The sequence below is a fragment of the Mastigoproctus giganteus genome, chromosome 8, assembly GCF_048544385.1.
Source record: "Mastigoproctus giganteus isolate SK-2022 chromosome 8, ASM4854438v1, whole genome shotgun sequence".
In the NCBI taxonomy this organism is placed as follows: domain Eukaryota; kingdom Metazoa; phylum Arthropoda; class Arachnida; order Uropygi; family Thelyphonidae; genus Mastigoproctus; species Mastigoproctus giganteus.
The window spans coordinates 14,995,677-15,055,931 of record NC_143582.1 but is presented as its reverse complement, the minus strand read 5'-3'; the positions used below and the strand labels follow the sequence as shown (position 1 = coordinate 15,055,931).

At 37.7% G+C, this 60,255-nt stretch overlaps 1 protein-coding gene across 1 annotated transcript; it reads right to left on the bottom strand.

Moving 5' to 3' along the window:
• Positions 1–30,205: 30,205 nt before the first annotated feature.
• On the bottom strand, positions 30,206–56,575 carry LOC150081285 (fatty-acid amide hydrolase 2-B-like). Its single transcript, XM_090379602.1, has 7 exons — positions 56,271–56,575; positions 51,291–51,510; positions 39,504–39,713; positions 39,242–39,361; positions 38,825–38,979; positions 35,248–35,346; positions 30,206–32,115 (listed from the first exon to the last, which is right to left on the bottom strand). Exons 1-7 carry the CDS (start codon positions 56,454–56,456, stop codon positions 31,477–31,479), a joined length of 1,629 nt encoding a protein of 542 aa, XP_090235728.1. The 5' UTR covers positions 56,457–56,575; the 3' UTR covers positions 30,206–31,476.
• Positions 56,576–60,255: the final 3,680 nt, after the last annotated feature.

Below are 60,255 nucleotides of genomic sequence, written 5' to 3'. Positions count from 1 at the left end.
CAACAGTGGACCCAACACCGAACCCTGTGGGACTCCACTAATAACATTAGTCCACGAAGAGCAGCGCCCATTGATTACCACCCTCTGTCTTCTCCCACTCAACCATCCTTTTTATCCATTGTAGCAACTTACCCTTAATACTATTCTGCTCCAATTTGTACAATAGTCTTCCATGCGCAACAGTGTCAAAAGCTTTCCTGAAATCCAAGTATAGTAGACTCTCGATTTTCCGGGATAGATGGTAAAACACAAATCCCGGATAATCGATTTGCCGGTTAATCCAAAAATACAGAAGTCCCCGACATACGTAAGATATACGTTCCTGGACTTCTTAATTCGTCGAGTTTTACGTAACTCGGGAATGACTAATAACATATTGCTACTATATTATTATTGACAAATCTGAATTCCGCGCGATACTTGTTAATGTTTGGCCATTTTCATACATCCTTATTATAATGATTCCTTAGAGATTTAACAGATGCACCGTTTTGAAACTTTTGAATAATTTCAAGTTTTTGTTTAACTGACAACGCAACTCTTTTGACCCATCATTTTCGCGATTTCTAAACAAAGAAAAAAAAAAATTCCGACATCCCTGACATAAATAACGAAACAAAATTTGTCCTTTTGCGCTGCAACGGAACACAACAATCGACGCGACGCACTAAAACAAATTAAACATTTGGTCTCTCTTATTTTTTTTCTTCTTTTTTTTGTTGAGCTGCGGTTGCGAAGACAGCGAGGATTGCAAGATAATAGGTACACTAATATCCCAATGATGGCTTATAATGCCGCTTGTCGTTTATTTACGACTTGCAAAATATCTGTTTGTTCTAGTTATTACTTGAATTTTTTTGATTTCTGGCTGATTTTTTTTTTTTTTTTTTTTAAATTTGGAGTCTTGAAGTGTCCCGGTTAATCGAGAGTCTGCTCTATATGATATCAAAATTATTTTTTGCATCCAGTTCCTTTGTAACAGCATCATAATATCCAATCAAATTTGTCAGACAAGACTTTCCCTTAACAAACCCATGATGTGTCTGAATTATTGCTGCAGTCTTGTCTAGATGATCCTGCAATGCATCTTTAACCAGTGACTCAATTATTTACCCGGAACAGAAGTTAAACTGGCCTGTAATTACTCGTGTCACCCTTCGACCCCCCTTTGTGAATTGGGGATACATTTGCACATCTCCAGTCCGTGGGGACCTCCACTGAGTGCAAGGATGCTCTCATAATTATGGATAAGGGTTTTCTTAGTTCCTTTGCCGCCTCCTTTAATATAATTGGATAGTTCTCATCCACACCAGGTGCCTTTCTTATGTTTAACTTCAACAATTTCTCCTCCACTTTGCTCTCAGTTATTACAAAATTCATTAAGCACCCTGCTACAATTTGATAACCTTCTGGCATTTTCAATACTTAATAACTCCTTATGTGTGAATGTAGATGCAAAATACAGTTTGTTTGCTATCTGAGCAGGATCATCAACAGTCGAACCATCGATATCAAGTGGACCATACACTTATCTATCAAAAGAAACTAAAACTGACAAAAAATTGCACCTTACAGTCATTTTAAACAAAGTTGTAAAGCTAAACCAATTTCTACAGAGGCCATTGGACCTTTCACCAGGATCCAACTCCTGCTACTGTGTCAGAAGCACTTTGATCTATGTCCTGGATTTGAATCACTTCTTTGAAATGGCTTTCTAGGAATCCAGTTCCAGAAGTCTTTTATACACTGCTATACAAAATTAACAGAACACGTAGAAAACTTGGTGTAACTCGTGCAGCTTGCGATGAAGCGGGACAAAATTTGGTATATCATAGAATAACGATGAAATGAGACAGCGAGAAACTTTGGAGAGGTATAACGGACATTTATTGGGATCGTATAAGAATTACCAAAAGGTCGCATTACAGAGGGTAGATTCTCGGAAATATGGTCATATGACATCAGTACGGCGTATGATCCCCTCCAACGGCTAAACGGGCCTGACAGCGGTGAACCATGCTCGAAGTAAGGGTGATATAAGATTCTGTGAAAATAAATCCCATTCTACCACCAGCGCAGACCTTAGTTCACTATATGACCGAGGAGTAGGCTGTCGGCGTGTAATACGACGCAAAAGGTTGATCGTGCTGGCAGCAGTCGGATATTTTCAGTTTCAAGATATTCCTCCACCACTTGAGCTCTATGTGCAGTGATTACGTATGCAGCCGGAATTTGGTTTGGCAAGGCTACGACTGCAGTAAACAGACGAATCCTGGATTCCACTCAACGCACGGTCCTGCTCTCCATCTCTCGTGCCTGCTGCACTGTGAGTACTCACGCCCTCCAGGTCCTGGTGGGGGCCCTCCCCCTCGACCTGGAGGTGGTGAGAAATGGAATGTTGTATCATCTGTCTAAGGGCGTGTCTCAGACCTGCTTGGGATTCGAGCTGAATCTTACCAACAACCAAAAATTTGAGAAGAGGAGACTTCAAGCACACATGCAGTGGGTGTGGCAGGACCGCTGGACAAATTCAACCAAGGGGGAAATCACCAGGAGATTCATCCCAGATGTTAGCAGAATCTATCCAAAATCCCCATTATGGTTTTCTCCAGGCTTGTATGCCACGTATTTGCTTACTGGCCATGGTTCAATAAAGGCAAAACTAACAACCTTTGGCCTAGAAGAGGACTCAACATGCGCCTGTGGAGGAATTGAGGACTGGGATCACCTCATGCACGAGTGCCCCCTCTACGATGACCTCCGCTGCCAGCTTATCACAAAGTTGACTTATATACCAAAAGGCAAAGAAAACCACTTACTGGATACTAAGGAAGAGTATCAAGCTCTCACCAACTATGCACAGCAGCTTTTCTTGAGGAGAAGACAACTAATTGCAGCAACATGATAACCCTCTACTAAATGAACCCAGGGACCCTGATGGTACTGGAACCAGGCAGCTAAACTTAACCAGCATTACCATCATTGGTGTGAACTACTATACATTCTCCAAAATGTCACCCATCAAAGATAACTACCAAATAACTACCTTTGAATAGAGACAACCCACAAATTAAGACAATCTAAGAAAGACAAAAGGTTCTTATTCTTCTGGACTTGTCTCTCATGGATGTGACCAATAAGACAATCTCCTAGATAAAGACTGACAATGCCACCGGCATGCCATTGGATGTCAACTTCTTTTCTTGGCCAACTAGCATTCCGAACCATGTACCCTAACTTGGTTCACTTTAATACCCCCTCCCCTGGTAGGGAGAGGGAGGGGACGGGTTTCTGTCTCCTCCCCCTCCCTGCTACACCCTTTTTTTTTTCTCCTGGTGGGGCCAGTCTCCACTGACCTTTCTGGGGTTGCCTTCCCTATCATCCCCATATTTCTATCTGTCCCCCCCCCTCCTCAGTCTTCACCCCTACTCTAACTAAATATGCATTTTATTCTATTTTATTTTTATTTTATTATAATTTTTTTTATTTATTTATTATTATTATTATTACTTTTTTTTTATTTATTTATTTTATTTTTTTATTTATTATTATTATTTTTTTATTTATTGATTTTTTTTATTATTATTATTTTTATTTATTTTTTTATTTATTTATTTATTATTATTATTATTATTTTTTATTATTTTTTATTTTTTATTTTATTTATTTTTTTTTTTATTTATTTATTTTTTATTTTTTTTTTTTAGGCCCTTGCCACTGAAATCTTAGGAAATTAGGTGGCAGGGCCTGCCAGAGTAATTACTTCTAATGCGATCCCTCTATGCCTGACCTGCCTCCTCGGGGTTAAGTGTGGGCAACGGGGGGTCCCACTAGGGGCCCAACGGCTAAAAGGTCAGAGGAACAACACAACATGACACTACACAACATAAACATGTACCTTACACTTTTTAAAATCTCTGGCCTTCACAGTGTTCTGTGTTTCACAAACAGAGTACACAACACGGAGATGGGGGAAACCCCTTGGGCCGTTAGACAATGAATACTTTACACTTTACACTTTGTGCAGTGGTCTTGTCGTGCATGAAAAGAAAATCTGGGCGAACTACACTCCTAAAAAGTCGCACATATAGTTCGGGGATCTGCTCTCGGTACTTCTGCGTTGTTACGGTACCCCTAAACGAGAATACCATCTCCACTATAAGTGTCCTTTTCTCTGATGGTGGAGGGATGGTATTGCATTCCTCGTTGTCTCCAGAAGAAATAACGTCTAGAATCTGTTTATACGCTAAAACGGGACTCATCAGAGAACAGAATTGTACCCAATTTGTCAGGGTTTTTAAGTTTGTTGTTTGTTATTTTGGTTTTTAGGAGCATTAGCAACTAAGGCCATATTGCTCGAGGATATGCAGTGGTCATTCCCTGACCTTTCCGCATCCTCCGTATTTGGTGGTGACGGGCTCGAACCCCCGTCTAATCAAGAAGCGTGTGTTACGCACTGCTGCTCCTTCCCACCTGGCCACGGAGGCGCCTGGTTTTTAAGTCACATGTTCATTACACCAGTTTCGATGAGCTCTGCGGTGATTTGGGATACAAACTACTGGCTTCCTTGCGTAGAGTTCACTTGAATTAAACCTTCTTAACATAGGTTGGAAATGTTTTCACCTGTGTCCGCAGCAAACTCAAGAGACAGTTGATGATAGGAGGGCATCGTAGGGGTCCGTTTTGCTGTTAGAGCCAGATAGCGGTCTGTTCTGGTTGACGTAGCCGTCGGGCGACCTTGGTCTTCTTGTAATTGTTCCTGTCTCTTGAAATTGCTTCCATAGTGCCGAACACAACTGCATGACACATTAAGCCAACGTAATACCTCCGTCTGCGACTTCCCTCCTTCAAGTCGCCCAACGGCCCCGTCATCTGAAAGAATCATCTAAACGACGATGACTTGCCATCCTGAATACTGGAGATGTGGCTGTCCCAGTGAGCAAGCCACAGAGGAATGAAGTGATGTGGTCGCAACCCATGTTTTTATAGGCATGAATAATTTGAATAATGTGAGACTCTGTAAGGTGGTGGATCGATTTTTATTAGATACTCGAAATTTGTATGCTAGGAATCCTATTATATCAAATATTTGCTTTCGGCGATACTGTTCACAATACAATATTAATGAAAAACATTTTGTTCTGTTACTTTTTGTGAGTACCCTTTTGTGTTCTTGACTAATGTTTTCTGCACCCTTTTCAAGAGATCCAGATCTTCCAGACCTGTACACAGTAATCAAGATGCCGCCTGTTTCCTTACACAAAATGATAAAACTCCTCATTGTCTGCCATGTCAAAATTCCTGAATGCCATTGAGCTCCCTATGCTGCTGCTGCTGAGTATATGAATCTTTGCAGTGTAGTAAACTTTTAAATGAAAAATTTTACACATTTTAGGTTACATTTTAGTAGGATCGCAGTACTAACCTCAATCAATGTAAGTGCGAAAGATGAACCCGATTGATAAAAAAAGAAAGAAAGAAAATTAATAAATTTTAATTCAGTAGAACCTTAACAATCAGAGGTTAAAGGGGGACAACTCGGAATAATTAATTAAAAAATAGTGCATTTGTAAATTGTTAAAATTAATAAAAACATTTACCTAATTAATGAAAGAAACTATAATCAAATGATCAATGAAAGAATGAGCAATCAATGAAAGAACACCAAAACCACAAAAAAAAAAAAAATATATATATATATATATATGCAGAGTTCTATTTTTTTTTTTTTTTTTTTTAATTTCAACCGGCGTTTAAACAATTTTTAATTAAAAACTGCTTAAGGAAAATTTCTAATAAGTTTTATTTCTAATAGGTTTTAATGTTGAAGTTATTTTTCAGTTTCTAAGTGATAGAAATAGTTTCTAAGTGATTTCTAAAATAACTACAACAGATTTAATAAGTCGTATTGCAACCCTTGCCGATTCCTTTCCTACCTATTTTGTAAATAAACTCGTCCAAGGAAATGAACAGCTCCATGAACACAGTGAACAGCGCCACAACTGTATAGAACTTAACAGAAATATTTTTTTTTTTTTTTTTTGTTATCATTACCATATAAATACATAACTGTACAAGAATTTGACGTTTATCGTTATATAATAACAAAAGTGAAATCACATAGCTTCGAAATAACAATAGGAATTCCAATGAATAAAAAAATAAATAAATAAATAAAACTCGCATGAAATAATTAACAGTGCTCGCTGAGCCATATACGCAATGTCATTTTTTTTTCCCCTACTTGTACTTTCGCCAGTACGGATGACCTAAATTGCTGACATTCTTAATAAACCCCGGGAGCTCTTGTTAGCGCCCACACACACACACACACACACACACACCCACCCACCGTGTATGAGTTTATATTAGATAAAACTGTTTTTTTTTTTTTTCCAACTGCAACGCACTCGTGCGTAGCACAGTTGGTAGAATCACCGTCTTCTTCACATTGCGTGGAAAGACATGAGTTCGAGTACACTCAATGACGTGAGGAATTTTTAATGACCTTTTTTACAACGTGGCTGAGTTAGATGGTCTCAGGCGAGGGTAGCGTGGCTTTTCCTCCCGGAAACTCGGGTTTTTCATCCAGAAAACAACCTGATGCTCCTAAAACTCTATTACAACAACCAACTATACGGGATGTAACGAAATACTTTACTTTTATTTCACACGATATACTGATTTCTCATGATCTTAGTTACCTCATCGGATACTGTTAACGACCCTATCCAAAATTGTAACGCACAGTTAAAACGAATTAAAATTTTGTAAACAAGAATGGACATTTCACTGAAAGGTCGGCATTCAATGTATACAAAAAACAACAAACCATGATTTTACAAGGTCGAACAATCTTAAACTCTATCATCGAAGTGAATCACTCCGATAGCATTTATCAATTAATCCATGGTCAAGTTTTCTAAATAGATATTATCTTGTTAGAAGTTTCTTGATAGAAGTCGTATTGAATTCTAGTTGTCATCTTTAATGATTTGGGAGATTTACGACATGTCAAAGACACGTACGTACCAGAAAATATGTGTTTTGGTAAAGTGAAGGATTTATCAACCCTTTCTAAGTGATTTTAAGATTTTATCGACATTGGTCCTTCACTAATCTTGAATATATCAGCACCAAGCCAAGCATCAACTTAAAACATCCATATGTCAATGTCACCAGTGACCCATGTACACAATAAAGTAAATAAAATATTATTAAAACCAATATTTTACGTTAATACATTGAAATCAAATGCCCCATCTGCACATTTTTAATCGAAACTGTTTGTCTGAACAATTGCAGAAAATAGCGAAACTATATTTGTATGTTTACATCAAATAGATTCTTCTTTCCTTTAAGAAATTTGGTCACCCTAGAAATATAAAAGTATTTTTTTATATTCTTAATGAATAATTCTTACGTATGTTACATATTCAATGTCACTTATGCCATAAACGTCATGGGTTCCTGTTATGGTTAATTTAATTTCAGATATTTTAGTCGAAGGTGATCATCATCGTGTGAAATTATAAATCTGTCTATAGAGAAAACTCGTATTTAGGACAAGGAAACCTTGACCGAGAGGCCAGACTAAACTGGTATAGGCTTCAGATTTGTACTTGAAGTAATCCAAACAGATTTGGGTTACGTGTCGTAAAAACAGGGGAAAGTACGGGGAATACCATTGTTCTATTTCTTGATTGATTTATTTTATACTGTAGTATTTATTTTTCCTCTTTAACAGTGGTAAAAAAAGTTAAAGTATGATCAAATGTTTGCACTTATTCTTTGCCTCGTGGTAGCACAGCTGGTAGAATCGCCGTCCTCCCCACAACGGGTGGAAAAGACCTGGGTTCGAGTCACGTCGATGCTGTGAGGAACTTTTATGGACCTTTTTCACAACGTGGCAGAGTGTCGGGCTCAAGCGAGGATAGCATGGTTTTACTTCCCGGAAACTCGGGTTTTTCGTCCAGAAAACAGAAAATCAACCACAGAACACACAATTTACAGACAATATACAGAGCAATGTGGCTTAGTCGCTGATGCTCCTAAAACCCTACAACAACTTATTCTTTGTAATTCGAACTAACATTTTCCACTTGTTCTGACAAGTATGAGTGATTTTAAATAGAATTCTCTGACCATGCGACATTCGATTTTCATCCAGTTCAATAATTTTGTAAAAATTATAGATTTTGTTTTTCTTATATTAACATTATTGTAGTAATTGGTGAACAACTTTTATGGTGATTCATTTCGTTTCAGATTTTTCTTGATGGAAGTTTCACCCTTTGTCCTGAAAGAATAAAGCCCTTTACTGGAAAATCATCAGTTCGTTTTTCCGGCTTACATCAAAGCTCGTAATGATTATAAACGGATTATAAAATTTATTGAATTATTCCTTAGTAACAAGATTGTTTTTAAAAGTTGATTGTATCGAAAGATATTTTACAATGTGTATCGATAAGTATTAAAAGTATTAACTATGATTAAAAGTTTAGTATTCTTTTAATACAAAACATTTCTAAAATCACTTCATATGCATCAAATCACCAACTCCTTTCCAGCAGCCACCTCGAACACGAAGTCGATGTCTAGCATGTAGACAGTGGATATAATCACCGTCCTCCCCACATTGGATAGAAAAGTCCAGGATTCGAATTCCGTTAATAACGCAAGGACCATTTATGGCTATATTTCAATTCGTGGCTCAGTTAGTCAGTCTCAGGCGAGGATTATCAATGTTCCTCCCTCCAGAAACTGGATTTTTCCTCCAACAAAACAGCCAAACCGATCATAGAACACACGCAATTTACAGACATTATACACACCGGTAGAATGAGATAATTCTTGGGTGGCCCTAATACGACAGGCTTTTATGACCTATTTAAACACTGATCAGTCCACAAAACTACAATCCATCTTCACCAAAATACTTTCAGTTTCGTATACAGGTCACATCGCCCATCCCTTACCATTAGTTGAGGAGCATGGTGGATCCGGGGTCAAATATAAGCGTATAAACCAAGTTGACCATGCACAATAAATGGAAAATGTCGGGAGCCACAGAAGATAGAATTGCGAGAGCCTATTTCAACCGTAATAAATTAGCTGCAATCAAGCGACCCCTTGACAAGCCACTGAAGAGATGGCCATTCTACAAGAATCACAACAATAAGCCGATTAACAACTTAGATCTTGAGGAATCGCTGGCTCATATATCTCGGTTCTCAAATCAAGCGATATCCCAGCACGTACCAATATTCAAATTTGATTATGATCATCCCACAAACCCATTAAACACGACAGTGACCAGTAAACAGTAACTAATAAAGGCCATTATTTCCTTCCCTTTCTAGTACAAAAAAAAAACAAACCACAAGTAATATTACGGCCAACAGGAAATCATCTATCCGTATGTATCATGCCTATAAAATTACATGGGTTCTCTGGTCTGTTTGCCTGTTTTACTTGACAAAAAAATCCGAGTTTCCCTGAGAGACGGGAAACTTGTTATCCTCGCCTGAGACCGACTAACTCAAGCACAGCGTGAAAACAGCTCGTAAAAGTTCCTTGTACTTTAAAAATTCCTTCAGCCAGCGGCCTTTGATGCTGTCAATGTCCTTGGATGGTTTTTTTTTTTTTTTTTTTTTTTGCTGATGCATTTTCCATATCCATATCATGAATAATGTTATTTGGTTCCTTGATGACCTCCTCCTATGAGAGAACGCTAGTTCTCAAAACTGATGCACAGAAGTGGCACAAGGTGGTGTGTTGTCAGGAGTTCTATTCATTGCAGTAACTTCCCAAGTTCAAAAGAGAAGATGTCATGACCTTGGAAGTGCTCACGATGGTAACACCAGGTACTAATCTCGATCATACTGCTACTTTCTTCATGCAGAAGCTTATAGAATTAAAAAGGTACCTTTCAAGCTTTAAATTATAAATTAACCCCAAAAATAACGTGAAAGACTGGATAACATGTTGTATTGGTATCATAATATAGAGCAGACTTTCGATTATTCCGATTGGATGGGAAAAAAGTTCCTTCAATAACCCATAAAATGAAAGAAAAATTCGTAAATATGACAACATAAATTTAAGATATAAGATTTCGTTTACACCACGAGGGGGGGGGGGGTGCGCCACAACTAAGCGTGAATCGTGGTGGACCTCAGGTACTACAATCACTGTTTACCCTAAAGGGCGAAATCCTTTTTGCCTTTTTGGTAATGCTATACCAGTATCCATTTCATCAGGTGATGTGAAGAATTTGAATCTTTTTTTTAGTCAGTCTAGTTTAGCTAGATTCGGGTAAAGACGTAGTCTTCCCCTAGCATTTTTAAACTTTGAAACAGAAAAATCAGCCTTAGAACACACAACGGGAACCCGTTGTGTGTTCTCTTTATTCTCTTTATTCAAGTAAAATAAGTTTGTAATATGAATGCAGAATTTTTGTTCATAATAATGTGCAGTATTAATTTTTGTGAAAGTTAATTGTGGAGACAGTAAGGCTCCTGGCACCGGTCCTGAATGAAAATGCGCTATATTAACAAGCCATTCTGTTCAGAGTACTCAAGAATTACGTACATGCATGGAAGAATTTTTAAACTGTCTGCCCACCTTTATTAAGACCATGGAGGTTTAGGCTATACAGAACAATCTAGACAAAAATATGCACAGTATATTAGAGAGGTCACGTGGTGTGTAACGTGTGCAAGAAAACAAAGAATGAATCTGTATTTATTTACTAAGTAATGTATACAAAAACGTATTTTGTGATATTTTATATCATTTCAACGTCTTATTGCTGTCTCTCTGAGCTCAGCGGCAACGTGACCCTGATGAAGTGGCAGATGTTCGCAATACGAAACGTATGTTACATATTTCTTATCTTTTTTCTTGCAGAAAGGAGTGCTCATTCCTTTTCTAAAATTTAAGATTATACCCGAGCACAAGGATTATATGTTAATATTGCGTAATTTATTTCATGTAATATTAAAAAATTAATTATAATTTTAGATTAATTTCAGAGTGCCTTTATTACTTTTTTTTTTTTTTTTTCCTTTCCTATTCAGGCTCTACATGCGGAAGACAAGTTATAAACAAACAGCGTCTTGGAAGCAAAGGTTTCTTTATTTCCACTTACGTAAACTGGGACAGATGGCTTTAGCAGAGTAAATGACTACCTCTACATTACAATTTCCGTTTTAATGAGTTTGTTGAAGGTCGAGAAATGTTTACTAACGTAAAAGTCTTTCCTATCTCCTACTTACAGATTAGCACAGTCCTCTGGACCTATTTACACGACTTGGAGAAATTCACGTGCAAGTTATCTAATCAGTAACCAGCGTATTGAGTCAACAGCAAAAGCAGACCTAAGCATTTTCTAGTAATGGAGATATGTCGTTGACCACAAGTTCGGAAAAGCACTGATATAATTGAGCTAAAAAATTGCTATTTAAATACAATCCAGTAACTGATTGGTTCATCTTGTGATCAACTGTGACGCAGTGAAACAATTCCGACTATAATGTTACACCAAGTGTATTATTTCTATACATGCATACGTTCTAAATGGGGATCTGTTTGTTTTGCCCGGTGAAGAGGTGGCCAACAAATCCCTGTTGGTCTGTAAGCTTCCCTTCCTCTCAATAACTGTGGAGAAGAGACACACCCTTTTTACAATTTTAATAGTTTTGTAGCTTTATAGTTTAGCCAGAGAAAAAGGAAAAGTATCAGAATATGAAATTTGGAAATGTTCTGGTTGCAGAGCAACATGTACTACAACAACAGCCCTCGTGGGTAGCAAAGCTGGCAGAATCGCCGTCCTTCCCCGGCCGGGTGGAAGAGACCTGAGTTCGAGTCCCGTTGTGAGGAATTTTTATGGGCCTTTTTCACACGTTGCTGAGTTAGTCGGTCTCAGGCGAGGGTTCCGTGGTTTTTCCTTCCGCAAACAACCGACCACAGAATACATGCAATTTACAGACAGTATATAAGGAGAAAGTGGTCTTAGTTGCTGATGCTCCTAAAAAAATCCTACTACTACTACAACAGCAATCTTTAAGGACTTGTTTCTCAATATAACTGTACATTTATTATACACTATCCAGTCAAAATATCAGAAACGCTTATGCATTTTCTATTGACATGGTGCAAAGGAAATACACTATTTGCCTCTTAATTAGAGCCGTGAGCTAATAGCGTGTCAGCCCATGCGCTAGTGGTCCGACAAGAGATGGCACTGAGTCAACAAGGTATATTAAAGTGACACGAAGAATACTGGGCCATTCGTGTAACAAAACTCCCCAATTCTTGGAGTGACGAGCGCTGGCAAACATGTGCTTTCACTTCATCCCACAGATGCTGACTGGAATTGAGATCCTAGGATTGGGCGGCCAGGGTAGTTGCTTGAAGTCTTCTTCGTGTTACAGAAAGCACTCTTTTACACAACTGGCGCGGTGAATGGTTGCAGTGTCATATTGCAAGTGTCCCTGTCCTGAGTAAGCATAATTACTATAAACATAACCATGATTTATATTTACCACCCTCCCCACACCAGATTGGAAAGGTCCACGTTAGAATCCTGAAAATTATGAAATTTTATGGGCTTTTCACTCCGTGGTTGAGTTTGTTAGTCACAGGCAATGATAAAAGGTCCCGTCCCCCTCGGAGAAACTTAGGTTTTCGTCCAGAAAAACATGCAAAGCAACCAGAGAACAACGGGTAGTTGAAGTAATTCTCCCGTAGCCCTAACGTGACTTTATTTATTTATTTATTTTGTATTTTCGGTACACAACAGGATGCATCCAGTGCCTTGTGCGGTTCCCTCCACGGGTAAATTCTGTTATCGATGCCGCAAAGTGTAAATTAAGACTCACAGGACCACATGACTGCGTCCATCCTTTAAGTTTCTGGCAGCGCTAAAAATAAACAAACTACTCACATCATTTGTCTTAATTCTGTTTTATTAGGATCATCTCGGAGAATCTGCAATAAATTTATTGATGACTGTGCATTAGCAATTGATTTAAAGGTGTTTAACCGGATATTTTGAAAGTGGGGACAATCCACTAAAAAATGGCGAATGGTCAGTTGTACATGACATGATGTACATTGGGGAGCGTTGTCATTCGTCAATAGATACAGGTGAGTGAGGTGCATATGCCCAATTCTTAGCCTTCCTAAAATGGTTTCTTCTCGTCTATTGCTCCAGAAGCTGGAGAGCCACAGCTTTGGTTCGGGTTTTATTTTGTATAGTTGTTTACTGGATAACCTCTCCAGATTAGTGACCAGCTATTGTAGCATACTCTACGGATAATATGTTTACAATCGGTATATGGAGTTTGAAAAGTCTGCAAAAGAGTAGAATCTGGTTGTTTGGCTGCAAGATCTGCTCTTTCATTTCCAGATATTCCACAATGTCCTGGAATCCAGCAGAATGTCACAGTTTGGTTCGATTCCTTACAGGCAAGTAACTTAGAATGTATTTGTTTTATTACAAGGTGAGATGTGTTAGTATTACTACTTATAGCAGAGACGGCACTGAGTGAGTCACTGTATATAAAGACTGATGAAATTAGAAGTTCAGTAATATGATCCAGAGCCAAGTTTATAGCATAAAGCTCAGCAGTGAAGATACTGCATTCCACTGGTAATGAGACAGAAGTGGTGAATGACGGGAAGACTGCCGCAGCACCTACTTGGATATCAGCTTTTGATCCATCTGTATAGGCTTCATGTAACTGTGCGATATTGAAAGGAGATAAAGTGTTCTTTCCCCATTGTTGAAAATAGTCATAAATTGAAGAAATGTTTTTCCAAGGTGGATGTGATGGTGTCATGTCCTGAAATATATTACCAATTTCTATATTCCATGATTTAGCTAGTTCTTTAAGTCTAAGGGGAGCAGATCGGTTTTCATTTGGTTTGCTATTGTAAAATGACTCCCATTCGGTATTGTATAGGCATCTCCAATTAGGGTAAGAAGGAGGACTGCGGATTTTTGCAGAATACAGGAGAAGTAATGTTTTCCTGCGGAGATGTAACGGAGGTCCGTGGGCTTCGATGTAAAGACTCTGAACTGAGGAGGTTCTGAAAGCCCCTAGAAAAATTCTCAGAGCACTATGCTGGATGGTGTTTAACCTCTCTAAAGTACTTTTCCTCGCAGAGTCATACACTGGAGAGCCATAGTCCAGGCGGGACCTGAAGAGAGCACTATAAAGATGGATCAAGGTATGTCGATCAGCGCCCCTTCATAGTGCTTTCATGCATACAATTCACACACTATGCGATCTATTTATATATTTTTGTATAGATTGTTGCATACAGCCCAATTCTCCACGGTCTTAATAAAGCGGCCAAGCAGTGTATTCATAATAAGCCAATCTGTGGAACGTTTCGTAAGTGGCAGTTGGATGCGCAATCCACTTCCTTCGGCACTGAATGAAATAAAGGAATTATTGTTGCTAGTCATGGCTTCAAATTACATTAGATACCTTTTGGTCATCATCTGAATCCAAGACACATCGCATTCAAACTGCAATATTTTGCCCGAGAAATGCTCTTCTCTGCTAAAAATCCTATCGATTTACTTGAAGGAGTTACTAACTGTACAGAGTGGAAGATATCTTGCAAAGTTAGTAACAGCCTTGAGTTCTCCAATGATTAGCCATGATTCAACATGGAATTCAAAAACGTTGCCAATAATTAACTCCTATTTTTTTGGAGTCTAACTTAATGTAATAGTTTGTACACAATAAAATTCACTTGACAATAACAATTTTATTCACTTTTTTTTTTTTTTAATTACGAGTATATCTCAATATTTGCTTTACTTTATTATGACTTTAGATCTCCTCCACAAATAATGGTGTAAAATGGTGTAGTTACAACCGGCATGTACAGTACTTCATACTCTTCCTTTTTCCCACCATCACGTCGACATTGCTTCGACTACAGACAAGTGATTATGATATCCTGGCCCTGAGGCATGTTGTGTCCTATTTCCTCCAGGTTTAACAAGTCCATAAGGTATTTGGTGCTTGGTTGCCCTAAAGTCAAGCTAAGAAGCACGAGTTCTGACTGTTAGTGGCTAATGTTTATTAGTTAGTTCACTATAAGTTTAGTTTCTAAATATTTATGCTAGGTTACTAGGGCGTCCAATTTAAAACAAGTTCTCATAATTTCTCCTTTCGTTCCTTAAATTATGTTAATGGAATGAAACTATGCTGTATATACAAAAAATTAGACATTCATTAATTGTTAATCAACGTATTTTTTTAAGTAAGAAATGGCCTGGGTTCGAATACCGGTCTTGATGATGGAACTTCGTCAGTTTTTCATCCTATAAATCGAGTGTTTCATTCCTGAAATAGCAACCGACGCCTCTTGACTTTAGTTACCTTTGAGCTTACTTAAAACCCAATTCAAATAAGAAAGCTGCGCAATCTTAAAACAAAAGTGGTTTAAATGTTTTGGTATTACTTTTCTTTTGAAGATGGTTTGACCGTTTTCAATTCAATTACCCTAACAAGCAGTACTTCTGAACAAGAAAATCCACCATTGTTGACATTCTGATTATATGGTTAACGAACAACAAAAGATGGAGAGACCATTATCTAGACAGAAGAATGGAGAAAGTTTATGCAATCTGCTGCCGTAAAATCTCCAAGGTCGTGACAGTGAATGCGTTTCATACGTCGGTATCGTGTTCCTTCACGAATCAAGAGGACAACTCTCGCCTACCTTATCATATAAATAAAGTCAAGGTAATGTTTGACAAACGCTCAAGGGATACTTATCTAAAGCATTTTCCCCATACCCAAATCTAAAACGTCGAAACTAGAGACCTTTGTTGCTCAAGATAAACAATGAGTAACTCCAACCCACTAGAACAACAAAAAAATTGCAATGTATTCATTCCGTTTTAAAGTAGGTTTTTAAATAGGTAAGCAAGGTTTTCAACTTACTAAAGGCATAGTTTCTTCAGATATAATCGGATTACAATATATCTGACTAAAAAGGAAATGAAATTATGAGGCAAGCCAACGTTGGAAAAAATACTGGATTATTTGCAACCAAGACGGAAAGTACAAAGAACATGATCAACCATTCAGGTAAGCTACCTGAAGGATTATATTCTTTGAATAAGCACCAGGAAAAATGAAACCGGATCGACACTTACACGAAGAATAACAACATTTCTATTGGTCCAATTTTAATCTTATTAAAATCGGCCAACTTACTAACAGTACAGGGTAGACGATTCTACCCTGCATAGCAACAGCCTTAAATTCTTCCCCAATTAGCCATAATGACAGGAATTCAGCATGGAATTCAAAAACGTCTCCAATAATTGCCTTAACTTAGTCTTAACTTTGATGTAACAGTTTGCACACAATAAAATTCACTTGATAATGACAAAGTTATTCACATTTACCAATAGAAATCTGGCAATTATTATTTCTTATATCACTTAAGTTATCCATATTATAACATACTGTACTATAGCTGAAGCACTGGTATTAAGAGGCAATATTTGTTGCTGTCAGCTGATTAAAGGAATCAATTAGAATTACGGCGGATGCGCAGAAACGAAATGTTCTCGGTTTTTTGTTATCAGTTTACTAAATATATTTTAATGAATTAATCACAGTAGAAATATTAAATATGTGTTATATTTCAATGGTTATTAAAATTCAGGAGGAAATAAGTAAATTGCATTACGAAAACTTTGACAATATACTATGATTATTTAATTTATTAAATAACAGCGCCTTAAATACGCAGTTGAATACAAAGTATTACAAAACGCGGTGTAAATACTACGTTGGGAGGTATGCGCAGTGAAGTGAAAGCAATTATCTTTATACATATTATAATTAATCAATTAGCGATTAACTGGTAACACGATATTTAATTATTTACTTTTTGCTTATATTAATTACAGAAAGAAATTTGATTAATTTAAGAAACAGAAATTTACTGAAATAGATGAAAAATCCGATTTTCCTGAAAAAAAAAAAAAAAAAAAATACATACTTTGCCCAAGACTGACTAACTCAGTCACGGTCTGAAAAAAAAAGGATAAAAGATGCCCCCGTTTAGAAATACGAAAATTTGATGTATACTAAGAATAGGCGTTGTGGCATGCACAGGGATCTATTTTTTGGAAAAGAAAATACCACAGAGGTCTCCCCAAGGAGCACACAGAAATTATAGGGTTTATCAAAACATTTAACAGAAGGTATTGACATAGATGTAGCAGCTGTCAACAGAATTCCTAAAGCCAGCAGCAAAATACTCAACATAAAAGAAGGAACTACTCCACGTTTATAAATATTACATGTTCCAAGCTAATACCCAGCTATTACCATGCTTTTTTTCCATTCAGCTTCTCCTCCATCAATTATAACTCGGCGGTATTTATTTTTCCAAGGCCACGTGCAGTTTTAATGTCGTACATCTCGTGACGCTGAGATATAGTCATGAGGACTCACCAGGAACTTGATGTTTCTTTTATAAAATGTTTACAGAACACCTATAAAAAGGAATTATGGGTTGCTTGGCTCATGTGGAGTTATAGTTGATGTGGCTTTTAATGCTGCAGTTGTGACATATCATTGAAAGGTGGGCAAGAAATTGCAAGTTCTATGTTTATATAACATAGATTCCCCTCTACAGATCGACATTGGCATAAAGCCAGACTAACCTGTCACCAGATGGCGTACTTCGCAATGAATCTAATAATGAAATTATAAGTAATATGGTTATAACTATGAAAGAAGACTTTTATGATTGTTGTCAGTGAATGTTTTATTTTACAGATAGGCTACTTAAAGTGCTTTTGACCCGTTTTTCTTAGAGGTCCCAATCCGTTTTATCAATTTTTAGGTTAAGTAAACATGAAACCAGACAGTAATTTACTTTCTGATTTTTGTAATTTGTTTCTATTTAAAAACAAAAAACTACAATATTTTATGTATTTATTTTATTATTTAAAATTATTGTTCTCATATTATTAAAAGGAAAATCTTAATTTTATTTATAATGATTTCGTATCTTAATTTTTTTATTTTATTTACTACTAATAACTTCTTTCAATAAATAATGTTTTATAGTGAGGGCTAAAAGTCTTTGAACTTTCTTAAATGATTTCACAAGTAGGATACAGTAATCGTAAAATAAAAATAAAAAAATTGCACAATTAAAGGGAGTTTATTATCAGTGGAGATCGTGGGCATTGTACTTTGCTCTGAGTAGGAAAAAAAAAAAAAACTGTTTATTTCTAGATGATTCATCGACCCAGAGCAATTACTGGGCTTTTCTTACATATACTGTACTCGTATATAAGTGACCGTTTCAGCACAACATGTGCCAGGCATGATTTATTTACAAATTTTAGATTTATTTTATCAAGAACGAATAATGAAGAATACAATTCTGGAAGGAACCGTCATTAAAAAAAAAAAAAAAGAGGCAAAAAAAGGGTCTGGTACGATTTATCTTAATATCTAATGATATTAGCAAGATATTTATTTACTTTTCGCTTATATCAATTACAGAAAAAAAATTGATTTAATTTACGAAATAGAAATCTAAAACATCTAATTTGCTTTAGATGCTTTAAATTAAATTAATTAGATTTAATTTTAAATTAAATTAGATTGCTTTAAATTACTTACAAATTTGTATATAGTTTATAATTTAACGGCCAGGTGGCAGCACTAAATGTTCATTCAATATTATTAATTGCAAAATTTTACATAACAATGTCTGGTGGGTGCCTGTGTTAATCTTTTGAATTTGAGGAGGTAATAGCATAGGAAAGCTGTTCTTTTTATAGGCAAGGCAAAAGCAAAACGGTCAAAGAACATACCTTTTAAATAATCTGCCAATTAATCTTGCCTTGGATCCGCCCTTGAAGAAACCATATTAAGATATCTTGGAAAAACTACAATGTTAGCTCGAAGTAACTGGAGCACTTATTCGAGACAGATCTGAAAAACGTGCAGGCCATAACAGCTGTCCATATTTAAAATTTTTGAGTATGGATATTTGGTTAGTTGCTTTTCTAATTCCTGCCAAGGTAATTATGACCATGAGGCGTCCAGTACATTGTGCATTTTTTTTTTTTTTTTGCTTTTACTACATTTTTTTTAAAATTGGAGAATAATTACTAATATATTCATTAGATGACAGCACTAACTAATGATTATTGAAATCTAAATAGCAAGTAACTTTGTGAAAAGTGCCGGTTTTTTTTCTGAAATTTTCAGTCATATCGAAAATCAGTTGATACATACCAAGTATATTTTACAGGTATTGTATAATTTTGAGACTTTAATTTTAATTTTTGAGAACTTTTTTTATTTATTTAAAATGCTATGTCTATTATATAAATACCTAGCATTTATTTTTTTCGGAGCAGTACGAAATAACACATTGTACGAAATTCGCAATGTCTTTTACCTAACCTAGATGGCAGCACTAAGCAACTTCCGTTTTCGCATTCGAAAATCTATTTTTTTTTTGTCTTAAAATGAATGTTTTTTTTTTTTTTTTTTCCATACACTTGCTAATAAATTATGGCTCAACTTTTGCTATTAGCTGAACACTGTATTATTTCAATTTAAACACCACACAAACTTTTTCTTTTATAGATATTCCTTACTATACTCACGCATGGGGAGAAATTCAATATGTAGTGGTGCCATCTATTGAGAAAATGAAGACATTAACATTATTTTCAAAACACTAATGTACCAAAGATCTTTGCAGCGGAATTCAGCAATATAAATCTATAATTAGCTGTCATCCTTGTCCCCTTTTGTTGTTTACATTTCTGTAAACAACAATAAAATTCCATTTGAAATTCACATTTTTAAACTATTTAAAAAATTATGTGCATATTGTTTTCGTTTCTTTTTTTTTTTTTTATCTTTCTTAAATTACGATTTTTGGGTTTCAATAAGAGATGGGCCCTCAAGGGTAACATAGTGGACACAAGTTGGCTGTGCTCAGGTGAGAATGGAAACTCGAGTTTTTTTGTCCAGCAGGATAGGCAAACAGACCTGAGAATACATGTAATATATGGCCATAATACACATTGGTGGATGAGGCTGTTTTCGAGTAATTGCATAATATGGAAATTTTTTTGACCATTTCGTGGAGATAATTTTGGAGGAATTCCAAGAATGCTTTCAACGATTAATAGAAGGATATATTATTAAAATTAAGGAGGAAATCACTAAATTATTGCATTACGAAAACTTTGACAATATACACTATGATTATTTAATTTATTAAATAACAGCGCCTTAAATAAGTGTTGCATTCCACGCGCAGTTGAATACAAAGTATTACAAAACATGGTGTAAATACTACGTTGGGAGTATGCGCAGTGAAGTGAAGTGAAAGCAATTATCTTTTATATATATTATTAGTTAATCAATTAGCGATTAACTGGTAACACGATATTTAATTATTTACTTTTTGCTTATATTAATTACTGTTTCTGTTTCTTAAATTTGATTAATTTAAGAAACAGAAATTTAAAGCATCTAAATTTAATGCACAGCCTACATTTAACTTTTTTTGCTAAAATAGATGAAAATCCGATTTTCCAAAAAAAAAAAAACATACATACTTTGCCCAAGACTGACTAACTCTAGTAGAAGGAAAGCGTATAGAGTTCCATAATCAATTATTTTTCGAAACATCTGCTTCTTTTTAGAAATTTTGTACACTGGTGTGCAAAACTTCAGGACCAACACTATTTCTAAAGGTTACAACTACAAAATCTTTACTTAAGGTACTCTTTACTGATGAGAGTATTTTCAGTTTCAGCAGCGATTCTGGACGTCAGCTAATCTGGCGAGAGGTTGGCACACGGTATCACCCCGCAAACATCACCGAAAGGGATCGATATGGCAGTCGAGGTGTTCTCGTCTGGGGAGGCGTTATCTTGGATGGACGTACACAACTCCAGGTACTGGAAAGCGGTACTGGAACCGGTGCACGCTTCTGTACTGAAGTAATCCTTTGCCATGTGCGTCTGTTCCGAAGTGCCATTAACCCCGAATTCGTGTTTATGGATGATAACGCCACACTCCATCGCACTGCAGCTGTGATATGCTTTTGGAAAGTGAGGACATTGTTCGTATGGATTGGCCTGCCCGTTCCCGCGATCTAAGTCCCATCGAACACATATGGGACGCTCTGGGGAGATGCTTAGCAGCACGTCCGCACGCACCAGAAAATGTTCACCGGCTGAAGATGGCGCTGACAGAGGAATGGACGATGTTACCGCAAGAACTTATCAACAACATTGTTCTAAGTATGGACAGGTGGTGCAAAACCTGCACCGACATTAGGGGTGGCCATATCTCCTACTGAGGACCACCTCTTCTCTTTGTTCAATTTTGGCAGTGATGCATCTGTATCATGGCAGCCAGTGCTATGTTGCCATTTTTGAATAAAGTCCCTCTGTACCGTTTTGTTTCCGTTGTTGTGTCGGTGTTGTTTCCTTCATCATTTCTGTACCTCACGAGGTTCCTTTGGTATGCTTTCCCCATATCCTGGCCACTCCTATGAGAAGCTACAAGTGAAAACCTGACTGGTCCTTAAATTTTGCACACCAGTGTATAATTATTTTTCAGTTGCACTGTGTACATCCCCACACCATGATACCAACTGCATGCTTCAATCGTCAGTCGTCGAACACTTTGCCCAATATACATGTTGACCCAGTGGCAGTCACAGATCGGGTTTAACTAATGGGCCTGTATCCCCATGAAAAAATATGGATTTTTTTTTTATTGTTATACGATTATTATAGCTCAATGACTCCATGGAAAACTGTTTTGTCCATCTCTTCAGAAAATCCTGGAACCGCCACTGCCTTGATTGCTCTGTTTTCCATTGAGGAGAGGCTTTTTTGTTTTTCTCGCCCCTAAACCATATTTGCATAATTTTTCTATTTCTTCAGTCAGTAACGTTCACTCCAGAAGTTTCTAAGTTTCCTTTTATGTTTTTAGTGAATTTAATGAAATTTGAGAAATTTCGTTAAATTTTAGAATGATTTCCACAAATTATTCTAAAACAGTGAAATATAAAATTTAATGAAAATCCATCCACTGAGATAAATGCGGACGGATGGAGAAATCAAAAAAAAAAAAAAAAAAAAAAAAGATATAACTGCTGGATTTCCATTAGTCCAATTTTAGTGAAATTTGGAATAGCTCGACAAATCTTTTTAAAAAGCCCAAAAATAAAATCCGCCTTGGGAATCGTGTTCTTTCATGCCGACGGACGGACGGACGGACGGACGGACAGACATGGGTAAAACAATTGATGCATTACGCATATATGCACCTCAACACCACATAACCCAATCGTTTGTTACAAAACTCCTTGTTGAATTGTTTATTCGCTATCCAAACAGTATTTTCTTTCCCTTCATGAAATAGATTTTTTTTACGCAATTTCCATAAAATAGCTAGATAGTAGCTGTAAAACGATTTGAATATTAAATTTAATTTTTAAAATAAGAAACAATATTATAAAAAGCGAAATGGGCATTCACTCGAACCCACATACGTTATAAAAGTACCTGGAATTTGATAAATTGAAATTATTATGGTACTATTTAGCTGCTTAATCACAATCGCAAAGAAAATTACGTTAATCCTATGCATGATTTCTCATGGTAAAGCAATTATGAAACGCCTCAAAGATCTTTATCATGTTTAAGTTAAATAAATAAAAAAAACAAGGGCAAATGCGTAAACCTTCAAGGTTTTCGGTACAAGGTCTACCACTATATTCATTACTATTCCCAAGATGATGAAAGCACAGTTTTTTCCTCTCTTTTTGGTTATAATCAAAATTAAAAAAAAAAAAAAAAAAAAAAAAAGATTATATTGCAGCCGACAATATATCAAATGAAGTCGCAGATTGGACCATAACTTTTTGGTCACGCTCTCTGTATATCTGCATTGCGTCAAGCTGGAAAGAAAATACTTCATTTCTACATCTTAAAAACGTGTTCATTCACGTTAAAAATCAGAATTTAAAGATCTTATTATCATATTATTTCCTGTTTCTGTGATTTTAAAATGAATTCTGAAATTGCGCTGCTTCTTGCTGAAATTGCCCCACCCAGAAAGAATTAATGGCACCTGCAAATTAACATGCATAACAGTGACATATATGGACGTAAACGATTAGCACGACAATACAATCGGCGCAACTGAACAATGTATCTGTTTCCGCCCTGACATATAGAATTCCCTGAATTGTAGACCCAGGAAGGAGCTCTAGAATTCAGAGAATTCCCCAATGTTGGAGAAAAGGTAAAAAAAACTGTCATATTAAGGCCATCCTAGAATTATCTCAATCTACCCTTGTGCATTATGTTTTGCCTATTTTTTCGGACGAAAAGCTTGAATTTACGGATGAAAAACCTTGCTTCTTCGCTTGACAAAATAACTCATTCAAGGAGTGGAAAAGCCCATAAAAACTCCTCGCGTCATTGCATTCGAACCAGGATATTTTCTACCCGGTGCGGGGAAGGGGGCGGGTGATAATAACAACTATGCTACATGAGAAGACTGAAGAAAATAGGTCAGAAAGGAATTTTCCCTGCGGATTGAGGAAGTTCCTCATTGTTGAAATTTGAAACCCTTTTCATTCCTGAGCCCAGCTGCATTGTCTCTACTATTTTTTATTGTTATCTCTCTATACATTAAAAGAGTTTTCCTCCTAGTGATATTTATTTGAGCAATGGGAGAAGAGAGCGGGGCAATTACGTCACTACAAATGCTAAGGTAAATAATTATATTTTTGACTTCCATTGCTCACTGGCTAATACATGACCACGCCCAGCATCATTTGATGTTCCATTTTAATGTCAGCTGATGAAGGCATCCGATATAGTTTGTATATTTGTAAATAGCGTACTATTTTTTAAATATTTGTATAGTTTCTAAATATTTTATTCCTGCTATTTCGGATGCAGCAATATTCCTCGTGCATTTTGGAACCCGAAGCAAAAGACCTTTTCCTAAGTGATCTATGTAAACGCAGGTAAATAATTACATAGTGGTATTTATTCCACCTTGAGAATGCCACGTGGTGGGGTAGCCAATGGGAGAAGAGGGATGCGGATTACATGGTACAAGTGGGCGAGGTGATTACATCACTACAAATGCAGAGGTAAATAATTACATAGGCCATTTCCTGATTAGATATCGATCAATGCGTTTCGACAGATGTGTCTTTTATGGAGAAAAGATTTGACTTACTCCGTCGTACCTCTACATTTTACAAAGAAAAGCGGCGTAGGCGGGGGTTGGCGAGCAGGGGGTGAATCCTCCTCTAGTTATTATAATTTTTTTTTTTTTTTTGGCTGGTGCAGCAAAAGCGAGGGTCTTCTTGTACTATATGGCTAACACCAATACTAAATCATTTTCTATCTACATTGAAATCTGCGACGCCAGTTATTTCAAGCTCTAAGTATGCATTCCTTTTAGAGGTAATTACCGTGACGAGCAGTGTACTTAAGTTATTTCTGAAGGCGTCTCAAGTAATAAGAATTGTGTACGGTCGTTACAAGAGTTTACACGTAAAAATATTTAATTGCAGAATTAAGATCCAAACACGCAGATTCCATCCTTATTTGAAACACCGAAATTATGAACCTTTGAGATAAATCTTGGCTTTGGCGATTTTATTGTACTGGGTACTATTTTCAAATGGAAAATTCCTGTTTGCAATATTTGATTTTTTCTCCTTATTGGATTTTTCCCACCCCGTGATGGGTACTGGTACTAAGTGCACGGGGTGGTGGGCCATGTCTGGTTACTATTATTATTATAACAAGTAATGGCCATCCCGATTACCATGTCAACCGCCGGTTGACATGGTAATCGGGATAGCCATTACTTGTTCCATAAGCAACATTTTTTGAAATCCTGTCTTAGGTCTATGTACTTCCTGATCTTTTTCTCGTAAGGTTTCTGGAGGTTGCTGGTGTCGCACGGCCATGTCGATCAGGTAGGTAGCCATTTTCTTCTTGTCAATGAGGGTTATGTGGGATTGTCATGTCCGTTCTTATTGCGCAGTTCCGGTATAGTTTGTGAGTAGGGCTCTCTAGTACGGCCTGGGGTTCGTACTTTTAGTACAATATACTTTCTTTATTATTATTATTAGTATATAATTGATGGAAGGAGGATATAATTGATGAGATACCTGGTTCCTGGGCAACGCGACACTCCCACCCCTCCAGCTAGTAAACGAACCCACCGCTTAGTAAGTATATAGGTGCACTGCATTCACGTAGACGGTAATTCGATGTCGGTATGGATAAACGTTGCGAGTTAACCGATTTTGAAAGAGGGATGATAGTGGGTTCTCGACGCATGGTTCACTCTGTCGCAGAGGTGGTACAGAAATCGCACTATTCCCGTTCGACAGTATCAAGAGTGCATCGGGAATACGCCATTTCCGGAATATCATTTCATTGTGGACAGGACTATGGGCGGAGAAAGGTGTTGGATGAACGTGGCCGTCGATATCTGTCTCGCATTGTTTCAGCCAACCGGAGCGCGACAGCGGCACAAATCACCGCCGACTTCAACGAGGGAGGTGCCAGTAACGTCTCCACCAAGACCATCAGGCGATCATTAGCCGCAGAAGGTTATGGGAGACGCCGACACACCAGAGTCCCATTGATAACACCGCGACACAGGACTCGACGCCTCAACTGGGCAAAAGAACATCGGCACTGGACCTTGGATTATTGGAGACGGGTCTCCTGGTTCGACGAGTTCCATTTCCAGTTATTTCGAGCGGACGGGAGGGTGCGTATCTGGAGGAAACCGCACGAAGCTATGCACCCATCATATCAACAAGGAACTGGTCAGGCAGGTGGATAGTCGGTAATGGTCTGGGGCGTGTTCAACTGGCACACGTTGGGACCTCTGGTACGTCTAGACACATCACTGAACGGTTCCGGTTACGTGTCCATCTTTGCAGACCATCTGCATCCCGTGATGGCCATCGTGCACTCACAGGGCAATGGACTCTTCCAACAAGATAATGTGCCTCCCGAAAGAGCCGTGGTGACTAGAACATGGTTAGAAGGGCATTCTACAGATTTTACCACCATCCCTTCACCAGACATGAACCCTGTGGAGTATCTTCTTTGGGATGCTGTGGAAAGGTCCGTTCGAGCTTTGGATCCTCCATCCAGGAATGCGACGGAATTATGGACAGTGGTGCAGCAGGCATGGATGAAAATAACTGTGGAACGCTTTCGTGAACTACTGGACTCGATGCTTTGCCGTGTGACTGCCCTTATCTGGGAGAAAGATGGGCCTACCCGTTACTTGGTAGGTATCCTATGATTTCTGTTCACTCAGTGTAGTAGTAGCAGCAGCAAATGATGCAACAAAGCAAGTCCTCGTGGGTAGCACAGTTAGTAGAATTGCCGATCCCCACACCGGCTAATACCTGAGTTCGAGTCCCGTCGATGACGGGAGTAACTTTTATGGGCCTTTTTCACAACATGGCTGAGTTAGTCGGTTTCAGGTGAGGGAAGAGTGGTTTTTTCTCCCGAAAACTCGGTTTTTCGTCCAGCAAACAGAAAATCTACCTCAGAACACACGCAATTTACAGATAATATACACGGAGCAATATGGCCTTAGTCGCTGATGCTCCCAAAATCCTACCACAACAAGAGCAACAAAAAAAGCTTATACACCAACCAAAAGAAAAAAAAAAAAAAAAAAACAATACTTTCCATTTCGCCTATCCATCCCCTCTAACAGTTTATCTACATCTTCCTTGAATTTATTCAAACTACCCATCTCCTACAATACCAGATGGGAGTTTGTTCCAATAATCAACCACCCTCTGGCTAATGGCAAATTTCCGCAATCCGACCTGCAACCATCCTTCCTCAATTTGAATTTATGGCTTTATGGACCCTCATATGTGTAGTCTGAGCACGAGAATTTCATCAAAACGGATCTTAACATAGAAGTAAAATTTTCACGAATCGTTATTGGTGATCCATTCAAGGCCTTAAACAGCTCAATCAGATCTCTTCACAGATGCCTAGTCTCCAGACGGTACAATTTGCAAAACTGAAGGCTTTCATTGCAAGAACACCCTTTTAGCTCCCTTCATCAGTCTTGTTGTCCTTCTCTGCACCCGTTCCACCGGATCTACAACCTTTCTAAAAATGAGCTTTACAGACCTGTATCCAGTATTCAAGATGTGGCCTAACCATTGCCTTATACAAAGGGATAATCACCTCCCTGTTTCTGCTGGCAAAATTCTAGTATATCATTGACAAAACCCCATGGACTATCCTGGCAGTCTGTCTGCAGTGCTCAAAGAACTTCATATCCGGCTGCTCAATTACCTCAGGGTCTTTTTCATCCAACACTGCTCTCAGTGTGGTACCACACAGCTGTTACATTAATCTGGGATTGCTGCTCCCCACATGAAATACTTTGAATTCGTTAATGTTAAACTTAATTTGCCATTTCTTCAATTGCCATCTGCGTAATTTATCTAGATCTTGTTAAATCTTGAAATCTACGCTCCCTGGTAAAGTTATAAAGGCTAGGAGCTAATAACGAATTGGATCACTCATGGTCTTGGAATTACTGCTCATATACGACGTGGCATGGAGTCAACAAGGTGTTGAAAAGTGACACGAAGATCAGTGATTGCAACAGGTTGGCACAGAATATGCTGAAGAACATGCGTTTCCAGTTCATCCTCAATGAGATTGGAAATCAGGGATTTTTAAACATCAGAAATTACCTTTGATCGTTGCTTTTTAACATTAAAACATAGAAAAAAGGGAAAAAATCAGTGTTTTGAAAAACACTGTTAAAAACACATTAAAAAGGCATTAAACACACACCAAAAAGGTGATCTGAACTGTTCATAAATCATAATGACGCGTTATAATTGGATTGTAGTTGTTTTTATCAGGAAACCAAAATGGTTACGCTTGGAACACACTTAAATCATGATTAGAAGAAAGTGAAGGCTATCAGGCTATGCTTGATGTCACACAAAGGATTATGTACTGCTAAGATAAAGCTGTTTTTCCTTAATTAAATTATTTTCTTTTTTAAGGTGGAAATAAGATGTTTTAGATATGATACCAACAAACTGTGGTAGGCTAATTAATAAGCATCTTTTATTTATTTATTGGTGTAATAGTAAGTTGTTAAATCAGATGAAGTTACCTGTACGGAAGTTTATATGAACAAAAGGAATAAATTAGAAAGGAATAAACTAGAAATGCAAGATATGGCATAAAAATTAGCCATTAGTAGCTTAACATGCATCTTGCCTATATAATTTAAAGCTTTAGTTATGCCTAAATGTTATTTGAACAACGCATTACCTATTCCGTTGCAATTTTTAACAAAAGAAGCGATATTGATTAATTTAAATTATTGGAATACGTAAATATTTGCAATATTTAATTTAATTGTCTTAAATGAAACTAAAAAATAGAAATTAAACGTTACCTTTTTATTCTCTTCGTAATAGAAATTCCATATTTATTGAACAGTCAAGATGAAGGCAGACGAAGTGGGCGATTAGTGGAAACCTGGTGGCGTAAAATGAAAACACGTAGCGATACAATAATATCACTATATTTGACTTTTATTTTTAATACAGATCTTGGTGGGAAGTATACAAATTTACGCAAAAGTTAATTTAAAAGCTAGAGTGGATATATATATATATATATTTTTTTTTTCTCTCTCTCTCTCTTTGTGAAGAAATTAATGTGCTGTTAATTGTTAATTTTAAAGAGAAAAACAATTTTAATAACACAAGTAATCAGCAAGATTTAAGTAAAACTTTATCGTAAAAATTTTATTATATTATGATCTTTTCCTTTTTGCAGTTATTACGCAGTTGTAAACGTCACTAGCCATTCTGACGCCTGAGCAATAAGTGATTTCCTTGTATATTAAAATTTGGAACCACAGATTTTTTGCTTCATATGATGTATTACTGACGTACTGAATACAGATTACACAAAAGCAAGATTAAACTTGTTATTCTTGTTTTCATTGTGTGACATTAAGTTATTTTTCCTGGAAGTATTCCCACGAAGTAAATTTTTGAAGTTATCAACTATACCCGGAAAACTTTGAGTGACACTAAATTTTCAGCACGTGGTTTGTCATCTTTCGGGAGGTTTAGGTCCAATTCAGATTCTGTACCCTCTCCCCTCCAACACACATACGCATTGAAACATTGTAATAAATTTGGAACAGCAGCTTTTAAAAATTTCACGACTTATATAGAATATTCTTAAGAAGCTTTGGACCACATTTCATGTCAGTAGATTAATCCATTTCTCCTGTGCACCTGTTCTGTTCTCTTTAAAAAGAACTGCTACACAAATCCCGCCTCATGGCAAAATATCATGTGGATTCGTGCTGAAGTTTTGTTAATTGCGTCTTGGGTACAGTATAGAAGATTTTAATGTCTGAGGTTTGTTTGTTATTTGGATTTTAAGAGCATTAGCAACTAAGGCCATATTGCTCCGGGAGATGTGGTGATCATTCTCTGACCTTTCCACATCCTCTGTATTTGGTGGTGACGGGCTCGAACTCCGGTCTAATCAACAAGCGTGTGCTACGCACTGCTGCTCCTTCCCACCTGGCTACGGAGGCGCCTATGTCTGAGGTATGTTAGCTGATAATTGAATGCACTTAAATATAATGCAATGCTGCATTATAAGGCCTTGAATGGTTTGAGCAGGCTCAATGTTGATGGGATACTTCCGCTTGCGCAGATTAAGAACCTGAGGGGGCATAGGTTCAAATTGAGGAAAGCCAGTAGAACAGATGTGCGGAAGTTTGCCTTTAGCCAGCGGGTAGCTGATTGCTGGAACAGACTTCCATCTGTTGTTGTGGAAGTTGATAGCTTAAATAAATTTAAGGCTGAACTAGACAAAAATTTGGACTGACCGATTGGGTGAAATGGGAAAGTTTTTTTTTTTTTTTTGCTGATGCTCTATAAGCTTGCTTTCTTGCATCATTTGCCTCAACTAATGCTAATTACCATTTTGCTTTAAACCAATCAGAAAGGAGAGAGATAAAAAAGGAGTATTTTGTGAGATTTTAATCAACTTTTTAATCGTAATATTTAGAGTCCTATAGTTAGTAAAAAAATAGTGAGACACCTGTTATTTATTTTGACTCATTATCTTTGGTTTCCACTAGAATTTATGATACAATGAGCAAGCCACCATCAGTTTAGCTCTTTTGAATTTTGTATGAGCTGTTATTAAATGATTTCATATTTTGAGTAAGAAGGAACCAAGGTTATAAATTTTAGCTCAAATTAACATAGATCTTAGAATTGCGTACAAAATTTTATAGTTTTCAATAACTCTTGTATATTAGAAAATGAATTTAATAAATACAATTTTCATAGCACCCATAAACATATAATACATGAGGGTGTAGCCAAGTCCCATGGAACAGCTGGCATTTAATTACAGTAACTCAAACTATATTATTCTCTCTCAAGTTCATGATGATTTTTAAATGAGAACCCATTAATATGTGAATAACTTCGAGTAAACGAGTGCTGGAGACATGAACTTTACGACAACCTGTACTTTGAATGCGCATGATCACTACAAGTAGCAAAATTTGGCGTTCAATATAGAGGAGCGTGTATTCGCGGTAGAATATTGCCTGAAAAGAGTCATTTGAAACCACTCAGCACGAATTTTGTAGTACATTTTGATGTTAAGGGACGTCAAAATCTGCAATGACTTTGAGAAAACATTCGGGGAAACTAGGAATGCGAATGTTATGAATCTGTTCGCACATCGGCTGTTGTATATGAGGAACGTTTAGCACAAATCAGGGTAAGCCTATCAGCAAATCCATATAAGTCACTACGGAGGCCTGCACAACAAATAGGAATGTTATACTACAGTTGTCGTGCAACAGTGAGGCAGTTAAACTATTTCTGTGTGAAGTGCATGGAATGCAAACTTTGCTACCAATCTGTGAAAAGCCATTAGTGTGGATAGTTACAGGAAGAAGTTGGTGAAGACGCTCAAATATTAGACTGGACTTTCTTCTGCGGTGAGTCTTGATGTCGTCTGACTGAGTTTAACAGCTCAGAATACTCCTCAATAGTGTGCGAAAACTACGTGGAGTGCAGCACATGAAACTCCTTAAACTATGCAAAGATTGCAAATTAAGCAACCCCAGATATTGTTACTTCTGAATTTTGAGTCTCTAGCACTATTTTACTCAAAGCTATTCGCATTTTAATGGGTTCTCAACGATCGTCCTGTAATTTGACTCTTGCTCTGAGGAACTACTTTTAGACAGCGTCGATCTGCCTATAAATTTTAAATTTAAACGACTTTGTTCCCTACTCTGAAATGGGCCTTGTTCATTGTTGGACTTTCGTCAACGTTACACCATCCGCATTTTCGATCGAAGTACCTGGACATACCCATCCGCCAAAAACTTTTTCCAATTCCGAACTGATGGCCAAAGTCAAATGGTCATTGTTAAGGCCTCCTATGACTTGCAAACCAATGGGAAGCCCTTCACGACTTAAACCTAATGGACACTGCGTAGCAGGAAGCCCGAGAACATTAAATATACAAGTATATGCGGGATTCGCTGCTTTAAAATAGTGTTGATTGTGATAATGAGCTGGTTCAGGAAGAGTAGGATAAATAAACACACCATTGTCTCCTAAAAGTTCTTGAAATTCTTCTTGAAGTATTTCACTCAAAGTAAAGCTTTGTGTTAGTCGACGATTGGCTAATTTTCCTGTGCCAAACGATGTCTGAAACAGAGCCTGTATGATAACATACAGAGTATGGTCCGAAAGGCCAAACAACCATTTAAGAAGTTCTCTAGAAGGTTCTGCTTCACCAATTCCGTCTGCCATTAAGACACTTAATTGCTGATCTTTAGTAGAAGCCATTAACTGAGCCCAAATGATGAAAGAATTCCGGAGGTGTTTTATAAACACTTTTTGTGCCATGACGCCATATTGAGATTCAAAATATCTAATGACCTAAAAAAAAGAAAGAATCAATGATCTTTCATGTTATAAAATTTTCAACTGATATGTTAAAAGTGATAAAATTCTAATTTATAATTAATAAATACATTGTTTTTCAATGATATTCTAATAGCAAATCAAATAATAATCGATATTACTTCAATTATTCGGCAAGTAGATGGAGTCTCGCATTATTGAAAGTAGGTGAGGGTTAAAGTAGGTATTAAATTTTAATGAAATGTAGTTAAACTTTAATAATAAAACTTCAAAATGTTTTCCTTGTAATATTGCATTATTGCCACTAAATCTTTCGCAGTGCTTTATAAACTGAGTGCTCAGTTCATTAGGTACAACCAACCTAATAGCAAGTAACAACTTATTTACAATTCTGTAGGATTTCGGGGGGGATATTTCATCGCAGAAGATGAAACCAAATAAACTCGGCGCAGAGGCCTGGACGTATATTCAAATTAGAGACAAATACCGTTATCAACTTTCTATCTTCTACTAATATCATTTTAAATTGTATATTGTATAGTACCAATCAACTTCCTGGGAACTTTCACTCTTGCTGAAGACAACCATACCATGGATAAGAACAGCTTGTGATCCAAAGTTATCAACCTATGGTAGTCCCGCTGGTCCTCTGGAAGCAAAGGCGAAGCTACTAGCAAATTCATACCTGACATCAGCTTCTTAACCAAACACACTCTGGCCTGGTTTACTCCGAACCTGGAAACTACATTCTTGCTCACTGGCCACGGCTCCATCAAGGCCCGCCTAGAACAGTTTGGAACAGTTGAGGATGACTCATGTATCTGCGGCGAGAAGGAAGAATGGACTCATCTCCTGCACTACTGCGTGATTTACATTAACTTTAGGCAATAGCTCCTCTTTCAGACCAACCTTCCAGACCTTCATTCGCCCCATTCCCTGATTGCAAACAAGGAAGCTTTCAGCGCCTTCCTATAATTTTGTACAGCTCACTTCAAGTAAAGAAGATACCTTTTGGCCGCTGCTTCCACCCCTGCCATCTCACTGGCTCCCGACTAGCCCGCTCATCTAGGCCACAACTGAACCCAGTCTTTTCCACAATCAGGCATGAAACCTCGAGACCATTGCAAACCCTTTTGGATAGGATTTCATCGCAGACCACTATGTTGGCGTGGGATGTCTCTGTTCAGGCCCCTCTCTGTGCATGCACTCTCTTTTGGGAAGGAGTAACTTCTCTGTCGACCTCTCGGCGCTCACTTCTGTTTCTGCAACTTGCGCTCTTGATGTCCTTACTCACCCTTTTTAAAGGAGTTCTCCCACTAGCGGCTTCTGATCTCCTGCTCGGCTGAGGGACCCTGTTTGCGTTATTCCCACTATTTCTCAACACTCTTTATCCCCTTCCTTCTATCCTTATTCATTTCTGGGTCGTCTCCCTCCTTCCTTGGCAGGAGGGGTAGACTCCGACAGACGTCCCTCTACTGACCTGGTCCGGCTCCTCATGCAGTGGACGGATGCTGGAATGCCCCTTCCTGGTGAGGAGGGCCTTCCAGTAACTAAGTGGCCAGATGAACAACACAACAACACCATATACATTATACCCATACTACTCACACCTTCATCTGGCCTTGTCAGATTTTGCTACTTCACAGTAACACTTTGATGCGATTTGTGGAGGACCACTGGTACCGCTGACAGATACACACTATGTCCACTGTTGTATATTCATCAGGTGAATCCGTTATACATCTAAAAATCCGAGACAGCCAAGATAGCTGTTTGAAATCTACTGATTTCTCACCAACTGGCGAGTGGTTTCTGTTGATGAGAACCACCCTTCTTTAGTCCTTAGAACAGCCTCAAATCGTCGGGACATGGATTCCACGAAGTCACTAGAACTCTGACGCGCGTGATCGGCAACAATGTCCAAGTTAGTTGTAACATTCAACTATTGATCCCCGCGTATCATCACTGACTGCACCTCGCATGGATAAATTGATTTGTACTGCTGTTGTCTATTACGAGGCTAGGTTTTGTCGCCTGTGTGGGTAACGAAGTTGTTATAATTACCGTCCTCCCCACAGTGTATGAAAAGACCCGGTTTTGAATACTCTCAATAATGTGAGGAACTGTTATGGGCTTTTTTTCTCAAAGTTATTCGGTCTCAGTCGTGACAGCAAGGTTCCCCTAAGTTTCTCCAGGAATTGGGTTTTTCGTTCAGCAAAACAGGCAGATCGACCAGAGAACACTTTATGGACATATTTCATATGGGCAAATGAGTCAGTTCTCGGATGGCCTTCACATGAAGGCCATCCGAGAACTGACTCATATTTTATTATTTTTTTTTTTTTTAATTTGAGTTTTGCTATCAGTGTGGAAAAACTAGAATTGGGTTTCTTCTGACCAGATGTTATTTTCAGTTTTAAAATGTCCGATGTTGGCGTTCCTGTCTGAATTTAACTCCTGATTTCTTCCATTTAGTTGACAATAGTTGAACCATTGTCAATTAAAGAGACACTAAAGAGAAAATCACCTGCCGCTTTACTCCACCTACGAGAGAGTCTGACGTATTTTTTTGTATATGCTCCATTGCACAACACTGTTATACTGCTCTGTAAATTGGCCAATTTTAGTCCCTCTGTAAGGTTCCAATTCTTTTCACCACCGTCCGCCTCTAACATTGAAAAAGTGTCTTTGGCAACTGGAACACCATCGATTTGCTCCCATAACGAGTGAAAAAGGCTTAAGTTCGAAACCCGGCAATGATAAGAATAATTTTTATGGGCTTTTTTCACAATGTGGTTGAATTACTCGTTCTCAAGGAGGATTGCATGGTTTTGATCCAGTGCTGGTTTTTTTCGTCCTGTATACTACACATCTCCCTAAGAATAAACACAATTACAGACACAAAAACTGACACCTCATTGCCTCAGTTGCTTTGACATTTAACATATGCGCAACTTAGCTTATCATATCATGCTGTTCACAATTAGTTGGCACCCTTTGCCGATTTTATCGCTGAAGACAACACATGCATGCTGTCCTTAAGTATCTGACTAACTGTTTTGGGGGATACTTTGCATGATCAGGTATACCTAATAAACTGACCACTCAATGCAACTGTTGCAGCTCTACCTCATTATCATTACTCACCTTTCTTTGTGCTTCAGTAATATCAGGATGGACTCTGGTCAAACAAGGATTGCCTCCGTCATTTTCCATGTAAAATATATTTACTTTATGGAAATCAATCTGCAGAATACAAAAATTTGTTTTAAAATATTACATCTTAGAAATTATAATTATAATTTTTATAAATTATAAAAACTATCTAGGTGAGGACACCAAACTATAATTTTTATAGTTTGGTGTCCTCACCTAGATAGAAATAAAATTTCATACTTGTAAAACTTATGTTGATATTAGTCAAGCGTGGAAAGTCGCTGTGAAGATATAATATGGACAACGCTGTGATTTTATTTTAAATAATTGCAATCAAAAGAACAAAGGGTTTTTGCAGCAAGTTTTATTTCAGGCCTGGTCTGCGAAACAACTTAAGAAATATGTGGCATGTTAGGAAAGGCTGATGATGCTTATCAAGGTACTTTAAAGATGCTTTATTTACCAGAAACACAAACATTCAGCCGATTTTCAAGATTAAAAGGCAGACAAACTTTTCAGCTTGTCTGACAGTTTTATTTGGTCATCACGGGCAAGGAGCAGTTATAATCATTGTCCTCTCGCAATGTGTGTCTGATGGATTCTTATGAATGACACCCGAAATTTTTAGCGAATATATTTTACACGTGGCCAAGTTAATAGGTTTCGGGAAAAGTTGGATAATTTTTGTCGGTGAATACATTGATACTATACTTTATAGTTTTTGTTGCTTTCGCACCAAACAAATACAACTTCCTATGGTTCTTTCACACAACTTAATTATTCAGACCTTACTCCCTGAGATTGACTTCTTGTTTCCAAAGATGAAATTCGAGCTGAAAAGAAAGGAGAACTAACAAATGATTCAGCAAAATTAATAGGAGATAATTGAAGTCTTACGAAGCACGAATTCCATATTTCTTTTTAATAATGGTACGATAACTAGGTTCGATTTATTAAGTCCCAAGGGGAACGTGATTAGGAGGAACATGATGCAAAATTAGGTAAGTTGAACGAATCGTTTTTAACATTCTCATAACTTTAGAGTATCACCTTATATATCAAATACTTTTCCATAATACAGACATTGCCAAAAAAATACGAACCTTTATTCAGTACCGAATCTGGCCGCCTTTGTTTCGAATAACAGAAAGTGTGCGGAGGGGCATGGATTCTATGAAGTGTTTTAGGGCTTTTTTGTCTAGATATAACCATTCCTCCAGCAAGACATTGCGTAGCTGTAACAAAGTTGAAGAAAAGGAATTCATTTCCTCTCGGCGAATAGAACTCTCCAGCCTATCCTACGCATTCTCAATAGGGATCAAGTGAACGTGGGGGACAGGAAAGATGGTGGAAATCCGTGTCATGTTCTCCGAACCAATTTTTGCGATTCAGGATAAAAGTGTAACATTGCAGAGTGCAGTAGATCTGATCCAAAATTCAGGTACTCCCTGGATGACATTAGACCTTTCTAATGGTATCAACGGACCCAGTCCATGCTAACAAAACGTTCCACATACACGATACTACCACCAGATGCTTGGAATTATCTTAACAAGGTAAGCAGGGTCTATCGCTTCTCGAGGTTCTCGCCACATTCTCTGTCTACCATCAGTGCAAAACAAAGTGTATCATAATCCGTCTGACCACATGACTTTCTCCCATTGTTCCACTGTCCAATCACGACGTTCTCGCACCACTGCAAGCGGATTTTTCTGATGTTCTCCGAAACGAGTGACTTCCGAATAGACAGACGACTGCCAATACCCAATTTCTTCAATTTCCTGCACATGGTGCAGGTTGAAACAAGGCTTGGTTGAATTCAGACGTTATTTACTGCATACTGGATGTCCTTTCCCGTAGTCCTCCTTAGAGTACGACGGCTTCGCTCTTGAATTATTGTTTTTCTGCCACATTTACACCTTTGAGATGTGGACACTTGGTCTCCAGTCATTAAAACCTTTAAGATGGATGTTTTTGAGAAACCAGTTTTGTGTTTCGTTTCTTGAATCGAGATTCTTGCTAAACGTGCACCCACGATAAGACCTTTTTAAAAGTCTGATAGGTCACGCGTTTTCTCCATTCTGGCTTCAGATTATTTCAGTCGAACATCCTGTGTAGTCTTTATACTGAACGAAGCAACACATCAGCACCAGCGTCACAGTTCTCTGTGTATCAATTTGCATTTCTTCAGTCTGTGATTGTCTTAATACAAAGGATTCGTATTTTTTTTGGTCAGTGTGTGTATTATGCAACTATAGTATATAAATTATATTTAACGTGAGTTAACTTCACTTGCAAGATTCACTTATTGACCAAAAAATTAAAACCCTTTTGTAATTAGCGTCGACAGATAATTAAACATACTTTATGCAAATGTAAGTTGTCACATGGAATGATTACAAGTTCCATGGTTAAATAAATATTGTACGTTTTCTTGAGGCGTGTTAGACAATTCGGTCATGGGGAAGGGAAGTGATTTTGTCAATTTTCAGAAAAGCGTTATTGTTGGAGCACGTTTAGCAGAAACCACAATTAAGAAAATAATGGAAATCACTGCTGTTTCGAAAGCAAAAATCTAAAAAGGTAGACATGAGTGGAACACAAAAGGAGAATGCAGTTCTATAACAAAGAAATGCAGCAGAAGTCGGTACTCCAGAATAAAATAGTTAGAAGTCCAATGTGCAGTAAATAACGAAACAATTCAATTTAGGCAAAGAAAGACCCATTTCCAAGCAAGCAATGCAGCGGGATCTGAACAATCTCTGATTTGGTAGCCGCGTGCCTATACGAAGCCACTTCTTTCTGTAAAAAATTGAAAGATTCAATTAAAGGTGTGCTGCCAACACGAGGCCTGGACTATGAAATAGTGAAAAAACATCTTGTGGCCTGAAGAGTCCCAATTTCCACTCTTTTACACCGATGGCAGGGTGAAAGTGTGGCGTGATCCTCATGAAGCCATGCATCCAGTCTGCTTCGGGTCCACTACTCAGACTTCTGGAAGTGGTATCAAGGTATAGTGTATGTTTTGTTGGTGTGGAGTGGGTTCGGTTATATCGTTAGAAGGTCGTGGTACCTCCAATGAATATCTTTATTTTGTATCGGGTCAACTTCACCGTACAATGCTTCATTTTTAACCGGATTACGAGGGATTATTTCAAGAAGACATCGCAACTATCCACTGTGCACAAATTATATCTGAATGGTTCTAGGAACATTTCCAAAATTTTCAACATTTACCATGGTCGCTTAATTGTTGAAATCTGAATACAATTGAGAATGGATGAGATATGTTGGAACGGGTAGTTCGGCTTCACAGTTCTCTATCACAATGCAGCATCTGACAAACATTCGGATGGAAGAAGGGCCAACTCTGTAACTAGACTCGCTGATACATCTAGTGGAATCACACTATATGTATGAAGCACAAGGTATACCTGATGTAATTCGGGAAAAAGGTGGTTCTACTAGATTCTGACGGTTTTTAATTTTTTGGACAAAGCGTGTACAGGCTGTATTATACACAACTTATATACACCGTATTATAACTTTGAAATTGCTTTAAACTTACCTCAGTCTCCAATTTCTTACTAGGCAATCGAGTTTCAGCTAATATTTTCATCAATAAAGGAAGATCTGAAGCGTATCGACACATTGGACCCAATGCTAAATATTTTTGTAAATGACCTTTGACATTGGGATGATGACCCTGGTTGGACACGATTCCTAAATATTGATGCAAATACGAATTATTTTCCTTCATTTTTCAATTCATGTTTCAAATTTTCGAAAATGGTTTATAGTTATAAACAATGATTAATATTTAAATTATAATTAACACAAATTAAACTCAATTATTGCAATTTCTGAATATCTACTGAAAATTAAACATAAAATGAATTATTTTTTTATAGGCGATATCCTTAATCTATTTTTAGAAGCAATTTTGCAGATATAGTGAGAGCATGTTTAAAGTATGCATGCATACCTCTAGAAGGTTTATGGCCGCAAATACCATTGTAGAAAGCTGGTACACGGATGCTTCCTCCGAGGTCAGATCCAACGCCAATTAAGGATCCTGCAGCAGATATCAAAGCTCCTTCACCTCCTGAAGCGAACAAAAATAACCTGTTTTAGCGGGGAAGCTGGATGAAAATTTTCATACATAATATTTAACAGAAACGACCGTTTCTGTTAAATGTTATGAAATTGAAACAAATCTTTCTTATGATTTCTTAAGTGAATCTTACCGCTACTTCCACCAGCTACTCTAGTAGTATTATATGCGTTTCGAGTTCGTCCATAGAGTCTGTTATGGGTTTCCCACCATAAACACAATTCTGGTGTATTAGTCACTGCAATTGGTATTCCACCAGCTCTTCTCAGAAGTGCAACTACATCAGAATCAACCATTGCCTTGGTCCCTTTTCTTGCTACAAGTCCGGTAGCAAAGGTAAGGCCTAAAAAAGAAACACAGGAATTATGATTATTATTATTGCGTGTGTTTTGCAATTAAGACAATTTTCCAGAATTGCAATAGCTTGGAAAATAGTTGATAGAAGTTAATAAAATTTAGGAGATATATTGTCGCTTATGGGTAAAGTATCTCATTTTTAAAGTATGCAAATCAGACACGAATACCCGAAAGTGAGTATTGTCCAGCATTAAGAAACTAGAATTTGATTGGACTATTACTCTTAGTTATAGCTGATATATTCCTGGTATATTTGAAAGACAGAGAAGAGCTCGGCTTCTTCTCTTTCTTTCAAAGCCTGAGGTTCAATTGAAGATATACCATCCTAATGATGCTCAGAGGAACATCCTTCACCTCCTGTAAATCACTAACGGCCAGGTCAGGGCTGTTGGGAGGAGGATGACGAAGAACGCCTCATTGTCCCAGGAAGAGTGAGGAATTATACAATTATTTCTTTACATATTTAGATTTGCTTAATAGGGTTAGAGTCCATTTTTATGGCACAGTGAAATTGATGGCATTAGCAGATTTAGAGTAAAATGTAATTTGCAGCCAATCGAGAGCTAACTCCTCTGTCCATGTGTATTATGTCCATAAATTGCGTTCGTTCTCTGCTCCATTTTCTTGTTTTGCTGGGCGAAAAACTCGAGTTTACAGAGGAACACCTTAATATCCATATTTGGGACCGACTCTCTTGTTAATTAGATCAACAACTGAAAAGTTAAATAATTTATTTTGTTTTCGTATAATAGATATTCCTTATAAAAGATTCAATTTAGGCCTTTATGCTTTGATGATGTTCAACTTCGCCTTCGAGGTCATTATATAGTCAAATAACTCCGAACAAGGACTTCCAGACGCACGAACAACCAAAGACACCAAATTTTGAAACTGTCGCTTAAAAAATCATATAAAATACCTTAAAAATATCATGTAACTGTGGTGAAATATGAAACGTAAAAGTTGTCCTTGGATGAGTCCTTACTCGGAGTTACTTAGACTAGATAACAACCTCTAGAGCGAGGTCGAAGCGTTGTTAGAAAAACAGTGGCTTTGATTATATGGTTAGATCGGAACCTTTTAGGCAGTGAATCTCTTTAGAAAACTATAAATAATTTGTCTTTTAGAAGCACGAGTATGATGTTGGTTTACTTAATTCAAAGTACTCTATGTGGGCCACTCGTGGTAGTAACTTTATAATTTAAAAGATAATTTTCTTGAAAAGTCTCTTTCTTTCAACTTGTCTGGAATTCTAAAATTAAGAAAAACCATGAAAAATTTGCCCCAGACCGATTAACCCAGCCATATTGTGAAAAAAAAAAAAAAAAGAGTAGCAGTAACCGCAGAGTAACATATTAACTGTGTGTAAATACATTTAGCGTAGTGGAGAATGAAAAAAAGCTGGTGGCAATTGTGCAGTCAGATATGAAGTTTTCTGACAGGATGCAAGAGTAGCTCATGGTGTCTTGTCAATGATATACAGGAATTTTTCTAGCAGGGATGAGGAGGTGGTTATCCCCTTGTATTAGGCAATGGTCAGGTCACACCTTGAGTTCTGTATACAAGTCTGGAGGCTTCATTTTAGGAAGGATGTGGAACTGCTGGAACGAGTACAGAGAAGGGCAACGAGATTGGTTGCGGGGACAAAGGGTTGCTCTTACCAAGGAAGGCTTAAATTCTGCAAATTGCAGTGTCCGGAGACTAGGTAATCTGATTGAGGTGTATAAGGCCTTGAATGGTTTGAGCAAGCTCAATGTTGATGGGATTTTTCCTCTTGCTCAGATTACGACCTGAGGGGGCATAAATTCAAATTAAGGACAGACAGGTGTAGAATAGATGTGCAGAAATTTGCCTTTAGTCAGAGAGTGGTTGATTGCTGGAACAAACTTCCATCTGTCGTTGTGGAAGTTGACAGCTTAAATAAAATCAAGGCAGAACTAGACAAACATTTGGAGTGAATGGATGGGTGAAATGGGAAGAGGTTTTTTTTTTTTTTTTTTTTTTTTTGACTGAAGCTGTATAAGTTTGCTTTCTTTGCTTCATATGCCTCTACTAATACTAATGCTAATATGCATGGTGTTTTCTCCCGGAAACTCGGGTTTTCCCTCCAGAAAGAAAATCAACCTCAGAACACGCAATTTACAGACAGTACACAAAGAGCAACATGGCATTGGTCGCAGATGCTCCTAAAACCCTGTTGCAACAACAAAATTAAGCGTCAAGGCAACTAAGGCTATGCAGTGGCAATATATTGTGTCTGTAATTACTTATAATCTTCCATCCGTTTGCTTGTTTGTTAAACAATAAACCTGACTCCTTAAATTAAGAAAAATCGTGAAAAACTTTCCCGGACCAATTACCCCGGCCATATTTGGAAAAAAAAAAAAAAAAAAGCCTAAAAAGATTTCTCTTGTTATTGACAAGATTCAGACTCGAGCCTTTTCCACAGGGTGCAGAAAGTTGGTGATTTTTACAGCTATACTACCCACAATAACAATCATGGTTGTTATATTACTTTTCCAACAGATATTATATGAAAAGGTCCTTCACGCCAAAAACTACTTTATGCGTATATTCGTGTTTTATATACAGGGTGTTTCAGTTAAACGTTTCAGAACTTCTAAGAGGAGTAGGGTACATCCTGACAACTCGAAATCATATAGCAATGTGGGGTCGGAAATGCTTTCCTGAAGCGGTGTTGTACACAGAAGCACTATAAAGAAAAGAGACCCTAAGTGAGAAATCGTTTTAATAATACATGAAAAGAAGCAAAAGGTACATGGATTACAGTAAGTGTTCGAAGTTTCTTCCACGGGCTACAATGCACGCCTCACATCTCCGACGCATGGACATCCGAACATTCTGGAATACTCCAGGCGAATTTCGAATTTCTTCGGCAGCTACTGCGATTCTTGCAACCAGCTCCTCAGCATTGTCAACAGGGGTGTCATAAACTAGCGATTTCATATGACCCCAGAAATAAAAATCAAGACATGATAGGTCGGGTGACCGAGCAGGCCAACGCACGGGACCACCACGTCCGATCCACTGTTGACCAAATGTGACATCCAGGTAGTTACGAACATCTTCGCTATAATGGGCAGGGGCTCCATCGTGTTGGAACCACATTGTCTGTTGCGTCGATGCAGAAATCTGTTCATCTCTCAAAAGTTGTGGCAATACTTGCTGCAGAAAGATCAAGTAGATAGGTCCGGTTAGACGACACGGTAACAGGTAAGGTCCGATGAGGTGATCTCCCATAATACCGGCCCATACATTGACCGAAAATCGAATCTGTGCTGCACGACGTCGTATTGCATGCGGGTTCTCGACCGCCCAGATATGGTCGTTATGCGTGTTGAAAATTCCTTCCCTTGTGAAGCATGCCTCATCGGAAAACAACACTTCAGCAGGAAAAAGGGGATTTGTAGCACATTTTCCAAGGTACCACTGTGCGAAAGCAATACGAGGTTGAAGAAACTTCGAACACTTTAATCAATGTACCTTTTGCTTCTTTTCATGTATTATTAAAACGATTTCTCACTTACGGTCTCTTTTCTTTATGGTGCTTCTGTGTACAACACCGCTTCAGGAAAGCATTTCCGACCCCACATTGCTATATGATTTCGAGTTGTCAGGATGTACCCTACCCCTCTTAGAAGTTCTGAAACGTTTAACGGAAACACCCTGTATATTGTATCACTTTTGTTGCTATTTTATCCTTTTATTCTACAAATATTTAGCTGTTTCATTTATCAGTAAAAATTTTAATAAAGCTTCTTAAGCGTAGTCACTTGTGAAATATATTTTATGTTGTTCCCCACGCACAAGGCCATTTCTTACTAACATACCCGAAAACATGAAAATGTTGCCTTCCCCTCAATGACAGGAGGAATTTTTATGGGTCTTTTTCACGACGTGGCTGAGTTAATGTGCTCATTAACTCAGCCCGGAAACTCCAGAGATCAGCAGATGCGGTCGAATATCCCAAGAACCACTTGTTTGGCTCGTGAGCTTTTCTAAACTTGACTACATTGGAGTAGAGAAACCGTGATGGTGTCAAGTTGAACCGCTCTCGTCAGTTACGCTCTTGTACTATATTCTCTCCACTTCTCTATAGAACAAATTACGGATGGTAGATAGGTCACTATCACAAGGATAATCTAGTAAAACAAGACATTAACCGGAATTTCTGGGATGATAATTCTCTTTATGGAGGGAATTGAAAATCTGCTTCAAATCTTATATTCACATCGGTATCATAGTAGTTATAATCACCGTCATCTCCACACCGGGTAGAAGATTACTTAAGCTCGAATCACGTCCATGACGCGAGGAATTTTTATGGGTCTTTTTCACAAAGTGGCTGAGTTAGTCGGTCTCGGGTGGCATGTTTTCCCTCCTGGAAACTCAAGTTTTTCGTCCAGTAAACAGCAAATCGACCACAGAATACATGCAATTTACAGACAGTATATTCGGAGTAATATTGGGTTAAGTTGTTGACGATTAAACAAATTCAGATGGTTGCATATGTTTAATATTAGGCCCACGTTCTAATATTGAGATTTCGTGCTGGGCACTTACCATCGCCGTTGGATTGAAGCAGTCCATACAGTGAGTTCGGATTGAAAAAATAACATGAAGAATTTTATGGCCTTTTTTCACCCTAGATTCCTAGTGACACCAATCTTTATACTTCTGAGACACAGTCATCTGTGAAAACCACAATAGTTTTCGATGTAGTGATGTCAGTACATCTGGAGCCGACTACCATGTTACGTTCAAAGTTACTTGAATGGTTCATCTTGTCCACTCTTGCATTGAATTGCACACATCTGACACGCCCTTGCGGTAGCACAGTTAGAAGAATCGCCCTCCTCCCTACAATGGGTGGAAAAGACTGCGTACAAACTCCATCAATAATGCAATTTTTATGGACCTTTTTCATAACATGGTCTGGTTAGTTGGTATCAAAAGATGGTAGCATATTCTTTATCTCGAAAACTGGGATTGTTTTTTTTCCGTCCAGTAAGCAGACCGACCACAGAACTCCTTGCAAGAATCGTGTTTTCGATTCGTTGGATCAGTGTTGTTATTTCCATGTAATTGGTAGAAGGCGAAGTGATGTGTTGGTAGGTCAGGCTCAACCCACATAACAAACTTTTTTTTAGATTTCTTAGTACGTGTTATTATAGGATTTTCCCATTATTTTAACCTCTGATCAAAGTGATGTGATGGGCTAGTGTTGTTATTGTAGTAGGGTTTCAGGAGTATCAGGGACTAAGGCCAAATAAGGCCCCGTGTACATTGCGTGTGTTTTGCGGTCGATTTTCTGTTTGCTGGACGAAAAACTCGAGTTTCCGGGAGGAAAAGCCATACTACCTCGCATGGGACCTACTAATTCAGCCACGTTGTGCAAAATGGCTATTAAAATTCTTCCCGTTAAAGTGACCACTTAGTGTAAACTCTATATTTCTCAGTGTATTGAATAATACAATATACATGGGAACATCGTAGTGGCCATGTAGTGCAAAGAGGCTACAGGCTTTTGCTCCAAAAGGCCAAAAAATTAAAAATAAACAAAAATGCATTCGCGAGAAATCGAAGGACATGCGAGATAATTACGTGATCCATACACGTTGTCTAGCCAGATGCTGACCTCGAACTGCTTCAGGGATGTTGTAACACACAGTGCTGACCAGTTAAGTGAAGCCAATTTATTCTGACTGGTTAAGTATTAGGAAGTTAGAAACCTCTCAGACAAAGAGAAGACAGTAAAAATGTAATTTCTGAGGAATGGCTTTTGTTGTAGGATAAAAAGAAAGAAAATTGGATGGTAGGCATTAGCTCAGCATGAAATTCAAAAAATAAATACAAAAAATGCATGATTATTAAAAGCTAATTAATAAATAATTCCACAACTTTTGTTCTTATTTAGTATCAAAAGAATCATCCCACCATCAAAGAATTGTCTGAACAATTGCATGTCAGTATCGTAATCATATACTGCATTGCCAAAAGTAACTGGAGAGCCACACGTATCAAATAATCTTTTATTGATACGATATTTAATAATGTGTCGCCCCTTTGAACAAAATTTTGACCATCCACCAAAATTGGACATTGTATTCTCGTCAGTAGATTCGAACCAGTTATAGGTAGCAGGAAGGCGACATTTCGGGTCATTTTATCTTCAACATAAATTAAATCGTTATTTTGATTTCAATGTTTAGTGATATTTGTAATTTTTCTTCTAATCTTAATTTTATGTTTTTCATCCAGACATCTATCCTAGGAAAGGTTGTAAATAGATGTTTCTCACATTGGAGTTGTTTCTGCTAAGTGGTTGTTTCTGGAGTAAGGCTATGATTTTTCTATAAATTGAGAGTTAACCAAAGTCGGTTTCCCTATCTTGTTCGATAAAACGCCAAACTTACAGATGGAGCAGAACGGGCATCGTTCGACCAAAACCATGAAACATTTTGAACTGCTCACATACACTGCCCTGCTGTTAAAATCCGGACACGTGCATATCTACAAATAACTTTCATTTACAGGAAAACTAATAAAGTGTTCTGAAACCTTTAGCTTTCATGGCAGCCTCCAGTCTCCGTGAAACGCTCTCCACCAGTTTTTTGTAAATATCTTCAAATATTTTTCGTTGTTCGCACAATTCTTCCTATTCCTGGTCGATGGCACAGTGTTTATAATCACTTCTCAAGCACCGTGTGAAAAAAGGGCATGGTTCAAATTCCGTCAATATTGAAGGAATTTATATGGGTCTTCTGACAACGTGACTGAGTTAATCAGTCTTGTGCAAAGGTTAAATCGATTTTCTTCTTTCGCCGAAACTCGGATTTTTCATCCACAAAAACTGGAAAACAGACCTAAGAATATTCGCAGTCATGGTTAATTTGGCATAAAAACAAGATAAACAAGTTTCCCTCAAATAAGTTGTTGATCGCGTACTTGTATTTAATGTAGTGTGAGAGTCGTTTAGTTAAGATAATAAAGATAACCTTTTCTTGAGGAAAACTTTGTACAACGGCGTCGTTGGTTCCAGCATTCACTCGTATTAAAAAGACATCTTCTGGTTTTCTAACCTTGAGGTTGTTATTGTTTTTGATGTTTACTTGTATTTCCAAGAAGTTGTAAGCTTTACTTCAACCAACCAGCAAGTTAATTTAACTATTTCTTTTTATTTTCATGACTGGAATTGAGTCGTAATAACGGGTTTTCACTAATACTGATGTTTATCTGAAGTTCTATAGAAAAGGGGGAAATAATGATGACCTTTTTCTATGGAATTTCAATGTTTGTCATGTTCTTTATGCCAAAGGACAAGGAAAATACTGCTACTTTGCTGCTGCTGTGCATATTAAGATGTTTTTGGGAAAGCACTTGAGATGATTCAACTGACGATTATAATAAAGTATAATAAATAACTCAATAGCGTGCTTAACTTTTTCAACCTTGTTTGAAAGCAAAGTTCAGTAATCCCAACAAATACTAAACCCAAGACTGGAAAGTTACCCCACCACAATTCAATCGAAACTTACGATATGGTGTGTTGGTAAAACAAAGAGGCCGAGAACAGTGCGAGCTTATTAGAAGGAACGGAATCATCACTTATCCAAATTATATTCAAAATTCTACTAAATTGTTCCTTAAATACGTCTGTAAATTGCATGTGTTCTGTTTTATGGACTAAAAACCCGAGTTTCCAGGAGAAAAAAACCATGCTATCCTCGTCTAAGACCGACGAATTCAGCCACCTGTGGACGTCATCAACAGGAATCGAACTCTGCTTTTAAAGTTACCTAATGGGCAATTTGAATTTCTCAGAATGTAGTCATGCACACAATCATCAATCAGAACTCCATAAACACGTGATGTGATATCACTACTAGATTCCGGTAGTGATACCACAATACTTGTTTATGGAGGTCTTTTAATTAGTCCTGGAAGTATTCTAATCGTTTATGAAAGTCTTTGGTCCCCTACAACCAAGGTTTATGGCGGTCTTTGGTTAGGCGTTCCAAGATGGTACTATTCTAGTATTCTAGAAAAAGTAAGTACGAATAGATCAGATGCCAACGCGACTCTAGAGTGATGGAACCATAGTAATAGTAATAGTATTCGTCATATAATGCAAGGAAGCCACAGTCTTTAGCTGCACTGGCAAAAAAAAAAAAAAAAACACCAAGTAGATAAGAAAATACAAATTATATGCTTCCCTCCTCACACAGGTAACCATCCAGTAGACCTTTGAATTTATTCAAACTGTCAGCCTCAACTACCTGCGAGAGGTAGTTGAGGCTGACAACTTTTTTCCAGCAATCAATGCCTCGCTGGCTAAAAGAAAACTTCCGGTAACTAATCTAAACCTCAATCTCTGTAATTTGAATTTATGGACCCAAGTTCTGTAATTCTTTATAACAGTGAAAATTTCATCTTCATTCATTTTACTAATCTCTCTCAGAGCATTATAAACCTCGATCAGGTCACCTCTTAGGCGCCTGGTTGCCAAGCTCTGTAGCCCACATAATCGGAGTCTTTCCTCATACAGTTGTCCTGCCGATCTCACCATTCGAGTTGTTCGTCTTTTTAGACCCTTTCAAGAAGTTCAATGTCTTTTTTCAGATGAGGTCTCCATACTTGAACAGAATATTCCAAATGTGGTCTTCCAATTGCCTTATTTATTATGACCTCCCTATCTCTACAGGAAAACTTTCGATAAATCGTCGATAGGACACAATGGGCTTTTTTGGCTGCTTGTTTACACCGTTCAGAAAACTTCATATTTGTCCGTATTGTAACTCACAGATCCCTTTCCTTCTTCACTGTTTTTAATTCAATCCCACCAAGTGTATAATTTAATTGGGAGTTTGCTCTTCCTCAAGTTTAAGACCTTGCATTTAGTTGCATTAAAACACAGCTGCCACTTATCTGACATCTTTCTGTTCAAGTCATCCTGAAAGTGTGCTGCTCGGGCGTGATTATTAACGAATCTACCAATCTTTACATATTTTTAAAATTATGACATCCACGAAGAGAAAGAAGGCGTGAAATCACGCCTTCTTTCTCTTCGTGGATGTCATTTATGAAAATGAGAAATGAATGGTACAAGAACCGATCCCTGAGGGACCCTACTCCTGACGTTAACCCAATATGAAGAATATCCAATAATCACAACCCTTTGCCTTCTGCCCTGCAACCAACCAGCAATCCTTCTTAGAATCTTACGAGTAATCGAATCCTGTTCAGGCTTATAGAGTAACCTCTCATGAAGGATCGAGTCACATGCTTTGCTAAAATCCGAATAAACTATGTCGAAATTGTTCCCTACATCCAGCTCATGAGTAACTGTTTAAAAATACACTACTAATTAGATAAACATGATTTTCCCTTAACAAAACCATGTTGTGTGTCCTTCAGAATACCATGTCTATTTAAATGTTGCTGGATTACACTCTTAATCATTACGTCTAAGATTTCTCCTATCACTGAGGAGGTCAAGCTAACCGGCCTGTAGTTACCAAATTCACCCATAGAAGAAGCCCCCTTCATGTATTGACGATTCGTTGGCACTTTTCCAATCCAAAGGTGCCCTTATTTAACCTCAGTGGTTCAGTACACTCCCTGGCGGTCTTCTTCAAAATTACAGGATATATGCCATCAGTTCCGGGAGCCTGCTTAACCACTAGTCTCACACCAACAAATGTCACCAATAATTTCCAGCTGTAGTATTCTAGAAAAAGTAAGTACCTGGATGAGCCAAAGGCTCAGGTAGCGTTGTACTACAAGAGGTAGAGAAATAATTGAAAATTGAATTTCCAGCTAAATCCTGCCTCCTAACAAGTTATGAAATTAACAAAAGGGGGGGGAACACTAAGAACCCGAATGAAATCCAGCACTGTGGGCAAAGACAAGACAGTGCTAGCAATAAATAAATAAATAAAAAGAAGTCCCATTAGGGTTACCCTAGAATAACCTCATCCACTCATGTGCTTTATGTCTTTAAATTGCGTGTATTCTCTGGTCGGTTTGCTGTAAAAAAAAAAAAACCTGAAAACCATAAGTTCACGGGAGAAAAAACCATGTTACCCTTGCTTGATACCGACTAACTCAAACACTTTGTGAAAAGGATCCATAAAAATTCCTCGCATCATTGACGGGATTCCAACTCAGATCTTTTCCATCTGGTGTGGAGAGGGCGTTGATTATACCTTGCCACCCACGAGAGCCTGAATATCCATGTAACCAAGACGTTGTGTCTGTAAATTGCGTATATTTTATGGTCGGTTTTCTGTTTTATGGGATGAAAAACCGAAATTGTTTGGGGGAATTTCATCCTTGATAACTTAGCCATACATAAAATTCTACTAGTAAACGGGATTAGAAGGAATTTTCCATACTGTGTTAAAGAATAGTGATCGTAACCATTACGCTAGCAGTGAGGACCATGTAAATAGTTCGTTAAAATTATATTTTTAAAACTAGCAGAAAACTAAATTTTAATCAAAGCATATTTTCTTAATGTTCGGCAGAATAAAGGCAAAAATTTTGTTTGTAAAACAAAAACCATTGGAGTACAATGCGAAAAGGAAAAATTACTTTCATTACAGTATTTCAATATTTTAAACCTCATTTCACACTTGAGTTATGAAAGGGAAAGAGAAGCTATATTATTAAACAGCGATTTTTTTATGAGTGCTAGTTTTCCATTTTCTAATAAACCTTCCTTTGGTGTACTGGGAAAAGGCTTTTTATGTTTACCAGACACGAAAGGCTATTGGAACTCATAATACTTAGGTACGTGAGTGGATTTATAATGATGCTCTTCACTGCCTTGAGGTTAAAATTCGAACCGGTCCTACACCAATCGGATGCTCCTTTAACCTTGGTATGGTTTTGGAGTTTCGTGTGTTTCTCCCTTTAGGCATTCATTCCTGCTATTGAGGTGTTTTCAAGGACACTGCTCTTAAAGAAATTAACCCTTAAGTAGCTGAGGATGCTAGACATTTCTTTTCCTTTCTGTCACTTTTCTGAATTTCCAAGTGAGATGTGGTCCCACCCCGAAAATGTGCCTAATATGGGGAATAATAGTTACAAATGTGAACAGCTATTTTCCCAAAACGAAATACAGCACTCAAAATCAAATACAAAATAGAGGCTGACATTCACCTTAAAATAACTTTGGAATAGCCATTAAAAAGCATTTGGCCAAATATGCAAAATGTGCAAAACAAAACCAATGGAGAAGACTATTGTTATTGTTACTTATTCTCAGTGGATATCTGCAATACCAGGGTACCTGCCCATCCACCGATGAAAGGTTAAAAATCTAGAAATGGTGCCGTCTGGTTGGAGGTATCCGAAAATAAGTAACAATAGTCTTCTCCATTGGTGAAGAGTTACTGATTGGAGGTATTCACAAAACGATGCCAGTTTATCTACCTTGGTAGTTTACTACGTATAAAAATGATGCGATTGCACTAATCCGTATGTCAGTAAACTCCTTCATAGTGTAAGGCCATAAAGATATCTTATACCATCTTACCTTGAACTCCTATAGATTCTTTGGAAGTAAATGGAATCCCCAAAAGTGGTGTTTCGTTTTCCATTTCTTCTTCTGACTTTTTACCTGATTTAATAAGTTCATCAACCATTTCGGCTTCTGTTATCGCTTCATAAAACCTGTTGTCTACCACAGCATTTAAGACTGGATCTACTTCCCTTATTCGAGAGATATATGCCTTCACCACATCCACACTTTTCACCTACAACAAAGAAAATGCAGTAATTTGAAATTATCGCCATTATTATTTTCATTTATGTAATTTTAGGTTAAATTAAATACATTTATTTTTGTTTATATTTTATTCTATTTTATCTTATTTGTAATTTATTTATTACGCAGTTGTTTTATTTATTTTAGGATTAGTTCTTTTTATTTCATTCTAATAAAATTTAATAAAAATATAAAGATTTATTTCGTATGAAATTTAAAATAATATTTTTTAATTTATTAATAGGTCAATTTTGTTAATAGATGGCGCTTACTATCTTGAATATGATCGTTTGCATTTCCATGCATAATTATTTTCACAGTGAAAATACACTAAGTGATCACTGAATTATGACCACCCCTATGAAAACTGAATACGACCCGTTGACCACGTGATATACGAGAGTGAGGAGTTAGTAGACCTACGTAGCATAGATAAGGTGTCAGTGGTTCAGTAGGTAGTAAAATTCCGAGCATGATGGGTAAAAGGAAGGATTTATTGGACTTTGAAAAAGGACAGATTATGGGTGCTCGAAGAGCTGGTGCCTCGATTTTCCAAACGACTGAACTGGTGGGGTGTTCGAGAGCCGTCGTAGTTAAAGTGTACCAGAACTGGCGTCAAAATGGTCAAACAACTACCCGATGGCAAAACTGCAAAGGTCAGCGAAAGGTTGATGTTAGAGGTGAGCACCGGGTCAACCAATCGTACAGGCGAACAGGTGCAGCACTGCTGAAGAGTCGACTACCCAATACAACATGGGCCAACCCGGAACAATATCTGGCATGACCATGCGTCGCACGTCGCACGTATGGGCTATATACCAACAGACGGCCCCTACGGCATCCTCTCCTAACCAAGGTTCATCGGCGTAAAAGACTCGCCTGGTGCAAAGAGCATGCAAGTTGGACGTTAGAAGACTGGAAGAAGGTGTGCTGGTCGGATGAGTCACGTTATTTACTGCACATTGTAGATGGTCGTGTACGAATTTGGCGTCAACATGAGGCTCTTCATCCATCATGCATGGTATCAAAAGTGAACGCGGTTGTATGGTATGGGGCATGTTTCACTGGCAGGAACTTGGACCCCTGGTGCTTGTGGAACAAGTATCAGTGGTCTCCGCTATCGTCAACTGCTTGCTGACTGTGTACACCCCGCTATGTTACGCTTTTTCCCGAATGGCGATGGTATCTTCCAAGATGACAATGCGCCGAGCCATCGGGCACTTGTTATGCAGGAATGGTTTGAAAAACACGGTTCTGATTTCCAGCATATCGATTGACCTCCGAACTCCGCCGATATCAATCCCATAAAGCACTTGTGGGACACTGTAAAAAGGCATATCAGGCTTATGGATACACCAATCACCTCCATGCCTGCATTGCTGATCACATTACACACAGCTTGGTTGGCCATACATCCCGAACTCTTCCGACATCTTGTTGAATCAATGCCACGTCGGATAGCTGCTGTACTGAGGGCAAAAGGAGGACCGACAAAGTATTAGGTAGGTGGTCATAATTCAGTGATCGCTCAGTGTATATAATAATTATTATTTGACTTTAAATGAGTTGTTATCTTAATATTTGGTAATGTTTTTAGTCTTTAATGAAAATTGTCTCTCAGCAGTGATAAAAATCGATCCTTCACCTTGTTCTCTTTTCCTTTGGACTTGTCACATAATTTTGATTAGAAAATCGATATTTTCGCTTTATTATCGTTATCTGATGAGCATAGGTCACTTACAATGATAACTTTATTTTTGTAGGGTGAAAAAGTCACATGTCCCTTGCGACTTTATCAGTTTTCTGGTGATAATCTTTACAATCATTTTTTCCCCTTCTGATTTTGTATAATGATTATTAAGCTCATATCCATTGCTTCAAATTCTCAATCTGCAAACGTCTCTCTTATCAGAAAGTTGGTTCAAAAGGTGGAATGAGTAACCACAGACCTGTATGATGTTTAAGTATAAGTATTTGACATATAATGCAAGGAAGCCACAAGCTTTTGTTGGACAGCCAAACAAATCGTATACAACAAAAATGCAGACTGTCAGCCTCAACCACTTGCAGAAGAAACTTGTTTCAGTAATCAACTCGCTGGCTGGAATAAAAATTCGTACAATCTAGTCTAAACAGCATTCCCTGTAATATAAATTTATGGCACCTTGTTCTAGATTTCTTTATAACAGAGAAAATTAATTTTACAACCCCTTATCAGATTATTCATTCATTTTACTAACCCCTCTCAGAGCCTTATAAATTTCATCGGTTCCTATATAAGGTGCCTGGTTGCCATGCTCTTTAACTCACATAATCGAAGTCTTTCCTCGTACGGTAGCCCTTTTGACGATCTCACCATGCGAGTTACTCGTCTTTGGACCCTTTCAAGAAGCTCAATGTCTTTTTTCAGATGAGGTCTCCATACTTGGACACAGTATTGCAAATGCGGTCTTACAATTGCCTTATACAATGGGACTATGACTTCCCTATCTCTACAGAATATTTATCGATAAATTATTAATAGGACACCATGGACTATCTTGACCGTTGTTAATACGACTCAGAGAACTTCATATTCGCCCGTATCGTAACTCTGAAATCCCTTTCTTCCTCAATTGTTTTTAATTCAACCCCACCAAGTGTTTAAATTATTTTTAGGTTGCTATGCCCCAAGTGTAAGACTTTGCATTTAACTACATTAACATATAGCTGCTACTTTCAGATCATTCTTTCAGTCTGTTCAAGTAATCCTGAAGGATCGCTGCTTGGCACTGATCATTAACGACTTGACCAATCTTTACGTCTTCTAAAAATTATGAAATCAGAAACAATCATGAAATCAGAAACAAACAAACAGCTATTATAGATAAGGGGATGGTTAAGTCGAAGGAGACAGAGAATAGTTATAAATGGCCACTGTTCTTCACAGTTATAAGGGACCAAACACAATACACAGGGTTTTGTGTTTGGTCCCTTACTGTTTCTAATGTTCATTAATGATATTGATGTATGTGTTTCAAGTTAAATTTCTAAGTGTGTTAATGATAAAAAGGTGGGAAGGCTAGTTGATGATCACGGTATCATCAGGGTATGCTACTCCAGCAAGACTTAGATAAATTATTTGGATTGGCTGAGAAATTATTACTGAGGGTTAACTCTTGAAAATGCAAGATCTTGTTTCTGTGGCCATATTGCACCTCCCAAGGTTTTTGCATTTACTACTCCGATCCAAGCCATAGGCGGGATTCGAATCCGCGTCCTTTGGGTTGCCAGGCAGGCACTTTACCCACCAGGCTAGCCCGGTCGGCGCAAGATCTTGTATTGGATAGCAGTAGCTCTAAAGTAACGTACCACTTGGGTATCTCCGACCAAGAAAAATTCTTGGGAGTAACTGTAAAATCAAATATGAAATTTTCTTAAAAGTGTAGACAAGCTTCCAGGACAACTCATGAGGCGCCGTCAATTATAAATATGAACTTTGGCAGAAGAGACAAAAATGAGATTATTTCATTATATAAATCAATATAAATTGCTGTATCTTCAATATTGCAAACAAACTTTGAAATTGCATTTTAGGAAAGGTGTGATCCTGTTTAGGAAAGGATTCAATAAATTCTTGAAATAAATGGGTAAGTGATGGAAGGTAACATTGGTCTTTTATTTTTTAATTTAATTATTGTCCTCTGAGACCGAATAACTCAACCACTTTTTGAAAAATGCCCATAAAATTCCTCACGTCAGTGAATAATTAGTTTAAATCTGTATTGGAGAAATAAATATTCCTGTTGGGGTTTATTTTACAGAATAAAAAACAGACCTGCGCATTTTTCAACGAATTTACATGTTTCTCCACTACATGGAGGAATATGTCAATTTTATATTATATCTGAATTACCTATGTAATAGTGTTATGTAGAAACAAGTTAATTAGCTATATTTACATATTCCTACATAGCACTATAAATCATTTAACACGTTAATTTCCTCTTTAAAATCGATTTGCTGATTCAAGATCATACTAGAACACACCTCAAGGAAAAACTATCGAGAACATCTATTTCCTCTATGTGGTTGTGGTCAAGGTTTCTATCATTATGCTATAAGATGCTTATTCATAAGGAAAATCTCCACTAATATTAAGTATTACGTGATGTTTTTTTTCCCTAATTGGCTATAGATTTTAAAATATTATTACATTTAATAATTACAATAATTACTGCTAATTTATTACAAACGTATATAAAAACATACATTACTTTTTAAGCTTCAGGAACTGTCTCTATCTTGTAGGCCTAACAGCAATATTTACTCTTAATCGGCTGCTTATTTAACTCATAAAATCTCCAGAAATTTTCATGAAATTTCAGGAGATTTTAACTTCAAGAACTGTGAATATTTGAAGCAAATAAATCTGAAATTTACCAAAATAGGCGCCGTTCATGTATAGTGAAATGGAATGTAGTGGAGCAGTTGAAAAAAGATATATAATAAATAAAAATATTGAGCTCTAATTTAAACCAAATTAGAAGCTTTTAAAATTCGAACCAAATGTAACAAAAATTGTATTCTTATTTCGTTATTTTTGAAGTAAGTGGATATCAAAAATTCGAAGTAAAAATAGTCGCGATATTTTTATTTAATTTAAACTTTATAATTTTAATTAACACTTTGACATTTATTACAGAAAGCTAATGCACGAAAAAAGTCATGGATTTATCAGTTCCAGTAAGAAATCTAATCTCTAAATACCTGTCCTTTCCGGATTTTTTGGGCCAGTTGAGTAGCAGGTTCCAGTAGAAGGGGATTGGTAACCGGAGGAAGGGATTGCTCTTTACCAAAATATATTATCCAGAAGATGAAGCCAGTAATTAAATCAAGCAATCGTCGACCGATTCTGAGCAAAGATATTAAGATTAATGTCTTCAGTGGAATCATGATTCACAGTCGAATTCAAAAAGAATGAATTAATAACAGACGAGAGCAGCGAACTGATGCCTTGGTCAGCAGTTCATCTCTCGTTAGTCAGCACTGCACTAGACGTTTGGGAGAAACGATTTCACTCTCCAAACTGGTGTGACATCCTTGAATACGGAGCGCTTGTCGGCGACAACACACGTGCCAAATGACCTTCGTTCCAACGCTAGCTCTGTATCGTCTCCTTTGAAACGAATACAATGGTCACATTGCGTGTGAATAAACTTTTCGTGATAGTTATTGCGTTCTTTAGCCTTCAGTATTCTGTAAAGATTAAAAGGCAAAACTGCATATTTTCGTAACTTTTGGTATTTTGGAAAAAAAATAAAAATTAAAAAAAAAAATTAGTACAATTGTGTGCCACCCAAACTTTGGTACTTTAAAACTAGTACTGTAACGTTTTAGAAACACTTTCAGTTCTGTCGATCAAGACAAAAATAAAAAAAATATATATTTTTATAAACGACGCGTTTTGTTGTCTCCACCTTTAAATGACTACACCCACTAAAAAGCATCCAGCTGTGTTTAATTTTCAGAAGTGCTCCAGGTTCTAGTCTGCGTAACCGCTGTGACAATGTTAGAGAGTTACTAATTTACGAAATATAATAAAAAAAATTATCAGACATAATTATAATAAGTATTTGGCTATTATACAGTGTAGACATTTCTGCAGGGGTAGCAGTGAGTAAGCCTTAAACCTATACAGGAGACCAGAGATTACTTTACGGAAATATAATGGTAAAATAATTTTAAATAACACCGTTTTAGAGCTGCACCTCGAAATGTGAGAATACTAGACCTCGCCATGATGCCATCATAACCTCAAAAGATGCCTATCATGCTCCATGATGGAAGAGATCAGATGAGACAAGGAAGAGATAAATAAATAAATTGAGGGACTGTTAGTAGCCTTGGGTATAACTTCCATGTGCAAGTCCTGAAATACTGCACCTAGTATACTGGAGATGACCAGTGTGAACCAACGTAAGGCGGGGTCAAAGTGTGGTGTCCACATCACAACCGGTGCTTATGAAACCACTGTTTTGCTTATTGGAAGTTTCAAGTAGTGAAAACCTATGTTTAGTCTCCAGGGCAAAGCTCCGGCAACCCCATTCCATCTCTATAATCATGCATTATGATTGATGCCTTCTGAGGTTATGATGGACATCATGGAGAGATCCAATATTCTCAATTTTCGACGGTACAGCTCTAAAACGATGTTCGCCGATCGGCCATTAAATAGTCCACCGTACCTATTGGTAACTGTCTAGTAGGCGTCCGAATCAACCAGTGTAAAATCTCGTACCCTCTACCCTGCTGAGCGGAGATGGGGGAAACCCCCGGTGCCGTTAGACAACTAACACACAACACTCTACCCTGCAGCGGAGATGAGGAAGGAAACCCCTGGTGCCGTCAGACAATTAACAGCCTCTACCCTGCCAGATAGTGACTGGAATTTGAGAAGTGTGTATACGGAAGCCATTGTCGAGACCATTATTAGTAATAGCATTAGTAATTGCAAATTATGCCAGAAAGCAAGTTTATACAGCATCGGCCAAAAATGAAACAAGTCCCATTTCACCTATCCATTACCTGTAATAAACTATTTGTTAGGATCACCCGAAAATAATTTCATCTACCCATGACGATTGATGCCTTCTGAGGTTATGATGGACATCATGGAGAGATTGTGTGTATTGCGTCTGTAAATTGCGTGTGTTCTCTGGTCGAGTTGCCTGCTTTACTGGACGAAAAACCCTGAGTTCTGGGGTAAAAATCTTTGCTATCTACGCCTGAGACTGACTAACTCAGCCACGGAGTGAAAAAATCACATTAATGTTCCTCGCGTCATCGACGGGATTTGAATCCGGACCTTTTCCACCCGGTGTGGCGAGGACGGTGACGATTACATACCGTGCTACCTGCGCAGACCCATTACATCCGATAGTTTGGCAATGCTTCAGTTCTGCAATTTGCAGAACTGAAGCATTTCTTGGTAAGTGCACCCTTTTCTTCCCCTCACCAACCTCCTTTGCCCTTCTCTGTACCCGTTTCAGCAGCTCTCTATCCTTCCTAAAATGAGGCGTCCAGACCTGCACTCAAGATGTGGCCTGACTATTGCCTTGTACAACGGGACAATCACCGCCTAATCCCTGCTAGCAAAATTCCTGTATATCATTGACAAAACCCCATGAGCTCTCTTGGAAGCCTGTCTGCACTGCTCAGAGAACTTCATATCTGACTGCACAATTACCTTCAATTTTTTTAATTTTTCACTACCCTGAGTGTATTACTACACAGTTGGTATGTTACTGTGGGGATACTGTTATCCATTTGTAGTACTTTGTATTTGTCAATGTCAAATTTCAATTGCCATTTCTCACCCCATTTACCTATTTTTTTCTAGATCCTCTTGCAGTAGCATACTGTCATTAACGTACTCTGCCAACTCTCGTATCATCTGAAAACTTCGACATTAAGACTGATATGCGTTCATCAATATCATTAATAAATATAGAAAACAACAATACGCCCAACACTGAACATGGTGGGACTCCACTAATAATATTAGCCCACGAAGAGCAGCATCCATTGATAACCACTCTGTCTTCTCTCAGTCAACTATCCCTTTATCCACAGCAACAACTTTCCCTTAATGCCACGCTGTTCCAATTTGTAGTCTCTTATGTGGTCTCTTATTTGTAGTCTCTTATCAAAAGATTTCTGAAGATTTTTACATCCATTTCCTTTGTGACTGCATCATAGTATCCAATCAAATTGGTCAGACAAGATCTGCCCTTTACAAAGCCATGATGTGACAAGTATAACTGCATTCCTGTCTAGATGGTCCGGTGGTACTTCTTTAACCAGTGACTCCTTATTTTCCTGAAACCGAAGCTAACACGTCTGTAATTTCTTATGCTACCATATGATATCCCATTGGGAATTGGGGATACATTCGTACAACTCCAGTCCGCGGGGTCTTCCCTGAACCCAAAAATGCTCTCATAATTACGGCTAACGGTTTTCTAACCTCCTTAGCTGCGTCCATTAATACAACGGGATAGGTCTCATCTGGTGCCTTTTTTATGTTTAACTTCAACTATATTTCTTACATTTTCCTCTCAGTTATTATACAATATCATTTAGCTCCCTGTTAGAGTTTGATAAACTTCATGCATCTACTTTTCTAAAGAATTCTTTATGTGTGAATGAAGAAGCAAAATACTTATTGAGTTCGTAAGCAACCTGAGTAGGATCATCAAAAGCAGAACCATCGATATCAAGTGGACTAATGAAAGTAACACGATCTTCTATTGGTGTGAGTGAACTCAGTCCGTACCAATAGAAGATATCCCATACGATGACAGCACCTCCAGTCACTTGAGTTGTTGAAATGAAACAGTCTGGATGCATAACTCCACGACCTTAATTATCTGTTGACGCCAACTGCAAAAGATTTCTAATTTTTTGGCCAGTGAGTTATGTTTCTGCGTGTTTGGAAGCCTGAGATTGATGAGGTAATTAAATTTTACTGTGACTATCTCTTTGAGCTTCTACGGTCCGTTTTAGCAAAGAAGGTTAATTACATGGTAGAGAGCATTGCTTTTCTCTGCTGTCAGCATTTTAAGAATACCACGCAGGCATCAGAGGTAACGTTTATGTCAGCAGGGTTAGTTCATCTTGTCTATGAGTTGTAATTGTTAGCAGCATCCCACCTTGGTGTAACTAAAAAACTAAACTGTTATATTAAAATGTT

What these genes read in the sequence shown, in the direction of transcription:
- LOC150081285 (XM_090379602.1), bottom strand. Translation starts at nt 56,456, where the DNA reads ATGATTCCACTGAAGACATTAATCTTAATATCTTTGCTCAGAATCGGT. An exon ending in AAAAAATCCGGAAAGGACAG is followed by an intron (nt 51,511 to 56,270) that starts GTATTTAGAGAT and finishes TCTTTGTTGTAG; the next exon opens with GTGAAAAGTGTGGATGTGGT. An exon ending in AGTAGCTGGTGGAAGTAGCG is followed by an intron (nt 39,362 to 39,503) that starts GTAAGATTCACT and finishes TGTTCGCTTCAG; the next exon opens with GAGGTGAAGGAGCTTTGATA.